This window comes from Natrix helvetica (assembly GCF_964273705.1).
Source record: "Natrix helvetica genome assembly, chromosome: 6".
NCBI lineage: Eukaryota > Metazoa > Chordata > Lepidosauria > Squamata > Natricidae > Natrix > Natrix helvetica.
In genome coordinates this window covers 84,719,885-84,789,406 of record NC_138553.1, presented here as the reverse complement: position 1 = coordinate 84,789,406, position 69,522 = coordinate 84,719,885, and the positions used below count along the sequence as shown (strand labels likewise).

General features: G+C 45.4%; 5 protein-coding genes across 8 annotated transcripts in view; 2 read left to right on the top strand and 3 right to left on the bottom strand.

Moving 5' to 3' along the window:
• The window catches only part of TMEM243 (transmembrane protein 243), a 12,297-nt gene extending 5,290 nt beyond the window's left edge, over positions 1–7,007 (bottom strand). Inside the window, exon 1 of the mRNA XM_081957250.1 lies at positions 6,812–7,007. Coding sequence (XP_081813376.1) covers positions 6,812–6,889 — 78 coding nt within the window. The 5' untranslated portion in view covers positions 6,890–7,007. The remainder of the gene's footprint in view (positions 1–6,811) is intronic.
• An 11,809-nt stretch (positions 7,008–18,816) lies between these two features.
• On the bottom strand, positions 18,817–25,438 carry MEIG1 (meiosis/spermiogenesis associated 1). Its single transcript, XM_081957375.1, has 4 exons — positions 25,420–25,438; positions 23,521–23,656; positions 22,679–22,844; positions 18,817–19,027 (listed from the first exon to the last, which is right to left on the bottom strand). The coding sequence occupies exons 2-4, from the start codon at positions 23,646–23,648 to the stop codon at positions 18,899–18,901; spliced, it is 423 nt and encodes a 140-aa protein (XP_081813501.1). The 5' UTR covers positions 23,649–23,656; positions 25,420–25,438; the 3' UTR covers positions 18,817–18,898.
• Positions 25,383–41,920, top strand: DCLRE1C (DNA cross-link repair 1C). 4 transcript variants are annotated; one of them, XM_081957371.1, is made up of 14 exons: positions 25,383–25,453; positions 27,593–27,644; positions 28,441–28,525; positions 29,709–29,768; positions 30,498–30,553; positions 31,102–31,203; positions 32,583–32,655; positions 33,297–33,437; positions 34,750–34,851; positions 35,462–35,598; positions 35,988–36,042; positions 37,321–37,409; positions 38,503–38,603; positions 39,547–41,920. In XM_081957371.1, exons 2-14 carry the CDS (start codon positions 27,598–27,600, stop codon positions 40,566–40,568), a joined length of 2,070 nt encoding a protein of 689 aa, XP_081813497.1. In that variant the 5' UTR covers positions 25,383–25,453; positions 27,593–27,597; the 3' UTR covers positions 40,569–41,920. The 4 variants fall into 4 exon arrangements, with proteins under 4 accessions (XP_081813497.1, XP_081813496.1, XP_081813498.1 ...); XM_081957370.1 differs by lacking the exon at positions 25,383–25,453 and adding an exon at positions 26,051–26,252; XM_081957372.1 differs by lacking the exons at positions 25,383–25,453; positions 35,462–35,598; positions 35,988–36,042 and adding an exon at positions 26,051–26,252.
• A 1,173-nt stretch (positions 41,921–43,093) lies between these two features.
• Positions 43,094–56,710, bottom strand: HSPA14 (heat shock protein family A (Hsp70) member 14). Its single transcript, XM_081957248.1, has 14 exons — positions 56,577–56,710; positions 55,246–55,326; positions 55,076–55,158; positions 54,319–54,367; positions 53,278–53,371; positions 53,099–53,189; positions 52,013–52,117; positions 50,671–50,832; positions 50,283–50,438; positions 49,157–49,259; positions 47,261–47,476; positions 45,895–46,068; positions 44,683–44,750; positions 43,094–43,410 (listed from the first exon to the last, which is right to left on the bottom strand). The coding sequence occupies exons 1-14, from the start codon at positions 56,697–56,699 to the stop codon at positions 43,332–43,334; spliced, it is 1,584 nt and encodes a 527-aa protein (XP_081813374.1). The 5' UTR covers positions 56,700–56,710; the 3' UTR covers positions 43,094–43,331.
• Positions 56,711–56,785: 75 nt separating this feature from the next.
• CDNF (cerebral dopamine neurotrophic factor) lies at positions 56,786–64,763 on the top strand. Its single transcript, XM_081958460.1, has 4 exons — positions 56,786–56,944; positions 59,254–59,381; positions 59,761–59,902; positions 62,912–64,763. The coding sequence occupies exons 1-4, from the start codon at positions 56,836–56,838 to the stop codon at positions 63,088–63,090; spliced, it is 558 nt and encodes a 185-aa protein (XP_081814586.1). The 5' UTR covers positions 56,786–56,835; the 3' UTR covers positions 63,091–64,763.
• Positions 64,764–69,522: the final 4,759 nt, after the last annotated feature.

The following is a 69,522-nucleotide window of genomic DNA, read 5'->3' as shown; positions in this document are numbered from 1 at the left end:
GGAATTCCTTCGGAGCCTCGGAACCAATGAAGCAAACTCATGGTCTCCTGCAAACTCCCCTCCCCTTTCGCTCCTCTTTTGTTTCCCCTGGGAGGGGCCATTCACTGTCCACCTGTGGCCTTACTCCCAAGTCGACCCCTGTTCTTCAGCTGTTCCCTTCGCCTGGCAATTCAGCTGTTCGTCTGCCCCACTGATGTCTGACTCTGAAGGCAGCTGATATCTGTCGGATGGCCTTGACCCCCCTCTCTGCCTCCCACACAGAGCCCTCATCAGAGCCTTCCCCAGACTCCAGGACTGGCCCATCTTCCTCCCCAACCCTCCTCACTGTCCGAATCTGCTGCCAGCTCTGCTGGTGGGCCACAGCAAAGCCCCTGCCCATGTCCTTTCTGCAAGTGGCATTTCTACTGCTGGGCAGAGTCCATGGAGGACTTTAGCTTCAGTTCTTTGCAAAGGTTACTCCTGCCAGGGGAAAAATAAGGGGAGGGGGCCAGTTAAGAGAAAAGCAGAGTAAAAACGTTGGAATACTATACGTGCCGAGTGAGGAGGCTGCTTGGGGATGGCTGGAGGGGGATCTCATTTTAAATCCGGAGGAGCCAGCGCAGCGAAGGGAGAGAATTGATTTAAGGAGTGAATGTTCCCCCTCCACCCACTTTAGGAATGCGCCCTCCATTCAAATGCCACTGTATATACAAGTAGTCCTCAACTTACAACAGTTCATTTAACGACCAAAGTTACAACAGGGCGGAAGAAACTGACTTATGAGCGTTTTTGACATTTACGTTCCCATGATCACGTCATCCAAATTCAAGCGCTTGGCAACTGACTCGGGTTTATGACGGTCGCCGTGTCCCTGAGGGTCACGTGATCCCCTTTTGCGACCTTCTGAGAAGCCAAGTCAGCGGGGAAGCCCGATTCACCTAACAACTGTGCGACTCATTTAACAACTGCAGAGATTCTCTTAGCGACTGTGGCAAGAAAGGTCATGAAATGGGGCAAAACTCACTTAACCAATGCCTCGCTTAGGAACAGAAATGTTTGGGCTCCATTATGGTCATAAATCGAGGACTACCTGTTTTGGGGAAGTCCAACCTCGTCACACGGCCTTCCCCAACCAGATGCTCCTCACACTTTCAAGGCTGGCATTGCCCAGGAACCCAGCGGAATTGTCTGGTCTAATGAAGAGAAGGACCAGGGGAGACAGGATAGCATTGTTCCAATATCTCAGGGGTTGCCCCAAAGAAGAGGGAGTCCAGCTATTCTCCAAGGCACCCGAAGACAGGACAAGAAGCAATGGGTGGAAACTAATCAAGGAGAGAAGCAACTTAGAATTAAGGAGGAGTTTCCTGGCAGTAACAACATTTAACCAGTGGAACGATTTGCCACCAGAAGTTGTGAATGCTCCAACACTGGAAGCTTTTAAGAAGAGATTTGCCTCCGCATCCCATTTTTGGCCTCCACATGCCCCATTTTCAGCCTCCGCGTGCCCCCTTTTCCACCCATTCTCATCCCCGCTGCCCAGAACGGACGGAAAATGGGGCACGCAGAGGCCGAAAACAGGGCGTGGGGAGGCGGCAATAGGCTATGGCAATCCATGTAGCCTTAAACAGCTGATTGTCGGGAGGCTTGTGCTACTCAGGCTGAGCGGAAACTGAAACAGGCTGTTTGCTACAAGAAGGCAAATTGGTGGGAGGCAGAAGCAGATTTTTTTTCCTCCCCAAAAGCTAGGTGCCTCTTATACTTCAGAGCATCTAATACTCCAAAAAATATGGTAATTTAGTCCCAAATCCAATCCAAACCCTACATTTCAAAACCATCCTTGACTCATTTTGAGACCTTCAACTCCAAATCCATTAATCCAGAAGACTTAGTCACTCTGGCCAATTCATCCGAATGTCACGCTGGACAAAAGATTTCCTAATTCTATTTTTTTCCTTTTTTGAAAAAGATTTGAAAGTCAGAGATTATCCCCCGCCCTCTATAACGACACCCTCGATCCCACATACGTGAGGTGGCATTGACACCACAGATGTTTCTCAGCATGTAAAGCAAAGACAAATGAAATTTGTTGCAATTTAAAAAGTACTGAAAAATATCAACTAAAAATGTTAGGGTACCAAAACTGCAAATAATTGGTTTCTTCAGAGCTCTTATCAATAAAGCCTGTGCAGACAAGATCTCTTCTCTGGTTGGGATCTAACAGAACTCTTAACAAAATAACAGAGTTGGAAGGGACCTTGGAGATCTTCTAGTCCAACCCTCCCTGCTTAAGCTGGAAACTCCATTCCATTTCAGACAAAAGGTTGTTCAATTTCTTCTTGGAAGCTTCCAGTGATGAAGCACCCACAACTTCTGGAGGCAACTTCTGTTCCCCTGGTTGATTGTCCTCACTCTCAGGAACTTTCTCCTTAATTCCAGGTTGATTCTGTCTTTGATTCGTTTCCATCCGTTGTTTAATGTTCTTTGGGAAATTGCCAAGGAAGGAAAATATCTGTAGCTCAGGGTTGACATGAGGGGTCCTTGGTGCTCTCTTGAGCTGGGTGATTTTCTTGCAGGCGTCTCATGACCCAACTAAGTAACACCATCAGTGCTCGTGTGGAAATGGCCATGGACACCAAGCTACACCTCTTTGATCGCACATCAACTGATCCTGTCGGCTCCATATTGTTAAGATTTTCTCAAAGAAATAATCTTTAGAATATCTAAGTAGGATTTAGACCTGGAGTCTCTCTACTTCTCCCTGGGAATAGTTCTCTCTCTCTCTCTCTCTCTCTCACACACACACACCCCTGAATGCTTCCAGTGCACACTTGCCAGTCTTGTCCCTTACACACAGGCAGCCTCCGTCTCCTAAAACAACCAACCTGGTTGGGGGCTTTGAGAACCATGTGGTCCAACTTCTTTGGAGGACATCTACCAGCAGGAGAGACACCCTAGGGCAGTGTTTCTCAACCTTGTCAACTGGAAGATGTCTGGACTTCAACTCCCAGAATTCCCCAGGCTGGGGAAGTTGATAAGGTTGAGAAACGCTGCCCTAGGTAGAGCTTGGCTTGTTATCCCAACAAAGCTGCAGGTCCAGACGGGGAAAGTGGTAAAAACCTTTGCTGACCAATTAACGGGTCCTGACAAGGATTTCTAACCTCCCCCTGCAACAGGCTTGAAAGCAGCCTCAATTATCCCAGTTCCGAAGAAAGCAGCCATAAAAAGCCTGAATGACTGTAGACCCATCGCACTGACGTCTCTGGTGACAAAGGGCTTTGAGAGAATCCCCGACCTCCGGTCCTTCCGACGCGCCCTAAAAAGTTGGCTTTTCCAGCAAGCCGGCCTGGTCTGAACCAAATAAAATAAATGCTTGATTTAATTGTTAATTTTAATCCAATTTTTAAAATGTTATTGTTCATACTATTTGGGTTTGCTGGATACTCTTATCTAAATTCTTTTTTAACTTTTGTAGTATGTGAGGTTTTTTTTAATGTTGTACGCCGCCCTGAGTCCTTTGGGAGAATATGGCGGCATATAAATCCAATAAACAAACAAACAAACAAATGGATCAAAGACTTCCTGACGGATCGTCCACAAACAGTAAGGGTTGGGTCCTTTACATCTTCCACATTGAAGCTCAGCACAGGCTCCCCTCAGGGCTGTGTGCTCAGCCCCTACCTGTACTCGCTGTACACACATGACTGCATGTCCTCTGATCCATCCAACATCATCATAAAGTTTGCAGATGACACAACGGTGCTGGGTCTCATAACTGGAGGGGACAAATCAGCATACAGGGAAGAAGTCCAGAAGGTCTCCGCATGGTGCTCAAGAAACAACTAACATCTAAATACTAGTAAGACAAAGGAGATGATGCTGGATTTCCGGAAGCACAGAGAGGAACCTGCCCCACTGTATATCGAGGTGGGCCGTGGCGAGAGGGTTTCCTCCTTTAAATTCTTGGGGGTGCTTATTAGTCAAGATCTCACCTGGAAAAACAAGACGTCTCTGGTGAGTGGAAAGGCCCAACAGAGACTTCACTTCCTTAGAGTCCTGCAGAAAAATCAGGTGGAACCACGGCCGATGACCTCTTTCTATCGGTCCAGCATAGAAAGTGTGCTCACATATTGCGTTACAGAATGGTACGCTGGTTTACCAGCTGCGGACAGGAAGGCCCTACAGAGAGGGATCAATTCGGCACAAGAAACCATTGGTTGCCCTCTGACACCACCGGATAACAGCGCCAGATCTCTCTGCTTTAGCAGAGTAAGGAAGATACTCGGAGAGGATTCACACCCTGGTCAGTGTCTCTTTGCACTTCGACCATCGGGCAGAAGGCATCAAAGCACAGCCAGCTGAACAAACAGGTTTAAAGGTAGTTTCCATCCTTGGGCTGTGAGACTTGTAAATGCAACCACAATCACTCCATGCACACGCTGGTTTCTTTCTCTTCTTTCGTTTCTGTTATAATTTTGCACCAGTGAGGTTAAAACCAATTCCGTTGTATTTAAGTACAATGACAATAAAGATTATGCCTATACTTATACTTATGGGCAAGTCCCTCACCACGGAGGACAAACGCTTCCTCTAACAACCTCCACAGCTATTTATTGCAAACGTCAGATTGTGTCAGGTGGAATCACAATGAAGCCGGTGCCACAAGAAAACCAACCCACACCTCCATCAACACGGAAGACCGCAACCTCCTAAGGCATATCAAGCTGGTTGGGGGCTTTGAGAACCGTGGGGCCCAACCTCTTTGGAGGAAATCAAGAGGAGGAAGGACGGGAGATCGACCGAGGAGAAAAACGCCACCTAAGAAGCTCCAAAATACAGGCTGTTCCTTGTGGAGCCCACGAGTGAGCAGGGCAAATCGTAAGGAAACTCCACGTCAACTAAGTCTGGAGCAGGGACGGATCAACCTTTTGGGTGCAGAGTGCACGAAGCATTCACGTGTGGAACCCCAATGCGAGGGCCCCCTGCGCATACACTCCTCCGCCCTTGATGCACCCTGCGCATGGGTGCGCATCCCCTGCACATGCAACCCACCTCCCTCACTCATTTTTGGCTTCCAGGATGGTATAGAAAACATTCCAGGCCCAAAATGGGGCACGAGGGGGGGGGGAGATGCACACACGCATGAAACCCAAAAATGCAATGCGAGTGGCCCCGTGTATGTGCCCCTCTCCCACATGCACATGTCCACTGCATGCGCCCCCCCCATGCACAGCAGAGACCTAAAGACCAGCTGGCTGGCGGGAGGCCCGTGCGCGTGAGTGTTGGGGCTGGGCTGGGGCCATGGCGTGTGTGCCCGCAGAGGGCTGTGTGTGCCACCTGTGCCAGGCCTGCCGTAGGTCCGCCATGACAGTTGTGGAGTGTGGTACTTGGATTTAAGCCAGAGGGCCAATATCCCAATATCCCTTTCCTGGCCAAAGTTTGTTGAAATAATCCCCTTAAACCCAAGGAAATTCCACCCTTAATTCTGTCATAATTCGGATTGTGCGACACAAAGAGCTCTTTATAGGAGTCAGGCTAACGGCCAGCCATTGTGCCTCTATTGTACCACCACACAATTGCTCCATCGCACTCCAAGACAGGATAACCCCACACGCGTCTCTGCAGTCCAAAGCCACTCCGTCAAGGCGCACCCTAAACACAACCTCCATTGTCACAAAATGGAGCAGAGGCCACCGTTTTGAAAAGGGGCACAGAGCCACCAGACTTACAACAGCTCATTTAGCGACTGTTCAAAGTTACAACGGCACCGGGAAAGTGACTTACGACAATTTTTCACACTTACAACTGTTGCGGTATCCCCAGGGTCACCTGATCAAAACTTGGACGTTTGGCAAATCGGTTCCTACCTATGACGGTCGCATTTGTGCCCCTGGGGGTCAGGTGATCCTGACAAGTGAAGTCCAGGGGGAATTAAGAAGCATATTCTTGCAATGATTCTCTTAACCACTGTGGCAAGAAAGGTCGTAAAACGGGGCAAAACTCACTCAACAAATGTCTCAGCGACATAAATTTCAGACTCAGTTATGGCCGTAACCCCAATTCCACAGAGAGCCACGCTTCACCTAACTAAGGTTCCCTCCTTCCCGTCTCACCTTGAGGAGCCCAAGGTGCCGCTGACAGCAACTCAAACCCCCAACGTGGAGGTGTTTGTGGGCTGAGAAAGAATCACTGGCCTAATTCTCCTCCCAGGGAGCCCTGGCAACTGAGGTGGGATTCGAACCCTAGTCTCTTCCCCAGCGCTGCTTTGTGGCAGCTGTGGAGCCCAGCTGCAGCCGGAGGTAGCAGCCAGCTGGCCATGCACGCATCTCTGCCACCTTCTGGGGCAGAAACCTTCTGTGGGATGGACTACGAGTCCTTCCCTGGAGGGCAAAGATACCAGGGGTGTGAAACTGAAGGCCCGTGGGCCGGATCCAGCCTGCAGGGCCGCCCTGGAAACCGCCAAGGACCAGCCCACAGTGCCTCTGCCAGCAAACCCAGAGGCGGCCCTCCTGAGCTCCGTTTTGTCTGGCAGAGAGCTGCAGGAGGCCGTCGCAGCAGAAAACGGAGCTCGGGAGACTGTTTTGACTGAGAGAGCGCTCTGACCGCCACAGGTGCCCCCGACACGAGTGAGGTCGAGCTGGCCATGCACCCCCACCCCCCGAGGTCAAATATAACCCTGAGGCAGCCCTGAATGAAATGGAGTTTGACACCCCTGCATTACGCCTTGGCGGCTTTAAGATGGGTGGACTTCAACGCATGGACTTCCGGGGGGGGGGGGGGGGGATTCTGTCAGTCGGGAAAGCCTGAGAGACCCCGAGAAGCTCTTTCCCGTTACCCTTGGCGACGTCTCTCCGAAAAGAGGCCGGTTATCCAAGCCCCTGGTCCCGTACGTTCTGGTGGTGAAGTCCTCCATTTCTGTCCCTGCCGAGGCTTCTTCGCAAGTCCAGATCTGAAGAGCCACGCCGGTCTCAAAACAGAGCCATGCCTTGTTCCCAAGAGGGTTCCTGGAGCCCAGGGGGCGGGCGGGACATCGGGCGCGGGAAACGCCGGCCTCTAGGAGAAACGCATTCCTTTGGGAGCGGCCGCTTGCGGTTCAAGGCCGGGGATCTGGGCCTCTGCTCCAAGCCTCAGCTTCCCTCCTCATGATCAGCAGCTGAGGAGAGAGAGAACAGAGCGTCACTCAGGAGGGGGACCCACTTCCCCCCACTCCCCAATCCGTTAAGGCGCTGGGTTTGGTCACGGCTGGAGCTGAGGGAGGCGGGGGGGGGATGTCACCCACGTCATTTGCCCTCCCCCACCCCCTGATCCTCACAACCGTCAGCTGAAGAGGAGGGACACACTGCAGGGCCAGGAGAGGGGGCAGGTCTGGGACCCTACCTGGATTTCTCTCTCCCCCCCCCCCAACAAAATAATTCTATTAAAGGTTTGAAAAAACAATAGGAGATAGAAAAGAAGGGAGGAAGAAAAAAAGAAAGGAGGGAGGGAGGAAGAAAAAGAAGGAAGGAGAGAGGGAGGGAGGAAAAAAAAGAAAGAAAGGAGAGAGGGAGGGAGGAAAAAGAGGAAGGAAGGAGGAAGGAAGAAAAAGAAAGGAGGGAAGGGAGGGAGGAAAGAATGAGGGAGGGAGGAAGAAAAAGGGAGGAAGAGGAAGGAAGGAAGGAAAGGAGGGAGGGAGGAAGAAAAAGAAAGGAAGGAGGGAGTGAGGAAGAAAAAGGGAGGAAGAAAAGGGAAGGAAGGAAGAAGAAGGAAGAAAAAGGAAGGAAGGAAGGAAGGAAGAAAAAGGAAGGAAGGAAGGAAGGAAGGAAGGAAGGAAGGAAGGAAGGAAGGAAGGGTGATAGGATCAGATTAACAGAGTTGGAAGGGGCCTTGCAGGTCATCTAGTCCAACCCCCTGCCCAAGCAGGAGACCCTACATCTGCCTTTACCTGGGAGCAAACTCACAACCTCCTGATTGTGAGACAAGAGAGATGAGAGTTGGTAGAAAGATGGATAAAGAAAGAAAGGAAGGAAGAAAAAGTAGAAAAGGACATTTGGCGTTTTCTCTACCATTATCCACTGCCCAAAAACCACCTCTCCAATTCCCAAAGGCGGCAGAGCGCCATCCTTGCCATGGGTTCAAGTTTTACTCTCCTTTCTTCTCCATGCTAAACTTGGGGGAACTGGTTCGCCTCAGCTGCCGCTTATTAGCCTGCTATAAATCCCGAGCTTGGGAAATAAAACAATCAAAGGATTTAGTAACCCGGTTCTTAAGGCCGCTGTGGGAACGCAGCCGCTCTGTTGGGCAATCCCAGGAGGAAGTGCCGCCCGGGGGCTCCTGGGGGCAGGACGAGCCCCGAAATCCGTGTCAGAAGTTGCAACCAAGGCGGAGGCTTATCCTGCAGATTGCACCCTGCTTAATCCCAGGCTGTTTTCCAGGGAAGGAGGGAGGGAGGGGAGGGTGTCCGGGGAAGGCCAGCAGGGAGCCCCCGAAGCAAGCCAGCATCTGAGCGGTGAGTGGCCCGTCCAAGAAAGGCCGAGTTGCAGGAGGAACCAGGTTAGTTTCTACTCCGAGAGTTTAACGCACCGAAACCTTTGAGTGGGAGCAGCGCTTCTGAATGGGCAGCGGCTGCCGTGAAGTGGGATCCTCAGAGGGGCTTCCTGGCAGAGAGAAGAGGGGCTCCAAGCAGCAGCCCCTCTTTCTCCCTCCCCCTACCTGACTGGCTTAATGTTGGTTTGATGCTGGTTAGTCTCTTGCCCCCCCCCCAAGTCCCTTGACAATCCTTAGCTCCTTTTCCAACCCCCCCCCCACTCTCCAGAGAGGCAGGCAAGCAGGCGCTAGGACCCCCCCCCAGAGAGGGGGATTCCGATTTTCTTTTCAAAATCCCCCCCCCCATCAACTTTCATTCTCCGCCTTCGGACGAGACTCTCCTCTGCTCCCCTTCCTGCCTGAAAAGAGTTGGAGGGGGACCTCGGAGGCCTTCCAGTCGAGCCCCTCTGCTCAGGCAGGAGACCCTGGAGCCACTTCGCACCGCCTCTCCTTAAAAACCTCCGGCGTTGGAGCGGCCACAACAAGAGAAGCCCAACCTGAGCAGGAAAAAACAAACCCACGCCGGACCTACAGCCGCCCGCGCGCCCCGCTTTCCAGCGCCGGATCCGCCCCACCTGCAGGAGAAACGGTCGGGAAAGTCGCCTCCGCAGCGTTCCGAAAAGGAGCCTCGGCGACGCCAACGCTCCAAGCAGGAACCCCGGGGATCCCGACGTTCCGAGAAAGAACCCCGGAGAACAGAAGGTTCCGAGAAAGAACCCTGACGGCCCCAACCTTCCAAGGAGGAACCCCGGAGACCCCAACAGTCCGAAAAGGAACCCCGGCGCCGCCAACGTTCCAGGGCGCTCTTGCCCACCTCCTGCAGATGCCGGGCGCGCTCCGAGGCGGCGGCCCGTGGAGCGCGTCTGCCGCCGGTCTTCCTCCTGCTCTCCGCAGGGCTTGTGGGCGCCCGCTCTGGGCCGCTGTCGCAAAGTAGCCCGCGCTGCCTCCGCCTCCGCCGCTCCTGCCTTCTTCCCCCTGGCCGCTCATTGGCCCCGCTTCGCCAATCCCGGAGCAGGCAGCGCGGCACCTGGGCTGCGGACCTGCGAGGGCTGCGCCCCGCCTCGCCCCGGGAGGCGCTCTCCGCTCGCTCTGCCCTCCGCTGCCGCGCGGTAGGGTTCAAAGCTCAGCCTCCCGGTTGGGTCTCCCGAGGCGAGAGCACCGCGCGGGCTTTCAGGAGGGGAGCTCGGGGTTTTTGGCACCCGGCCGACGAGCCCGCCCCGCGCGCCGCACGGTGGAGCCCCCAGGTCCGAGAGCAGTCTATCTGCGCGATAGAGGAGGAGGCTCCGTCAGGCGTTTGATCAGCTCCTGCGGGGATCCCTAGTAGGTTGACTTTGGAGTCTTCCCGGGGCTGCTTCAATGGGGGATGCCTCGATCCGTAGTTCCAGAGACGCCGGGAGTAGCTAAACCAGGAGCAGCTCCTGGCCCCAAGGGGCTCCATCGAAGCCACGCTAAAGTGAGGTTTCTCCTAAAAGGCTCTCGGGGCTCCTTGGCTTCTGAAGGGCTTGGCCACAAGAAGCCGCAACTGGCATTGTGGCTGGAGAGTGGCTGAGATGACCAGGTGCCTGGCAGCCAAATCCTGGATTGAGGACCAAGGAAAACCCAGATCTGGGTCAGTTCCAAGCTTGGAGGAAGACCCTGGAAACCACATGGAGGCTGGTTGGAAGGAGGCTCCCTTGATTGATGAAGCAACTGCTGCAGGGGCGGGGGGGGGGGGGGGGGGGGGGGCAGCTGGCTGAATAGAGTTGTGAGTGGGTGGGTTGTCATACCTTCTGGATCCCTCTGGGGCCCCTATGCAGGGGTCATGGCTGGCCCTACAGGCAACAGGAAATGCAGATCCTAGGTGTTTGTCTGAGCTCATCTTGTCAAGCCTTTTGTTGTTGCTTATCTGGAGTTTCTGTCTGGCCCAGTCTTTCTGAAGGGAGGACCAAACCTGCATTCCTAAAGGCTGCCTCTTCCATTTCTGCTTGGGGCAGGGAAACGGGGGCTGCTTTCTGCCTCCCTTAAGGTTTCTTTTTTAGGGGAAATATTATATCCTGACTTTTTAATAGCCCCCCCCCCAAATATTTCATTCTTCGGGGGAGGTGGGGCTCCCGTATCGCCTAACCCTGTTTAGCAGTCATCTGGATTTTTGGAGGTCACACGGGGTGTAAATCTATTTTTTTTTTACTATTTCTGCTGCTTACAGGTAGTCCTCGACTTGTAACAGTTCCTTTAGTGACGGTTCAAAGTTACAACGGCACTGAAAAATGTGACTTAGGACCATTTTTCCACACTTACAACTGTTGCAGCCTCCCCATGGTCGCGTGATTTACATTCCGACGCTCGGCAACTGTTTCATATTTATGACGGTTTTAGTATCCTGGGGCCATGTGATCATATTTTGCGACCTTCTGACCAGTAAAGTCAACGGGGAAGCCAGATTCACTTAATGACGTTGCTGATTTAAGTGCAGTGATTCCCTTAACGAATGTGGCAAGAGACGTTGTGAAACGGGGCAAAACTCTCTCAACAGAGTCCGTCTAGCCCTGTGAGTGAGCGGAATACTTTCTGATTTAGGCCCCATTTTAGCAACAAAAAAGGCCATTGTTTTGAAAAGTTCCTGAACCTGGAAAGTCCTTGAGGGTTTCATCCTGTTCCCGTCCCTCTTCTCCTTGAGGAGAAACTCCTTGTACTCTGGGCTCCTCAAGTGTTTTTTTCCTTGCGTGGAGAACATCCTTCAGCCCAGTTATGCTTTTGACGTCTGATTGGGGGGGGGGTGGGGGGTGTTGACGGAGCCCCTGGAGAAAGAAACATGCGGTCTTGACGGGAAATCTAAACACGAAAGGCGTTCCGGCTTTTTCAAATCCATCAAATGAAAAGCCGCCGTGTTTCCTGTGTTTAACCACACTTCCTATGAAGTCTGCTTGAGAGCCGCTCCAGATTAGAGCAAGTAATTTGGTTTAAATCCTTAAATGTTTTAATCTGGCCAGGGAAGAAACCAGTTTGGTAGGGAAAGAAACTGTAGGATAAAAATCATTTCGTAATGGGAATGCCCGGAGTATTGCTCTCCCTGGGATTCTCAACATCCTTCCGTCCGTCTGCTTCACTCCAACGTCTTTTTAAAAAAGGTTTCTTCCCCATCCAATGGAATGGAGGGAAAAAGGATTTTATGGGGTTTTTTTTCCCCAAACCTGGTTATTGTTGTGGCAGAGAAGCCAGCAAGAGGGAGGGAGGGGAGTTGGAGCAACTGGGCACCAGCCAGCAATGCTGCAATTTCTTCTTTCTGAGCCTCCTTCTCTCCTCCTGGTTGCAGGAAAAAAATGAAGGAGAAGCTAAAGGGAGGTGAGGCTTTCGTATCAACATGAACACTGGATCTGTTTTTGGCTGGCTCAGGTATTCTGGGAATTGAAGTCCACGGGTCATCAAGGATTTGCCCACCCTGGATTAGGTTCCCTTCTAGCACTGATGATGCTGCCTAGTTGGGTCATGAAACGTCTGCAAGAAAACCACCAAGCTGAGAAACGCCACCGTTCAGCCTATGAATAATTCTCTTCTCTTGCTTGCCCTTTGTAGGCGTCAAATGCTTCAGACATTTGCAAGGCAATAGGAAGGATTTGCACCTAGGGAAACCTCAACCAAGGAAGGACTGTTCTTTCTGCACAGAGGCCTGTGACGGCCTGCCCCCACCCACCCGTGTCAGCTATCCAACGTAGCTGGATGGAAAACAGCCCAAGAAAATGATACAAAAAATGATACAGCTAATAAGGATGGATACCTCGGATGGAACAAATCGGAAAACCTCTAAGAGCAGCTAGAAGAGACCGTTACAAGCTAGGACTGATGATATAACCTAGCTGGGTCATGAAATGTCTGCAAGAAAACCACTAAGCTGAGAGAGCACCAACAACCTCCACAGTTCTCCTTCCCCACCCCCACTCCCTTTTAGCACTGATAATGTCACCTAGTTGGGTCATGAAACATCTGCAAGAAAACTAAGAAGCTCAGAGGGCACCAAGGAGCCCACCGCCCCCGTCCTCCTCACAAACCCCACTTCCATCCAGCACTGATGGTCTTACCTAGCTGGGTCATGAAACATCTGCAAGAAAACTACCAAGCTCAGAGATCACAGAAGACCCCTCATTTCAACCCCAAGCAAAAAATATTCTTTTATTTGCTTCCATTCTTTAGCAGAAATATGTGGTGCAAGACCCCCCCCCTAAAAAAAAATCAGGCAACATTAGCAGACCTCACCAAAGCCACTAGAATAAACTAGATGCCACTTCAGTGGCAGGTAAGATGCACGGCGAGATACAGACATGGGATGGAGGGAATACAGAAGGAAGCCCGTGTGATACGTGAATTTAAAACAAGCTCTCTTTGTTCAATCTGCTATCTCTTGTCAGCTCCGAATGAAGAAGCCAGTGTATGCAGTCAAGGACAAACTGTTTCTACCCTGTATCAGCCAACGTTTGTTCCTCCTAATAAGGTAAGCAGGAAGAGGATGTAGTCCCGGTGTCTGTAACCAGCTTAATAAATGGCTTGCTTTCTTGCAAAGCTTTGCCGTTTCCTCTAAGAAAACCCCTTGTTTTCATATCAATAAAAATCTCAAAGCTGCCTTCATAGGTTAGCTTTTAGCAGTTAACTGGAGGAAAGGGGGAAAACTTTTCCAACATTGCTCATAGTTTACTACTACTAGTCGTAATTTCATTCACATAAAAGGTACGCAACTAAAAGCAGAAACAACCACACCCTCCCTTACCACAGTATCTTTGCAAAACAATTCTATTTATATCCACAAAAAAGTTTTCTTTGTTCAGCTGCATCTAACAAGCTATTCATCAAAGGAGCTGGAGAATCTTTATGTGCTATGTAAATTTAAAAAACAAGAGGAAAAATAACCAAAATAATTATCTCCAAAGAACATTTTCTATGTTTTAAGTAACCCAACCTGGGTTCACTTCTAAAGCAGAAAATATTACAAGTTAAAAACCGTGTTTAGACAGAGTTTGAATCCTTGAGAGAGAGAAATGGCATATCCAAACTAAGCTAGGTTAATGAAATAAAATAGTTTAAACGGGGTTCGTTTTTCCTCTTAATCTTGAGCCATTAAAATAGGCAACTCAAGTGAGTCTAGAGTGGCAATTTCTGAGTAGCACCATCGATTTCAACTTTATCAACTCTGGAACAAGATTTCAGGATTTGCTCTCTATGGATGGAAATGGCTTAACTGTCACGGAACTCCACAAACTGTAGTTTTATGAATTTTCTAAGTAAACCCATTCAAATTCTTCTCCCAGCTTCCATTCCCAAGATTCTTTGGGGGTGAAGAAACCAGAACCAAAGACAGTTTTTACGTCTCATTTTCTCATCTGAAATGTTCCTTTTGTGAGAATTTACAGCGGCTATGAAATTGATGGGTTAAAAAAAAGGTCTCTACCATTCATAGCCACAGAGAACTATAGCAAAGCCCAAGTTCCTTTATTCCCCACTATTTATTGTCATGATTTTAAGCCATCTTTTGAGATGACCCAACATTTTGCTGTATCTAACGTTTTAGGAAACTCCAATTGGGGAACATTAGCTGAACGAGTTTTGTAAATATATGAGACTTTAACTCACACGTGGAAAAACAATTTAAAATCCGTATGTGAAGCCAACCATACCTAAACCCAAACTATTAATTCTTTAAAAGAACTATTAAATCTTTCCTGCTCAAATTGTTGCACTGACTTGTTAAACCAAGTCAATGCAAACATCAGGGCCCTTCCTCTCTCCGTGCCAAGATTTTATTTTTATTTACTCAAGATTTTATTTTTACTTATTGACAGACGCTCGTGGCAAAACCTGCCAACTCCACTCGGACCTCTCAAGTCTAGTGACAAACAACCGAATTTCAGCAACGCTCTTGAGTTTACATTTGGAATAGTTATATAAAAACAACCAACCATACCTGGTTTAATCCTTTCGGGATGTTCTACACACAATTGCCTTTGTTTTCCCCTGAAAGATCCAGGAGGACCCGCAGTTTCCAGAATGCCGGAAGAATTTCACTCACTGGAAAAGCCGCATCTTCAGGATGGAACTTCAGGATATGATGATTCCACGGAGAAGTCATGACAGTTAAAAAAGATTTGAAAAGCGAGGAAGTCTCATCTTTATCTACAGAGAGTGTCCATCACCCAGGCCACGGTGCTTTTTTCAAGAGGCAACTGGACTTTCTGGTTTTTCCTTTTGAAGACATTTCGCTTCTCATCCAAGAAGCTCCTTCGGCTCTTATCTTTCTCCTTTCGGCGATCACTTTTATTTCCCAACTTAACTCCTCAACTGAAAATCGGTCACTTAATGACTCAGGGACCACCCTGGAGTTACTTTCCACCCACTGTCAAGGTTCCAATGGCTGAAACCCCACCCCACCCCCAGCCAGCGTAGTTGTGTGATCACAATTGGTCTGTATTTACGGCCATTTGCACATGACTGCAACCGAAGCTGTTTAAACTGGCCTTTATTTCTGATTTCCAATAAAAAAGCCCTTTGGGTACAATGAGTTCACTTAACAACTGTGTTTACTGACCCCTGCAGTAAAGGTTTTGAAATCAGCTTATCTGCTTAACGACTCAATTACGGGCTCAATTACAGTCGTCAGAGGAAAACTACCTGTCTCTGCCACTTGTGGGATGGAAAAGCAAAGTAATAACCCCTCCCCAGGAGGGGCTCCAGCAAGAGTCAAGAGACAGCTCGGAAGTCCAGATTGGAGATCGGATCCTGCCACAGACGCAGTTCCAGTTGGGCCTTTGCTGCTGCCAGACGGGAAGGAGGCAACAAACGGAGTGAAAGGGGGAGCAGGTTAAGGGAGGGAGGCCGCAGACTTCGACAGAGTCCTCCGTCCCAGCCTTTGCTGGCAGGGGAAAGACCTGCATGGGCAGCAGTGCCCGTGACGTCGAGGCTGCCCCTCCTGGGCAGGTGTAAGAAACACATTTGGAATGGCAAAAATCTTCGGGAGAGACGGGCAATCCTGATTTGCTCCGAAGTGGCGCAAAATGCATGCCTGGCACAGGACCCCCTTCCAAAGGTATGCACCGGCTAATACCACCTCGCTCCTTCTGAAAGGAAAATCCCCCAGGTTTCCCCGCAACCAAGCCCCGCCCAGGATGAAAGTGCAGCACCAGGCCAATCTGGGTGGAAATGAACAATGCGAAGTGGGCCTGGGCCTGTGTGAGACCATGCCAGGGGGTTAAAAAGTTCCTCAGTCCAAGGGCAACCAGACTGAATTAACCCATTGCTTGGACTCTCTAAGCAGTGCACAGGAAAAGGCATCCTTTCTCTGGGTGGGCTGCTAACGTTGCCTCTCCACCCGCCTCGGCTGGATGGCAGAAAAAGATCAACAACACCCAGAAGAGACCTCAGGCAGCAAAAGCGGAGCCAGATCCAGGGGTGGTTGAGTAGGACAGAAAAACAAGCGTTCCAAAGTGTCCAAAATGTGCTCTCGGGCTGGGCAATTCAGGCCATACCAACAAAGGCTTCCCAGAGACGGTAAGTTTGACCCACTGGTTTCAGTTTGAATTATTTTCCGATTCTGTTCTTACAACCTTTGAATGATTAAGGCTGAAATGTCTTGAGTTCTGTGCTATGTGCCCGTCTGCATTGTTCTCTTCCCCCAGCACAATGCAGGGTTGCCCCAGAAACCTCCAAACACTTGGAGTTGGGCTCTTCTCTTTTATTTCTGTGGAATCCTGTTGCATTTGTTTTGTACTTTTTAATCTGATTATGGTTGAGGGAACTGCATTTCCTGCCCAACTCCTGCTGCTAAAGAGGTCACTCCCACCTTTAGTGAAAGCTGGATTTATTGGGTGCCAGAGTCTCATGGAGGCAAACGCCCTCCCTGACCAGTGCCCTTCAGACAGACTTCTTCGTTCAGAAGAGGCCTCGATGTGTTCCCTGGTAAATGCTGAAGGAGAATGTGGTCCTCCCACTTATGTATTCAAGGATCAAAGCAGCTTACATTGTAGCATAAATGTCATAAACAGGAACTGTTGTCCTTCATGGTAAACAGTAGTAAAGGCTCCGCTTCAGAGGAGCACCATGCAATCCGCGTAACATACATACGTTTTCTGGAGAGCACCTTTTGTCATAGAGAGAAGTGCATTGTGCATTAAAGACTTCCTAGGTACACCCAGCCCTCACAAACACACCTGGTCACATTTGCTGCAGAGCAGCAGATCCTTTCCCTGAAGGGGCTTTGGTGCTTTTTGAACTGTGCAGTGATGATGTTACCCAGTTGGGGTAACATGAAACATCTGCAAGGAAACCACTAAGCTCAGAGAGCACCAAGGCCCCACAATTTCGTCCTTTTCCTTTTAAAGCATTAAAGGTAGCAATTTAGACTTGGTTATGGCTAAAGCTTTCTTACAAAATTCACCTACTGAAACAGAAGTAAAATGGAACTGGAGACCCGGGAGAAACCTATAACCACATTACACAGAAAATACATTATATGAAGTTGGCCAAGGCAAGACCACAATGCACACACCTGAAGAAGTCCACTAAGTTCATCTCCAAGGAAACATATACAGGTGAAACTCAAAAAATTAGAATATCGTGCAGAAGTTCATTTATTTCAGCAATGCAACTTAAAAGGTGAAACTAATATATGAGATAAGACTCATTACATGCAAAGCAAGATAGTTCAAGCCGTGATTTGTCATAATTGTGATGATTATGGCTTACAGCTCATGAAAACCCCAAATCCACCATCTCAGAAAATTACAATATTACATGCCATCAATAAAACAAGGATTGTACATAGAACAATATCAGATCTCTGAAAAGTATAAGCATGCATATGTACTCAGTACTTGGTTTGGGCCCCTTTTGCAGCAATTACTGCCTCAATGTGGCGTGGCATGGAAGCTATCAGCCTGTGGCACTGTTGAGGTGTTATGGAAGACCAGGATGCTTCAATAGCGGCCTTCAGCTCTTCAGCATTGTTCGGTCTCTCATCTTTCTCTTGGCAATGCCCTATAGATTCTCTATGGGGTTCAGGTCAGGCGAGTTTGCTGGCCAATCAAGCACAGTAATCCCATGGTCATTGAACCAGGTTTTGGTGCTTTTGGCAGTGTGGGCAGCTGGAAAATGAAGTCAGCATCCCCATAAAGCTCGTCTGCGGAAGGAAGCATGAAGTGCTCCAAAATCTCCTGGTAGACGGCTGCGTTGACCCTGGACTTAATGAAGCACAGTGGACCAACACCAGCAGATGACATGGCTCCCCAAATCAACACAGACTCTGGAAACTTCACACTGGACTTTTCAAGCATCTTGCAGTGTGTGCCTCTCCATTCTTCCTCCATACTCTGGGTCCTTGGTTTCCAAATGAGATGCAAACGTTGCTCTCATCAGAAAAGAGGACTTTGGACCACTGAGCAACAGACCCGGTCTGTTTTTCTTTAGTCCAGGTAAGACGCTTCTGACGTTTGTTGTTCAGGAGCGGCTTGACAAGAGGAACACGACATTTGAAGCCCATGTCCAGGATCTGTCTGTATGTGGTGGCTCTTGATGCACTGACTCCAGCCTCAGTCCACTCCTTGTGAAAGTCCCCAACACTTTTGAATGGCCTTTTCCTGACATTCCTCTCCAGGCTGCGGTCATCCCTGCTGCTTGTGCACCTTTTTCTTCCACACTTTTCCCTTCCACATAACTTTCTATTAATGTGCTTTGATACAGCACTTTGGGGACATCCAACTTCTTTTGCAATGACCTTTTGAGGCTTTCCCTCCTTATGGAGGGTGCCAAGGATGGTTTTCTGCACAACTGTCAGGTCAGCAGTCTTTCCCAGGATTGTGATTCTTACTGAACCAGACGGAGAGACGATTTAAAGGCCCAGGAACCCTTTACAGGTGTTATGGCTTAATTAGCTGATTAGAGTGGGACACTTTGAGCCTAGAATATGGCACCTTTTCACAATACTGTAATTTTCTGAGATGATGGATTTGGTGTTTTCATGAACTGTAAGCCATAATCATCACAATTATGACAAATCATGGCTTGAACTATCTTGCTTTGCATGGAATGAGTCTATCTCATATATTAGTTTCACCTTTTAAGTTGCATTACTGAAATAAATGAACTTTTGCACGATATTCTAATTTTTCGAGTTTCACCTGTACCTTCACAGCCTTCAGAATGCCCCCAAGTATCAGAAATCTCAAAATCAATTTGTTATCTTTTAGATTGCTCATTAAATATATATATATATATTTATATATATTTTCCACAGAGCGGAGCCAAATATAAAATCCTATCAAGTTACTCTTAAAAACTTTTTAATGGGTTCCATTCTATTCAAGACAAAAAAAATCATTTCTAAAAACAGTGGATGAGACATAGATCAGTAGCCGTACATTTTAACGTTATGGACTTCTTTGTCTTCACATTCTCTTTCCTTATCGTAATAGTAGAAGGTATTGTCCCTCCTCTGAAGCTTCTTCACAAATCCAGTTTCTGGCCACCTTTCCACCTGCATGCAAACAAGAAGAAGGAAAGTGCCCATGTGTTCTTGGAATGACCGAGCACGCACTTATCTATAGGTTCTGCTAGTGAAACTTGAATAAGGGATGGGGAAAAGGACTACATACTATATACCATACAGAGATATGCGGGAGCAGGCATGCTGAGATAGGATCCCAAACCTGATCCAAAGTTGACAATGCCGATAGGAAGAAATTCAGGATTTCACAAGCTCCCCTTTTCAACATTCTCTCCGAAAAGAGTTGGTCAGCACTATTCCGACTAATTCTGTTGGTATGGAATTCTGTGACTTTTCATTCTGTTCAATTGGGAACAGTTCAGTTCCGTTCAGTTCATTTAAGCTGGTTTTAAGCACTTCTCCTATCCGTTTATTCTTGTAAAGATTCGAATGACTTAAGTATCTTGTGTTGCTCATAGTTTATTGTTTTAATCAGTAGCTTCCATTCAGAAGACTTGACCAAACGTCTCAGGAAGCAATGCTTTTAATTCTCTTTAACAATCAATAGTAAATTTGAGTGTTTTCTGTGCTCTCAAATACATCTTATCAGAAAGAAAGAATGAATCACAAAGTTTTGAGGATTCCATCAAATTTAATATCGTTGCAGATTTTGTTGAATGCTAGAACACAAATTAGTGACATTTATGATATGGTTGAGAAGAGAGAAGGCAAAAAATTTTTTAGAGTAAGCAAAAAAGGATCAACTCAGTCGTTTTATGCAGCATTAAAGGACTCCAGTGATTGGGAAAAGAGCTCCCACAGAGGGGAGAGAGCTGTTTTCAGAAGGAAATGACCATCAGGGTGAATCTAGGTTTTCTGAAGCATTATTAGAAGGAGAAAACATTTTCATTCGCTCACTCCGAAGGAGGTAACACAAACATAATCTCGGTGGCCTCCCGACCAGCATCAAAACATTGTCATAATTGCCTCTTTGTAGGGGACTGCAACAGGACCCCTCTGAAAGCAATCTCTGCCAGCAATCTCTTGGCTCAAAGTCAGGTTGCGCTGACGCAGCCAGAGCACACAGGAGATGCAGCTGTAATCCCTAAATGCTCATTTTTGTTATGTATGCAAATCTTATTGATTAGTGAAGGATGGCATAACCCTCTATTTATTCTGTCCATAAATGTGCTATTCAGTATCCTTTAAGAAGCCCAGAAAATATATTTCTTGTGGATCGATTATACAGCTGTGTGTAACAGAATGGCCGAGAACCAATTACTTGTTAAGAGATTTGGGCCCAATTTAATGGGATTCACGATGCCTTTGAACAGCTGATGGCCACGCAGCTCTGTCTACCCACAATACGATATCACCAAGTGCTCCTGAGCGTTGAGAAAGATTTAAAAAATCAGACTTGTTATGAGGTAGGTGGCTGGCTGGGTTTCAGAAGCTCCTCTCCAATAGAGAAGCCTTCTGAATTAGTTTTTGGATGCCAGCCAACGACTGTTATGTGTCATGCCCCCCCCCCCCCCTTTTCTTAATCCAAGATTAAAAAACTATTTGGGTGGCCAGATGGATGCCTGCAGCCTGAAAATATTTTCTCCCCCTCCCTCCCTCCCTCCCTCTGCACATATCGAAGTGTGCTTAGGAAGTGCTTCTCCAAATATCTCCAGCAACACTGGCATATTTCCCCCAATTTCAACATTTTTCAATCCCTCGCTGATGGGTGTTTCTACATAATGGAAATCCCACTTTCCACTCCCTGTTCGCACAAAATCCCTACTCTGAAGATCAGGGAACTCCCCCTTTGCTTCTCTCCTTAGTGACAGAGGGCCAAGAATAAACAGAGAAGGGCTCTTTTGAAGCTATCACTCCAGGCCCCTGAAGTAACCATGGAGTTAAGACGAGTCAGCTCAGCTCTTTGTAGTCCCCAAATGGAAACAAATAGTTTCTCGCATAGTCAGGTACATGAAAGTAACTTACATTATTTTTTTCTGGACCCAATAAAAAGTTTAATGCCCTAAATAGCTTGGATTCTAACTAGACACATGACTGAACCAGCAGAAAAGCATTTGACATAAGCAAATAAACTGGCTGCAAGGTCAAAACGCTCCATGGCTCAGGACCTAGTTACTTGCGGGATCGTATTCTGCCCCATACATCCCTGCGACCAATCCGCTCGCACAGAGAGGGCCTCCTCCAGGTGCCGTCCACCAGACAGTGTCGAGGGGCGGCGCCTAGGAGTAGAGCCTTCTCTGTGGCGGGCCCAGCCCTGTGGAATGACCTCCCTCCGGATATTAGGAATACCTCTGACCTCCGCTCCTTTCGTATAAAGCTCAAGACCCACCTATTCCAAGTAGCTGGCCTGGCTCAACTTTGATCTAACTATATCGCTCCTGACGGGTTTTTTATTTGGGTATTTTAATTGTATTTAATTATTTAGGTTTTTTTTTAAACATTGTGATTTTAATTGTTTTTATTCATTAGCTGACCTCCTCCTTGTACATGTCTTGGTATACGTCTTTGTTATATGTATGTCTTGTCTATATATGTATTTCATATGTTTTATTGTACGCCGCCCCGAGTCCTTCGGGAGAGGGTGCGGCTAAGAAATAAATATTTATTATTATTATTATTATTATCTAATTCAATATGAATGCAAATGGACATTAAAATCAACACAATATTTTTGACTGCACACAAAGTGTCTTGTGCCATTCCCATGCTTTTAAATGTGCTTAGCCCATTTTCCGATTTTGGTTGACAGATCAAAATCTTTGTATTTCACCAGCTCCTTTCAATGTGAATTCACTGACAGTGGTTTTAATGGTTTTTATTCAGATTTTGCCGCCTTGGCCATCTCAAAATCCCTCCAAGCTAAAAGTAAATTAAATAAACAGTCATTATCCCTTCTGGTGATTGATAGTAAAAAAGAAAATGTAGGTAACATAATGCCTAATATGTATTGCACTAGTTTTCTGTTGCTTATCAGACACAAATTCAGCTACTATTATTGTTAGCAAAATAACCTGGGAGAGCAAAGGGAAGCATATCACATTTTTAACATTTATATTTTATTGGGTTCTACTTATCTGGATGAAACAGCTTTTATTTCCCAGCTACCCCAACCTTATTAGCTCCAATAACCAGACTGAGGACTACAATCCTGTGTACATGTGAATTGTTCAGCATTTGTGAATTTGGATTATTATTAAGTCAATTTCTGTACCCCCTTATAGTTTCTTCAAAAAATCAAAGGTAGCTTATTTATGCATACACACAAATACATATTTACAAAATATAAACTAAAAAGTTAATTAAATATGGAAAACACATTGCAGGGCAAGTAAACATGTGTATGATAGCAGCTCTTCAGAAAATATTAATACATGACCAGTAAATCTTTAGGAGTGTATTTCAAAATTTCTCCACCCAAAGATTCCAAAATGGGTAAATTCAGCCATCGGTATTTATAACCTATCTTTCATGGTTTGCCATGTTGCACCAATTCAGTTACTTGTCATTTATTTGAGAAACCCTCACTGAACAAATTCTCTGATGGTGGGTTTTCTACCAACAGCAACAAATCACGCCAGGAGGAAATGATGAAAAAATACCACAAACCTAAGGAGATTATTGTACGGAATAGTACGTTTTCCTCTTTAAAATGCTCAATTCTTAAAAGTTATCAAGTCTTACCACATCAACATGCTTCACTTGTTTATATTCATTTTCATCTCTATAGCCAGCTTGCTGAAATCTGTACAGATTTTCAACTTCATCCGACCATGTTTTGGCCCGCTGCATGAATTTTGGCTTGCGATCAATACTGGCTGTTGCCCCGGAAACATCTCTGGCTAACTTGCTGAATTTTTTAAAAAAATTGCAATGATATGCAGGAAAAAAAGTAGAAGAAACATCATCAAAAAATTTATGAAAAGACATTGCAACTAAATGTATGGACATAATTAATTAAAGGCATAACTGTATTATGCACTGTTTTGATATCACCCTAAAGACTTAATAATTGTTTTTGACAAAAAGCAGCTGTACTTTTGAAAAACAGAGCTACTATTGAAAAGGGAATAAATAATCACGACTTTGGACCCATATTTCTTCTCCTTTGGTTATTCTTTCCAGCCTTAACATGCATATATTTAGAATATAAATCCTGATTTGTCCCTCTGCTTCCAAACAGAAAGTAAGGCAGAAGAAAAGCTCTTAGGAAGCAGAGCTGCCTATTCTCACGGCAAGATAGGCAGCAAAGAAGTTTAACAAATAAATAATAAATATATCTGTAGATCTCCATTTTGCCTCCTCCCATATTTGGTTCTAGTTCCTAGCAGACCCATTTAACTTGTGAACTGCAGCTTGATATCCTGGAATGAACTTTCCTTCCCCTCCCCTTTTTCCTTTCCTTTCCCCCAGGCTCTTGAGGCATGATATAGATTGCAATTACTCCAAGGGTTTACATCCTCAAATGAACAAAACCTTCCATCAACGGGATGTCACCCTGAAGACCCTGCATGATTGCCACTTACGTGTCTTCAGGGCTATCTGCTCCTCTACCGAAGGACGTACCAGGCTTATCTGCCATATGTGCTTCTCCAGAGGAGAAAGATGCACAGGCCATATTCTTACTGTCCATAAACAAAGCTGAACTTTCCATAGGCGCGTCTGCAAAAAACAACAAGCATGATACCAGGAATATAAATAGCAACAGCACTTAGACTTATCTAACGCTTCGCACTGCTTTACCCCCCTCTCTGAGTGGGTTTACAGAGTCAGCCTATTGCCCCCCAACAATCTGTGTCCTCATTTTACCGATCTCAGAAGGACAGAAGGCTGAGTCAACCTTGAGCCAGTCGGCATATAACCGCTGGCAGTGGGCAGACTCCTACTGTGTTCTAACCACTGGGCCACCAAGCCACAATAAAAAGACCCAAAAAAGACCTCAAAATCTTCATGGTTTTGCAGTTTTTACAATATGTTTTTTGTCATTACTTTAAAGAAGATACACAGGTAATTGTTGACTTACAAGAGTGCATTTAGTGACCAAAGTTATGTCGCTGAACTTTTTCACACTTAACAACCATTGTAGCATCCCCATGGTCACGTGACCAAAATTTAAATACTTGGCATACCGTATGTAGCATCCCCCAGATCACATGAAAACCTTTTGGGACCTTCTGACCAGGAAAGTCAATGGGGAAGCCAGATTCACTTAACAACCAGGTTACTAACTTAGCAACTACAAGGATTCACTTAACAACTGTGGCAAGGAAGGTCGTAAAATGGGGCAAAACTAACTTTACAAATGTCCCACTTAGTAAATTTTGGGCTCAATTGTGGTTGTAAGTAGAGAGCAACCTACCCAGGGACTGTTGTCACAAAGCCCCTGGGTAGGTGGCCCTTGACTTACAGCCACGATTGTGCATACAATGGTTGTATACAATTGTTGTTGACTTACAACAGTTGTGCATAGATGCATACTGTACCCTGCATTTTTTTGATTTATCATGAAAATGTGCAATTTGAAGCCATCGCTTAAACTAATTAGAGGAAGCAGGTCACGTTTATTTATCAAAATATTAATGTGGGAACAAGCTGGAATAGAAAAAAATAATCTGAAAAGTTTACGCCTTCCTTAGCACAGGAGAAAAACGTTCTAGGAAAAGGAAGTGTTTATTTTGAACTCTCTTACTTCAACATAGCAATCCAACAGTTGAAAATTAAAGACAAATAACAAATTCACAACTCTGACATAAACACAAGGTTAAAAAAACACATTTAAACAATTTTCTATTGATGAGGAGCCAAAACAGATATTTATGAAACGTGAGAAGGAAAGCTCATAAACAGCTCAGCGTATTTTCTTTAATTGAACAAGAAAATTGAGGATTTATTAATTATATAACCATTATTATTTGTAATTATTAGTTTAATTACTAGTTGCTTTTTGGTACCCTGAATGGCAAGTGAGATGCCAATCTTCAAGTCGCGGTTTTTTGGATTGAAAATTCAAAAAAAAATCATATATTTATGGAATCTATTTATATTTTTGTAAAATATAATTTTTTGTATCCCGTTTCATAATCCTGGGCCGCGTGAAGCGAACACAGGGTCTCCAATCTCCCTCCCGAGACACCCCTCAAAAAGCTTCGCTCCTTTTCCCGCCAAAATGCGAACCAACGGCCCAAACACGTGCCATAGCCCTATTCCCGCCCCAACGGCACAAATCTCGCGATACTTCGTCCCGGGAACGGAGTCGCCGGGCAAAAGGGGCGGGGCCTTAGTAACGACCAATCAAAAACGATGTTTATAAGGGAAGGGAAAATGAGAGGAGCTTCTTATTCTCCTATTTTCTCTCCATCACCCGCCTCCTCTACCCTGGCCGGGCCTGCAGCGTTTATCCTTCGCGGAAGGGAAGCCGGCCTCACCCCGCCGCCCCGGCCAAGTCCTGACTTACCTCAGGTGCGCTCCTCCACGCACGCCGATGACACGCCCGCACCCGCGGTGGTTACGCTGTTGCTTAGCAACCAAACACATTTAGCGCTCCGAGCCAATCGGAGTTGCCGGCGAGGACCAATCTAGCGGAAGGCGGGCTGTTCGTCTGTTTGAGCCAATCAGCAGTTCCCAGAAGCTCGAGCGAGCGTGACAGACATGATGGAATTCTGGGAATCGTAGTCCAAAATAGTCCGCGCTGCCAAATTTTAATTGGTTTCTCATTATCAGTGAGAGGTTCAGGCTCCATAGAGAAATTTTGTTCTCGTACTTTTGCACTTAAGGTTGTGGCAACCTTCCCCTTCTCTTATTTTTTCAGCGTAAATACACTATAGTCAATTTAACGCAAAGACAATCAACGCACCAGGACCGTGCAGTTCGCGTTTCGGTGATAGGATGAGGCGGTGCCAATCACAGAGATGCCTCACCGGAACGCATGCGCAAATGGGAACTCGGAGAGGATGGCTCTCCGTTGTGGGCAGGGCCTCCTTGTCTCGAAGATCAAAGAGACAGAGCGAGGACCACGCCCTCCAAGTTCCTATATACGCATGCGAGGAAGGCGTTCTTTTGATTGGGCGCCGCCTCAGCCAATGAGAGGGCGGCGGGAAGAGCCTGGCGGAAGTGTGAAGCGGAAGAGGAGCCGGTGGCGTCGGCGACAGCATGAGCAGCTTCGGCGGGGTGATGCGAGAGTATCCCCACCTCTCCATCGACCGCTTCGACCGGGAGAACCTGCGCGCCCGCGCCTACTTCCTCTCCCACTGCCATAAGGGTGAGCGGGGGTGGGGGGAGTTCTGGAAAAAGGAGAGGGAAAGGAGACCACCAGGAGATCCTCTTTTGCCCTGGTTCAGTCGCTATGTCGCTTCTGACCTTTGCAGGATGACAACATGAGCCCATGCAGGTGGTCCTCCACTTAGGACCACAATGGAGGCCAAAATTTATGTTGCTAAGCAACATGAGTTTTTTTCCCCATTTTACGACCTTTCTTGCCCCGGTTGTTAAGTGAATCACTGCAAGTTGTTACGTTAGTAACATGGTGGCTAAGTGAATTGGCCTTCCCCTCTTGGTTTGGATGTCGGAAGTTTAGTTTATTGCCATTGCACCTCTTCAGTGGACATCATACATAAGAAAACTATAGAAATAAAACACAAACATGCATCCTTCGCATTCGGTACAATTGAATTGAAAGTCCCTCATGCTGCATTAATACTGCACTGTACAGTAGAAGGGACGTGGTGGCTCAGTGGTTGAGACGTTGAGCTTGTCAATCAGAAAGGTCGGCAGTTGGGCGGTTCGAATCCCTAGCGCCGCATAACGGAGGGAGCTCCCGTGACTTGTCCCAGCTTCTGCCAACCTAGCAGTTTTAAAGCACGTAAAAAATGCAAGTAGAAAAATAGGAGCCACCTTTGGTGGGAAGGGAAAAGCGTTCTGTGCGCCTTCGGTGTTTAGTCATGCCAGCCACATGACCACGGAGACGTCTTTGGACAGCGCTGGCTCTTCAGCTTAGAAACTGAGATGAGCACTGCCCCCTAGAGTCGGGAACGACTAGCACATGTGTGCGAGAGGAACCTTTACCTTTATACAGTAGAATTCAATATAGTTACTGCCCTGGGACAGAAGCTGTTTTTCAGCCTATTTGTCCTTGTTCTTATTGTCCTGTACCAGCTGCCAGAGGGTAATAGTTTAAAAGGGGTGTGTGTGTGCCCAGGATGAGATGGATCTTTAAGGATGTTTTGAACTTTCTTAAGGCAGCGGGAGCTGCAAAGCTCTTCCAAAAGGAGGAGAGGACAACCAATCATCCTCTGGGCAATGATATTTAACCCTCTGGAGCGCTGTCCTACCTGCCACTGTGTAATTGGCAAACCAGACACAAGGAGAGTAAGGTCGCTAAAGCAAATCACGTCACTAATTTAGATCATTTTTAAAAAGAAAAATATACATACAGGCTGCTAAAGGGCCCAGCAGAGGCTGAACCCTGCTTTTCAGCCTGGGTATCGATATTTTACAAGCGGGGGAAACGTGTTGGACTTGTTGAAGTATTCAATGTGATAATTTTCTAATGATTTGTATGGAGATTATTTTAATTCATATCACGTTGTTTTGTTTATTCAGACCACATGAAAGGGCTGAGAGCTCCTTCCATGAAAAGACGGCTGGCATGCAGGTAAGGAGCTTCTTTTGCTAGAATAACGGACTTCGTAGCATCTTACAGGAGCATCAAATTGCAATCGCCTCTTCGAATTTCCTCAAAAAGCATGTTGCAATAGTGTTTCTTTGACTTGCCATCTTTCTTATCTCTATATTTTTTAAACTTTGTACAAAGGAAGCGATATTCAGTGAAATGAAGAAATAATAGACATAGATTCTGGCAGGCCTGCGTTGCAGAATTTGACATACTGTAATTAGCAATTACACACAATTGTCCAATTTCTCCTTGTGGAGGACATTGGCTTCCATACCTTATGAAATAAATACTTTGGATAAGAGATCAGATGTCTCCATCTATGCCAGGGATGGCTAACCTTTTTCTAAAGGTGTGACAAAACTGTGTGCATTCCCCCTTGCGCATGCATGAGTGACTCCCGCATGGGAGGGGGAGTTTCACCCTCCCCAAGCTCCAGAGGCTTTCCTGAAGCCTGGGAAGGGCGAAAACAGCCGCCCCCGGTCTTCCAGAAGGCCAAAAATCAGCTGGGTAGCACATCTATGCGTGCCGGAGCTGAGGGCTGCCTTGGCAGCAAATATGGCTCGGTGCGCATGTGTGCCCTAAGTTCACCCTCACAGATCTATGCGGTTCTTCTGAATTGTTCACCAGCAGGAAATGGCGCTGTCTCCCATTATTGTTTCCTATGGTTCTCAATCTTCGCAACTTTTAAGATAGGTGAACCTTCAGCTCCAAAAATCGAAATAAGCATTGCATTGCATTGTATGTTTGTTTGTTTGTTTTGGTTCTATCTTACAAGCTTGAAACTCCGCCTGTATTGCTCCCCTGTGACAAAGGAATTGCTGCTCTCCAGCCCAAGATACACATTCTGGGAAAACTACATTGTGAGTTACCTGTTTCTTGTACCTGTTTACTACTATGAACCCTACAAGGGCAATAACCAAGTAATTAATAATATATACCAAAGTGTAGGAATAGTATTGTCAAGGCACCAGGCTGGAAAGTGGGAGACTGGAAGTTCTAGTCCCGCTTTAGCCATGAAAGCCGGATGGGTGATTTGGGGCCAGTCACCAGGAGGCTGTGAGTTCTAGTCCCGCCTTAGGCATGAAAGCTATCTGGGTGACTTTGGGCCAGTCTCTTCCAGCCCAGCCCACCTCACAGGGCTGTTGGGAAAGCAGGAGGAGGGAGGGGTTTAGGGGATGTTCCCTGCCCTACAATTGTTTGTAAAAATAATAAAGGCGAGTAACAAATAAACTCTTTGGTCTTTGGGTATTTTGGACTGAATTTTCTTAAATGCACCGTTGGCCGGGGTGAAATGCTGTCCGTTTGCCTGAACCGCTAGTAAAAAATACTAAAAAAACGCTTTGTTAAAAAAGTTCCAACGATTGCACGGAACTATTTTTTAAAAAAACCTTTTAAAGCATTTTTTTTACTACAGGTTCTCCTGAAACGCGGGGGTGGCGGGAGAGAGTCTGTTTTTGCTCCCAGCAGCCTTCCCTGAAGCCTGCTATGCCAGAAAGGGGGCCTTGGGGTGCTGAGAAAGGAAGGAAGGAAGGAAGGGAGAAAGAAAGGGAGGGACGGAAAAAGGAGAGGAATGAAGGACTACAAACCAGGCACTAGACGCAGCTCCAGAGGAGAATCCAAGGCTGGGAGGGACCTGGAGGTCATCTAGTCCAACCCTGCTGCAGCAGGACATTGTTAAAGTGAGTTTCTGTCTTTTGATGTTACATGACTAAAATAGCCACAGTCACCCAGTCACATGACCCACCACCACCAAGCCACGCCAAGCCCACAAAACCCGTGGAGGAACTAAAGGGCATGTTTGGGAAAAGCCAATTGCACATAATAAAGATATTAGCAAATATAGGAGCTTCCTGTCTAATCAGGCAGATCCGCTCTGTTCATTCCTTTACCAAACCAGAATGTTACATTTACACATTCATGGCATTTCATGCATATCCGTGTCCCACCCCCCCACCTATCTTCCCGTTATAAACCCACTAGGAGTGCCATCAATATATCTCCTTTCTGGGCCTTGATCTGTCTGCTGTGGTTTCTATGATTTAGGTCACCCTGGAAGTTGAAACACCGACTCAAATCTCTCTCGTTGAGGAAACATCGGGTGAGGTGAGAAGCTCAGATGAAACACAATGCTTTATCTTTTTCATCAAAATATGTGCCTGTATTTAAAGTTTTCTAAGGTGAACCACCCTCTGTTCTTCCTGTCTATGGAGATTCTCCGTCATCCAGGTCGCGGTTGTCCCAAAGGTGCTTTTTCAGGAGGCAACTGGACTTTTCTTGTTTATTTTTCCTTGAAGACGTTTCCCTTCTCATCCAAAAAGCTTCTTCAGCTCTGACTGGATGGTGGGGAATGGAAGGATTTATATACTCCTTGCAGACAGCTGGTCATTTGCATTAAAATTCAGGCCTTAAGTCCCCTTTTTTAGGTTGCTCAAAACTTTGATTGCCAAGCGACCGATCGTAAGAAATCATTTCTTTTCTAGCCATTCAATTGAAAATCTTAAATGCAAGAGAGGACAAAATCGCTCCTTTGATGCTTCTTATGGCTGTTCTAACCATTAACAGAAGGGATGTATTTTAAAAAACCCACAATTCAGAGGTCACACTATTTTTGTAAAATTTGGAATAATTCTGATAAGATCAGAAGGGGATGTTTGGAAGATTTTGAGCTCAAAATGTTTTGGATGCTCAACAAATGAGCGAATAATTCTAAGCAGGTGCCTCCGGTTAGTTGTGGCCGATAATTGGGGACCAGATGCTACTATAAAAATCAAGAGGTTTTCATCCTTTGTTATCTAATGAATTTGAAACTCTTTTTTCATCTTTTCCTTCCAGAAAGAAGATATTGTGGTCACACTTCTGCCAGCTGGCCACTGTCCAGGATCAGTTATGTATGTGTTTTGTTCTTCTATCAGACAACTAAAAACAATGGTGGAAATGTGTATTTTGTCCATTAGGGGAAGGGAGGGAGGGAAGAAAATGGGAATGAGGAAGGAAGGAAGGAAAAAGGGAATGGAAGGAAAGAAACAAAAAAAGGAAAGAAAAAGGGAGGGAGGGAAGAAAATGTGAATGGAAAGGGAGGGGGGAAGGAAAAAGGGAGAGAAGAAAATTGGAAGGAAGGAAAAGGGGAGGGAGGGAAGAAAAAGGGAGAAAGGGAAGAAAATGGGAATGAAAAGGGGGAGAGAGGAAAGGAAGGAAGGGAAAAGGAAGGAAGGAAAAGATGGGATTAATGCCTACCAACTTCCCACAAGGAAATGCAATGGGGAAGACAGCAGGAAGTCAAAAGTCATCCTGCGCTTCCTGCTTTTTTACCCGCCCTTCCGCATTCTGTTTCTCCGCTTAGATAAGGGGACATCTCTGAAACAACGACCCAGCAGGGTGTGGGTTGTTTCAGCAGCATGTGTGAATGTGAATAATGAATGAATCCGTTTCCAACCAGGTTTCTCTTCCAAGGGAAAAACGGGACCGTCTTGTACACGGGGGATTTCCGACTCGCCAGAGGAGAAGTGGCCCGAATGGAACTACTGCATTCAGGAAGCAGGTGAGGCAAGCCCCCGGCTCTTCCTCTTGGACCACCCGTAGTAGGCCTGGGAAGGAAAAGGTGGGCATTGCCCCTGCTTTGGGACCTCGGTAACATGCATGGGGTCAATATGGAGGAATGACTTCAGCTCTTTAGCAGGTTCCCTCCCGTCCTATAATATGAGAAACACAAAGCCTCTTACGTCCGCTTGGGTGATCCACCTCTGGGCTTTCTCTGCACTTTTGATTGATTGGTTGGCAGTAGGTTGGCAGTAGGCAGAGTAGGTGAATTTTCAAAGCTGGGGGATCCATATGCCACTCCCTGCAGTATATCCTAAGCGAGAGGGTCAGTTCTGACAAGTTCAGAAGCAAAGGCCCGAGTCGTCGTAATTTCATTCTAACGTGCAGCATTCCGTACACAGAAACATTAACAAGAAAGCTTCTCTTTCTTCTCTGCTCTGTTCCAATAACAAGGGATCCGGGGCAATTGTCCCTCCCGCCCCACCAGCACGAAGTGGCTTGCAACCGGTTGCCTCTTGCAGGTGGGAGAATGGACCCCGGGTTTTTCCTATAAACTGGCCTTAGCTTGCATTTTATGGTAGAATTCTTCCTCAACGGCTTTGCAGGGGGGAAAAAATTCCTTCTAGAGATCCGGATCCTTGAACCAGAGTCCACGTGGCTTCAGTTCTCATCTCAGCCAAGAGACGCTTGAAAATAAATGCCCTGCTTTTCCTTCTGAAGAAATTATTTTGTAAAAGCAAATATAATATTCCAAATCCTGACATCCTCATCCTTTTAACGACCCCATAATCCTTTGGGGGGGGGGTGGAGTCTGGGCAACTGAATGGAGATAGCAGAGTGTTTACTGGCCGGATGCCTTTCCTGTCACCAGAGCAGAGTTTTGTTCAGCAGATATATTCCCAGTGTGCCCAGAGAGAGAAAGATCTGCCTCTACTGAGGATCGAACTCAGAGTCTCCTGATGGTGAGGCCACCGCACCGCTATTCCAGATCCTGGCATAAACTTTATGAATTAACGTGTAGCTGACATAATTACGTCAGAGGCAAGATGGGTTGTTCCAGACTTATAACAATTCATTTAGCGACCATTCAGAATCACAACAGCACTGGAAAGAGTGACTGAAGACGAGCATTCCCACGGTCACATGATCGAAGTGCAGGTGCATCGCAACCTTCCTAGCTGGCTTCCAACATGCAAAGCCAACAGGAGGAAGCCGGGGGTTCTTAAGGACTGTTTGTGATCCCCTTAACGACCGTGGCAAAAGTGGTCATTCGGATCTGGCGCAACTGGCTTAACTGCCTTGCTTACCGGGAGAAATTCTGGACCCAATTGTGGTCCTAAGTCAAGGACTCCTCTACCAATGCTGCCGTTCTCTTTTCAGGGTGAAAGACATCCAGAGTGTCTATTTAGACACCACGTTCTTCGATCGCAAATATTATCAAATACCAAGCCGGGTAAGTCACATGAGAAGAGAACCTTCCATAGCTGCATGCTGATGGTGTGTAATATGCAAATGAATACATTTCACCAACTAGTAATAAAGATAAAAATAAGGGCGCTGTCAGGCCTGCAGCCATCTTTCCTTTTGGGTCTTTGGCCTGCCACACTTTCTATTATTCGGCTATGCATTTTCTATGGTGGGAAAATGGGAGGGGGGAGTGTACAGAGTTAGATGCTATGTATTACGATTATAGCTACATTTTGCTTTATTCTAGATGATGGATCCTTGCATCTTGTCCACACTTCTTATTCCTTATTTTCAGAATCTTCCAGTAGATCATGAGAATGTTTTTGCCTGCTTTAAAAGAAAGTTTTTACCGCCACTTAGTCATCAAGCTCACTTCGAAGGAAGTTTTCCTTAACATTTGTAATGAAGTGACTTCATATGGAGAAGTGGGCATATGAGGATTATCTGCATTAATTCAAGGGGGTGGGAATAAGAGAATTCAATTCAAGTGCATAGTACCATTGCATTGAAGTTGAAACCATCATATGTGCTCTTTGTTTCTCGCATCAGGAAGAATTCAATTCAAGTGCATAGTACCATTGCATTGAAGTTGAAACCATCATATGTGCTCTTTGTTTCTCGCATCAGGAAGAATGTATGAAGGGGTTGATGGAATTAGTCCGGAGTTGGGTGGCACAGAGTCCATATCACGTGGTCTGGTTGAACTGCAAAGCGGCTTATGGATATGAGTATTTATTCACAAATCTCAGCGAAGAGCTTGGGATCAAGGTAAGACTGCGTCCCTAGGTGAGTCTTTTCCGAACAGGAGACTTCAACTCCCAGAATTCCCAAACCAGCCGTGGGGGAAATCCACAGATCTTAATAGCAATTGCACTTAGACTTATATACCGCTCATACTGCTCGACAGCCCCTCTCTGAGCGGTTTTACAGTCAACAAAATGCCCCCAACCATCTGGGTCCTCATTGTACCCACTTCGGAAGGATGGAAGGCTGAGTTGATCAGGATCAAACTCCTGGCAGTCGGCAGAGTCAGCCTCCAGAGTCTGACCACTGCACCACCAAGGAGGAGAAGAAGGAAGGAAGGAATGACGGAAGGCTGAGTCAGCCTTGAGCCTGTCAGGGTTGAACTGCTGGCAGTGGGCAGAGTCAGCCTGCACTGCTGCATTCTGACCACTGCGCCACCAGGAAGAATGAGAAAGGGAATAAGAGAGGAATGGAGGGAGGGAAGAAGGTGTAGCAATAGCACTTATATACCACTTCATGGTGCTTTTACAGCCCTCTCTAAGCGGTTTACTGAGCCAGCCTTTTGCCCCCAACCATCTGGGTCCTCATTTTACCAACCTAGGAAGGACGGAACGCTGAGTCAACCTTGAGCCAGTCAGGATCGAACTGTCGGCAGAGTCAGCCTGCAATACTGCACTCTACCCACTGTGCCTCCAGAGCTCTTGGCTTCAAGTTGCCAAGGTTGGGGAACACTGCCCCCTGTGGTCAATCAGAGGTAGTGTTGCAGCTCACAGGTAGAATAGGAACACCGCAGCAGTCCTAGTTTTTATACTTAGCAATTGGTTTTGCTTAATGGGTGTTTTCTTCCACCCAAGTGTTCACGCTGTCAATATTTTACCCATAGAAGATAATATTTGTTGCTCAGGTTTGAACTGCGGGATCTTAGCTGCTCTCTGAGGCTGGTTGTTTTCTTGCAAACCTTTCATTACCGAGAGCTCTCGTGCTGATGACGTTCCCTAGCTGGGTAATTAAACATCTGCAAGGAAACAACCAACCTGAGGGAGCACCAAGCTTTTGCTTCACAATGACGGGTTACAGATCGGTCTGGATCGGGCTCCCTCGCAATTCACAGACAGTGAGGTTGCTTGGTTGTGGTTGTGTTGATCCATGGGATGAAAACAAAGTTATGGCTGGCTCAGTAACCTGCTTTAGAGTTTATTCTACATTACATTCTACATTCCTCAGCAATTAAAAGGGGGAACCAAGAACTTTCCTTGTTGGAAAAGGATTACCAGTGTTCTCTCTTGTCTCTTTTCTGAGTTGCCTAACGCCCCTTTTTATGACCCTTCTGGCCTAGGTGCATGTCAACAAGTTGGACATGTTTAAAAACATGCCAGAAATTCTCTACCACGTTACCACCAATCGGCGTACCCAGATTCACGCCTGTCGCCATCCGAGGGTATGTATCGTCTTGAATGAGCCTTCCCTTCCTGCTAATTGACTAAAACTAAATTACTCTGGTGGAACACAACGTGGCAGTGAGGATGAGATGAAAACCCTGCAGTGTAGAAGCCTTAGCGATGGCTACGAGGCCCTTATTTTACTAATGCCCCCAAAGGTGCTTTTGTCAAAAGGCAGCTGGACTTTGTTGGTTTTTTTTCTTTGAAGGTGTTTTCGCTTCTCACCCAAGGAGCTTCTTCAGAATTTCTTCAGATGAGAAGCGAAAGATTTTCAAAGAAAACAAGAAAAAGTCCAGCTGCCTTTTGGAAAAAGCACTTTTGGGATAATCAGGCTTGGATGTTGATGGGGACAACACAGACTCATCCCCAACACTGTTGTCCTTCATAAAAAGGATGCAAATGACCAGCTGTTTGCAAGGAGCATAAATTCTTCCCTTCCCCACCATCCAGTCAGAGCTGAAGAAGCTTCTTGGAGAAGCGAAACACCTTAAAAAAATAAACACCCAGAAACTCCAGTTGCCTCTTGGGGGGGGGGGGGATCAGTTTTGGGGTAACCAGGAAGTCCGTAGACTTAGCCACGACCTGACGAGGGGCTACCTGTCCAATTAGGATTACGAAATGTTCCGCGGGAACAGACTTCCGTGTGGAATGACTTCCCAGAATGGACATGAGTTGCGGGTGATCAGTGTCAAGCCGTCCACCATGTGGTTTGGAGAAAGGACCCGGAAGAGCAACGTGATCATGAGGTGAGCGTAGGGAACGTTTTGATTCCCTAAAATTAGCGTTGGGAGAGAATATTGGTCGCTGGGGGTTGAACTGTGAGGCCCTTGGGGCTCTCTGAGCTTGGTGGTTTTCCTGCAGACATTTCACGACCCAACTAGGGAACTTCATCAGGGCTAGAAGGTGCAAACGCCACTCCCTTCTAGCACTGATAATGTTCCCTAGTTGGGTAATGAGATGCCCAGAAGAAAACCACCAAGCTCAGAAGGACATGGGGTATAGGAAGATGGCTGCAGAAAGAGCATTCTCTCTTATTCCTCAGAAGAGGTTTGCGGGCATGATTTTCAGCTTTTGTTTTTAAGCTGTTTTGATCAACAGCAGAGGAAACTAATTTAAATCTATGCCGTGTGTTTAGGGCCGGGACGAGTTCCTACAGAGCTTGCTTCTCATTTCACTCTTCTTATAGCGAGGTACGTACCTCCGGTTTCATTAAATTACATTCCCTGGATAACACAGTCACCATTGGCCAAAAATTTATTTATCTGACTTACGAGCAACCCATCTCGCCTTAGGAAAAATCATCGTCTGCATACTACGAATTACTACAATTTGCGACCACAATTGAGCGCAACATTTCTGTTGTTGAGTGTTGTGACCTAGGCTTCCTGAGACAGTAAAAAGCACACACTTAGTCCCACAAAACCCTCTTTTTATTTCAAAGGCTGTGAATTGTGTTCATTCACAGTCTGTAATGAGTCCCAAATAATTGTATAAAGAGTCATACAGTAGTCTGCCAAAGTCCTTCGGGACAAGGCTGATAAGCACCCACCTTTATCTTCCCTGAAACGCTGCCAAAGTCTTTATTGGCAATTAGCTTGGCAAGGCCACACGGAGCAAAGAGTCAAGACGGAGCTTCAGAAGGAAAACTGACCAGCATGAACCAAGTTGATTCCTGCAAAGGCTCAAGTGCCTTTGCTCCTCCTTTATGTTCTGTGGGAGGGGCCAATCACCTCCAAGCCTTACTCCCGAGTCGTCCCTTCTGTCTTAACTGTTCTTGCCTTCTGGCCACTCTGCACATACACACACTGGGAACAGGCTCCCCCTGTTCCTCTGCCTCGCTGCTGTCCGAGTCTGGAGGCTCCGGAGACAGCACATAACTCCCAGATGGGCCTGGACCCCTCTCTGCCTCCGACGCAGAGCCCTCATCAGAGCCTTCCCCATCCTCCAGGACTGGCCCAGGTTCCTCCCCAACCTCCTCACTGTCCACCTCTGCTGCCAGCTCTGCAGGCCTCTGGCAAACCACAACATTTAAGTGAGACATTTGTTAAGTAAGTTTTGCCCCGTTTATGACCCTTTCCTTGCCACCATTGTTAAGTGAATCACTGCAGTTGATAAGTTAGTAACCTGATTGTTAAGTGAATCTGGCTTCCCCACTGACTTTGCTTGTCAGAAAGGTCGCAAAAGGAGATCACGTTACCTTGGGGTACAACCGTCGTAACTATGAACCAATTGCCAAGCGTCTGAATTTTATCAGCTGACCCCAGGGATGCTGCAAAGGTCATAAGTGTGAAAAATGGTCCTAGGTCACATTTCTCAATGTCGTCGTGACTTTGAACGGTCACTAAACAAACGGCTGAAAGTCTATCCATACTTCTCAAGCCGTTGCAAATCATAAATACAAGGAATTAAGGCATTAAATATTATCAATGCATCCTTTTTTTTTTTCCTTTTTCAATCGGCCGTTCTAGATCCAAGATTTCTTGGACTACATTTGCCCCGTGAATGTCTACCCCAATGTGATTCCTCTGGGGTCAACCAAGGACAGAGTGGAGGAAAAGTAAGTCTTCTGTCTTTTTTTCCCTCCTCCATAATACAAATAAACTTGCAACCTGGTCAGCTGGCAACTATTCAAAATCACAACGGACTTACTGGGAAACTACTCACAACACAAATTTGAAGTGCCAACAATGGGTGCCTCTCCCCATAGATGTGTGATCAGATTTTGGGGGCCAAGTTTATGTCCGTTTGCCGTATCCGACGGTCATTTTATGATGGTTTTTCTGAAAACCAGCTTTTACTTCCTTTTCAGCAAAACTGTGCCTACAGCAAACTGGTGGTTTGGTTTACGACTGCCATGTTTGCTTAGCGACCACTGCAAAAAGACAGTGCCAAGTTGGTCCTGTGACAGATTCATATGACCAATTCACATGACCATCACAACTTACAGCTGGGTTCCGTAACCGTTGTTAAATAAAGGACTACCTGTAATGGAATCCACATCAAACCGTCCTTCGCTAAACTCTTCCGTTACTTTTATCAAAAATTATTTTGATAAGGGCTTGCTGTCTTTTAATCTAAGGATAGCGTTTTGTTAAAATATTCATGACTGGGAGAGACATGGGAACAACGTCAGCCAATGAATAGGCCTAGCGACTAAGTCAGCCAATGGGAGCTTAAACAGATCTGAGTTTGTGCAGAGAATTGAAACAGAAACTTAAGCAGTCTGCTGCTCTGAGATGTAAACTAGCAGTCTGCCTGGGCTTGTCTGATGATATGAAGCCGACTGGTTGTGCTTGCCTGTAACTCTCCTTGTGTTTCCTTGGAAGAACCTCCTGTTGGTATTGTCCATGGATTCATCTACTCTTAGGTCTACAAAGAAGTTAATGAATCCAGCTGCATCAGTTATCTGTGTCTGCTTTTTGGAGTTGAATTTGTGCAACAAACTGACAAGTTTTCCGAACCAAATGCTGGTTTCGCAAAAAATTGGAACATCCGGATAACAGTCTTAAATTTGATTTTGTTCACATTTAAATTTCTCTAAAATTAAGTAAGACGACGTGACTTGTTTCCAGTTCAGTATTCCTTGTTTTTCTCCCCTTTTAAGATTTTAATCACTTTGTAAAAGTTTGCCCTTTCTTTCCCCTCCTTAGGCTGAAGCCATTCTGCAGGCAGCACAGGCCAAATAATCAGCCAATTTATAAGCCTCTCGGGGTGCTGAAGAGGCCCAAAGCCTTGGAGATTCTGGACACCAGTAAGTTATAGATAGATAGATAGATAATATATAGATAGATAGATGATAGATAGATATACAGATTAGATAAGATAGATGATAGATGATAGATAGATAGATGATAGATAGATAGATAGATAGATAGATAGATAGATAGATAGATAGATGATAGATAGATATACAGATTAGATAAGATAGATGATAGATAGATGATAGATGATAGATAGATAGATAGATAGATAGATAGATAGATAGATAGATAGATAGATAGATAGATAGATGATAGATAGACAGACAGATATAATTTTCCTTAACATACATGTGCTTTGTGAAAAGCGTATTGTCTTGGTCAATCTGCTTACATAATAGTATATGATATAATAATATATTAAACATAAGACGAGCATAATAGTATTTTTCCAACTTCTAATTTCTACTTCTATCGTCCAACCATTGATAAAATAAGTCCCATATTTGAAAGTATTCTGTATCTTCTTGATCTTTTATCTTTAATGCCAACCTATCCACAATCTAGTATCTTTTTTAATTTTGTCTTCTTCCACGGTTGGTACTTCTTAGATGAGAAGCGAAACGTCTTCCAGGTTTTTCCCCCGAGTGATGGGTTCAGGCTGAGAAAGCAACCGGCCCCAAATCATTGAATGCATTTCAGTAGCAGGGGCTGGATTAGAAACCGGGTCTTCCTCAAGACCCACCAACACTTAAGCTACCAACCATTCAATAGCCCACATGCTGAATAGAGAACAGGCTGACTCCAAAATTCCCTCCATTTAGAAAATCAGCACGCCTGAATGAGGGTTTTTGAGCAACCAAGATGGTTCTCTGCCTGGAAAGGATTTGATAGAAAGATTGGATGGGTGGGAGGATAGATGGATGGGTGGATCGATGGATGGATGGAGAGGTGAGAGAGAGAGGCAATTAATTTGCTTTTATTTTGTTTGGACAGATGGTGGTAGCGATGATGACGATCTCTTTGACTCTGGACTGATTCCCAGGAATTACAAGGTTCCAAAACTGATGCCAGAGATTGGACCCGGGGAGAGCAAGCTGCTTCCCCCAAATCGTGAAGAAGACCCCAGTCATAAGGTGTCTCCAGGGCCTACTTGTCTGCCGGTTGATTTTGTAGAGTGCGAAGAATCAAATAGCGAGGAGGAGGAGGAGGAGGAGGAGGAGGAGGAGGAGGAGGAACAACATGAGGAGGAGACAGCTCTTCCTGGAATTCCATTACTGGGGAGAGACTTTGTTGAAGTGTTGCAGCACCCCAACAGTCTTGTGGGATCAACGAGTACCAGGAAGCTCAGTGAAGACCAAGCACAAGCTAACTCGGAAGTGCCAAAATGGGACAGCTTCTTCAGACGTCCTTCAGAAGACCCAGAGAGCTCTGACCACGAGGGCCCCCTGCCGTGCACCAACTCGACCGGGCCCCCTTCTCCCAGCCCCTTCAACGAGGACGACCTGAGCGACTCCACTCACGTCTCTTCTCAGGAGTCCTCTCAGTCCACCCACATCTCTGAACAGGGCAGCCAAGGGTGGGACAGCCAAAGCGACACCGTCCTCGTTCCCTCCCAGGAGCGAAGGAATTTGGAGTTCAGCCCTTCCAAGGGAGGGGCGGAAAGGGTGGCCGCCCAGCTGCTGCCCCGTCCCCTTGCAGGGGAAAAGAGAGCGGGCCTGCCAAACATCAGCCGGCCTTTAGATCAAGCTGCGTCTTCCGCAGAGCCCCTTCCCTTGGAAGGCAAAGGCAGATGTTGGGGCACAGCAGCAGCAGCTCCCAATCAAACGGAACCAGGAGAGGAGACCGAGCCAGAAGGGAGGCCAGAGGTCGGTCCACTCAGTCCAGCGGTCCAAACTCTTGACTCTCAGAGCTCTTCGGATTTTGAAGTCCCACCGACTCCCGGGACAGAGATTCCCAAACCTCTGGAGCTCTGCAGTCTGTACCAAAAACTGGCAGCTGGAGAAAACCTCCACTGACCAGGAGGGAGCACCTGGACCCAGAAGCTTCTGCCCCCCTAAATATATTTAAAATGTTGTAAATTTAAAATGTTAAATATGTATGTTTTTGTATTTTGTACAATATGTAATACAATTTATTTTGTACATATAAACGTGTGTGTATACATACATGTACCAGGGGTGGGTTGCTGCTGCAAAATCTTTTGCGCGAGTGGCTCTCCCACTAACGGACCTCCTCCTACGGCCTAAGCATCTACCTGGGAAGCCGCGCCCTGGTCACCCCACGGAATGGACATTGGAATGTTAGCAAGCATTTGAACAGCTGAAAACGTTTTTTGCCAGCGAACTGGTGCTGAAACACCCGGACAGCCTTTGTAGTGCAAGTGGACGCTAGCGATGTGGCGGTAGGTGCAGTTCTCTTGGAAACCCACCAGGTGGCGGGGACTTACAAGCATGTGCCTACACCTCCCGTAAGCTAAACTACACCAAATGCAAATGAGCGAAGGAAGGATTTGCAGTTCGATGGGCTCTTAATGACTTGGAGACACCTGCTGGAGGGGGGGGGTTACCATTTGAGGTCTAGATGGACCATAAAAATCTAGAAGCCTTCCAAAACCCAAGAAGATTATTGCCCAAACAAGTTCGGTGGGCGTTGTATTTCAGGCACTTCAATTTCACGCTGAAGTACCTATCAAGTGGACGCCTTCTCCCGGAAACCACAATACGCAAGCAGACGAGACGAGATAATTCAAGCCATGATATCACCACCGCACCTTCGAGCGCAAGCGGTTCACCAAGCACCAGAAACAACCTGACAGGGGAAAAAGGAGACGTCCCCTGCTCCATCCAGGGCCGCTTCCGAATGACCCGTGGTTCCAGGAAAACCAACAAATGCTCACTCACACAATGAGGCAACCTAGCGTGGAAAGGGTCCAAGGTTTACATACCCAGCGCTCTCCGCCTGGACGTGCGCTTGGCCGGGCACTTCGGGTTTTTAAAGGTTTTATATCTAACAAACCGGCAGTTCTGGGGGCCTCACATGAAGGAGGAAGCGGAGGAATACGTCCTATGCGACACCGTGAAAAAGTGGCAAGGAAGCCCCCCCCAGACTTACACAACCAGTGGCGACACCTGCCAGGCCAAGGGAGGAGACAGCCGTGGACGTTAGAGTGGACCCACCAGAGAGCCAAGGCAACACGGGGATCTGAACAGTCACAGCTTCGTGGCTTGTTCTGGGCTCCCGTCAGCCAGAAAGCTGGTGAAACTATTCATAACCAATATATACCGCCTACAAAGCGTACCGGCGGAGAATTGTATCCGATCGAGGGGTGCAATTCACCACTAAATTTTGGCAGCAGTTCCTAATCCTGATAGGACAGTGATGGCGAACCTATGGCATGCGTGCCACAAGTGGCACGCGGAGCCATTTGTCAGGGCACGCGAGGTGCTGCCCTGTCAGCTGGCCAGTGCGCATGCACGCGCTGGCCAGCTGAGTTCACCTTTTTAAAAGCTATTTTTCGCCTTCCCCAGGCTCCAGAGGCTTTATAGGAGCCTGGGGAGGGCGAAAAGAGCCTCCCCCCCCCCCCCCGGAGGCTTCAGGGACCGTCTGGAGGCTTCCCTGAAGCCTTCGGAGCACTTAAAACGACCGTCCGAGTGACTTCCGGGTTGCTCGGAGGGTCGTTTTAAGCGTTCCGAAGGCTTCGGGGACCGTCCGGAGGCTTCCTTGACACCTTCGGAGCGCTTAAAACCACCCTCCGAGCAAACCGGAAGTGACTTCTGGGTTGCTCGGAGGGTAGTTTTAAGCGCTCCGAAGGCTTCCCTGATGCCTTCGGAGCGCTTAAAACCACCCTCCAAGCCTCCGGGGGGGGGGGGGGGCGGAGGAGGCTCTTTTCGCCCTCCCCAGGCTCCTATAAAGCCTCTGGAGCCTGGGGAGGGCGAAAAAAGCATGTAAAACGGGGAGGGGGCGGGCGCGTTGTGCGCATGCGCACTGGGGGATCACGCATTGCATTATGGGTGCGGCACGCCCGCACACGACCCCCCCGCACTCCCCCCACTTGTGGCACGCGAGCCAAAAAAGGTTTGCCATCGCTGTGATAGGATCTTCCCAGGGCCTCAGCTCGGCCTTCCACCCAGCTACTAACGGAGCCGCTGAGAAGACTAACACAATGATAGAGCAGGAGCTACGCTGTTATATTTTCATTGTATTTCATTATAGTCTCATTTCTTGATAAATCTTCTGTGTCTTGTTGTCTATTTACAGTTCTGGTCCCACCCCCACCCCCATATCTTTCCCAAGGAAGGTTCATGTCCTATTGTTATATTAAAGTGAGACTTTATACCTATTTAAAAGGGATGAATTATTACGCTTATTATGGAAGGGATTATCGCACTTACGAATGATCTTTTAACGTACCGTATCAAGGGCTTACGTAAAAGCCAAAAGAAACCATTAACAAGATCAGCCCATCCTCGTGGCTCCGGGTCACTCAGGACGCCTCCATTTCCAGTTAGCCGTTTTCAGCTGCCAAAAAGACTTAACGGTCTTATGGCAATAATAAAAACACGGGGTTTATTATTCACAAGTAACAGAATGGATTCTCCAATGTACACGGTTCACAAACCCAAATGAAGCCAATTGGCCCTTAGGGGTTTGTAGGTACCTCCCTTAAACGTTTTACAGTTCATTGTGGAGACGCCCACCTAGGACCTCTGAAGAATGAAGCCTGCCGTTCGTCTTAAAAGCCGTGTATGAAAATATTTACTGCAGCTGAGAAAATGGGCCTAGGAGGCCACTTCCACGGTGACGGCTTCGGATTTCCCGGTGTCTTGATCTGTGCAGGTTACATGTAATGATCCATCCCTGAGAAAAGAAAGAGAAACGTTATCCTCACTTCCTAAACATTTAGATTAGGAGTGTCCCAACTTTGGCCACTTCAAGGCCTGTCGACCTCAACTCCTCCCAGAATCCCCCCGTCAGAAATGCATTAATGGAACGTTTATGCCGATCCACACACCATTTCTGGGGCCAAGATCTAAATCGGGGGTGTCCAATTCTTGGCGCTTTTGAGACGTATGGATGACAACTCCCAGAATTCCCCAGCAATGCACGGTTGGCTGGGGAATTCTGGGAGTTGAAGCCCATAGGTCTTAAAAAGTGGCCAAGGTTGGACACCCCCCACTTAGATGCTAGTGACAGAAACCCTGTGTAGATCAGTATAAAATGTTTATTGAACTTGGGTTCCCAGAAGTTGGTGTAAGAGGGATTAGAGGACACTTATGTTCTATATCGTGCATGTGTAGATACAAACACACACACACACGATAGAAAACATAAGCATCCTTCTTTATCCCTCTTGCACCAATTTCTGGGACCCCAAAGTCCCAGAATGTGTGTGTATACTGTACTGCCCCCCCCCTCTGCACACCCCGTTTTTGTGGAAAATGGGTTTGTTTTTGCCCTCCCCAGCCCCCCGGGAGAATTCTGCAGGCTCCCCAAATGCTCTGCACACCCCTATTGGTTTGTGAAAAAGGGGCATGCAGAGAGTTTGAGAGGCCTGCAGAGTGCTCCTGAGGGCCGGGGAGGGCAAAAACAAACCCATTTTCCACAAAAACGGGGTGTGCAGAGGGGGGGGGGGCTGCAGACTGCTCCTGGGGGCTGCGGCAAAAATGAGCAAAAATGGGATTTGTTTTGCAAAAATACGGTATATATACAGTATATGACAGTTCCCAGTCCAAACAGCCACAGAACAAGAGCTTCGTGGCCCCTAAAGCACTTCCTGGCTGTTGTACAATACGGCCCTGTCCTTCCCCTCAGTCTCACAATCCCATTTCAGGCGCTGGGCAACCTGTTTGTATTTACAACTGGTTGCCAAGTGCCCCTGAGATCAGGTTCTCATCTGGGCAGCCCTTTCCACAGGGGAGGAAAGCAGCCGCTCCAAACGCGAGAGGAAGAGAAGTTTGAACAGGGAAATTACAATTGCCCCACAAACGTCCTTTCCAGGGTCTATAATATTTATTTAGAATCTGGTTATCTTCCCCCCAAAAATATGTACCGGTAAGTATGAAAATTATCATAAAGTCCGTAGGTACTCATGGTTGTGACCCAAAGAATCAAGATTTTTGTTTTCAGTACCTCTTCATTGTAAGGACAGTTAGTATATGATGCAGACCTTCTTTGACGTCTAAATTCTGGAGTACAATCTGTTTTAGAAAAAGAAATCAACCACAAATACATGATTCAGCTGTCGTCAAAGTTTCCAAATCGCTGTTAAGGAAACGCTCCAAGGATGAGATTGGCTTCAACCCTCCACTTGGACTACGTGACAAAGGACTTCAATTTTTATCAGAGACATTTAAGATCAGCAGTAGTAGAACGTCAGCACCTCAGGTGGGAAAATTCCACTTTATTTATAACTTGGGAGATTTCAGAAATTAAGAGTTTATCAGAACAATATGGGATGCATAGCAAACCTTTTATAAAAATCCTCTAAAATTCCTTTAAAAAACCAAATCAGGCTATTTTTTTTCTCCCAAAAGATATATTTCGTTTGAAATCCGTTTCCTCCCAAAGTGGGGGAAAAACAGCCTTCATTTTAACCCCTGCCTTCCCCCTGTGATATTACAAGATTGCAATCCTTTAAAAAAAGATCCCTGCAATTAAATCTAAATTATAATGCTGAAATATAAATTAATTTGAAGGAACCAAGGCAGGAATTTCTGTATAGAATAACTTTGAAAAGCGCCTATTTCCTGAGCAGATTTTTTGGGTCATCCTAAATTGTGCCTCTTAAACCACATTCTGGTTCATGGAACTCACGTTTCGTGTGTCCATGTCTGTGTGTGTGTGTGTGTGTGTGTGTGTGTGTGTGTGTATGCACACTCACACACACAAGCACGAAGCTTGCCCACTTCTGACAGACTCAATTAAGTATTGAAATAGAAACAACAATCTTGGTAATATATTCATCTTAATTGTCGCTATTTTACCCATTAATGACAATTGTAGATTTTCCATTTCACCAAGTCTAACTCAATTTCTCTTTTCAATTTATAATAATTATCCTCTCTTTAATTGTTGCGCATTACTGTTATACTGTTAATTGAATTCCTAAATATTTTACCTTCTTAACTATCTGAATGTCTAGCTTTTGTGTCAACTCTCTTTCCTGTTTCTCTGTAACGTTTTTTAACCGGTAGTTTTCGTTTTACCTTTGTTTATTTTATTATTTTATTTTATTAGTTTAAGTCCTGCCATTTCTCCATATTCTTCTATTTGTTCTGCTAGTTTCCTTCCGAACAGATATAAAATTGCAGTGCAAAAATTAACAGGCTTTTCTTTCTTTACCTGTGCAAATCTGTCGTCTTCTTTTACCGGGCCTTTTTCCAGAGACTCGTACAATTCCAGACAGACGGAGGAAATTTTTCCCGGGGCTTCCAGTGTGTGCTGCCTTCGAGCTGGCAAAGGAGTTCCTGATGGAAACAGCACCAGGAATTTGTCAGTCCCCGACTGGTCCAATGCCTGAGGAAAAAATAATAATAAAAAAAGGCCTTGAGGAAGTTTTACTCATTTCGGGTGAATCCTCTCCCACAGGCGCAGGAGTCGTCAACCAGCTAACCTTGGCCAAATCTTTCTGGATGGAGAAATCATTGAACAGTCAAAAAAAGATTCTAGAAGGCGACAGGGACCAAATTCCGTATTTCTGCATCTATGAGCTTGTCAGGAACTGAACAAGACTCATTTACTTAATTTTATTTGATTATTAAAAAGGGGGTAAAATAAGACACAGTCTTATTTTCTTTTGACCCCCAAAATAAGCGCTTGGCCTTATTTTCGGGGAGGTCTTGCTATTTTTGAGGTGCAGGAGATGGCAAGCGTGGTCACCTCATGGCTGCTGCTGCTGTGGGTTGCAATATTTTCGAGGGAGGGCTTATTTTAGCGCAGGCACTCAAAAGCCCGAATGGGCTTATTATCTGGGGCGGTCTTATTTTCGGGGAAACAGGGTGTTATTTGTGTGTGTGTGTGTGTGTGTGTGTGTGTGTGTGTGTGTGTGTGTGTGTGCTTTCGTATATATACGCCGATTTGTGACACAATGGTTTGAGATGGTGCGCCTGTTCCTTGGGGGAAAGTGAATCAATTAACACAACCCGCCTTCATTTTCCCTCTTTTCCAAATTGGCAGAAAAAGTGAGTTACACCTCCTTCCCCCACCTGTCACAACAGAGGAGGTGCCAATCGGGTCCTTTCCTTCCCGGCAGACGCTTCAGAGGTGACCGCCGTGCAAGCAGCTGAATACACCTTAGTCCCAACTGCCCTTTATTGCAACGTTGCTTTAGTTTTCCTGATTCCTTGTCAGAATATTTTGTGTTATGATGGCATTTTTATCCTAATGGTTTTCGAAGAGTTATTTAATTTGGGTCAGTGAGCGGCGTGGTGGCCCAGAGGTGAAAATGCTCGCCTCACAATTTGAAGGCTGTGAGTTCGATCCTAGGTAGCGGCAGATATTTCTGTCTCTGGGCGCAAAAGGAATAATATCTGCTGTGCACCCCTCATAGGTGTCAGGAAGGGCATCCGGCCAGTAAATGCTCAGCTCCATCCAGTCACCCAGATTCTACTCCGAATTAAGGGATTCAGAGGGTTGTTAAAATAAAATAATACCTCTGGTCAGTGAGTTAGGGATGTCACACTCGCAGTTATCTCTGTGACCATCTTACCTTGACTAATATGTCCTTTGCAGAACATTCAACGGACAGCATGTCGTCGTCCGAAAAAATCTGCTCTCGTCCGAGCAAGATTCCTGCTTCTATGGCCGCTCCGATGGGGATGACCTCGTCGGGAGGGATGGAGTTTAGCAAGTCAACGTTAGGGAAAAGTTCTCTGATCATCTGTTGTAGTTTTGGAATGCGGGCCGACCCGCCACACAGAACCACCTAGAAGACGAGGGAAGCGGGTTTTAAGGAGACAAACGCTAAGTGGGAATGAGTTGCTAGGCAAAGAGTTGGGAGCCTGTTTGGTCTAGTGATGAAGGCACCAGGCTAGAGACTAGGGGGCTGGGAGTTCTAGTCCTGCCTTCGGCACAAAGCCAGCTAGGGGGACCGTGGGCCAGTCACACTCTTTCAACTCTAGGAAGCAAGCAATGGCAAAGCGGAATGGGGCACCACGGGATAATTTGTCACAGGGCAATTCAATAATTCAAAATAATTTTTTAAAATATATATTATTTTTTGTCATTCATGTTTTCATTCCGTCCCTCCTTTGGCATTCTGGGTTAAATGATTCAATCCAGCCATTCCTTGGAGGTTGGCCTACGTCTTGTCCAAGGGATCTTTGCAGTCAGGCGGCCATGGCGAATCGCCTCACTTTGCTGCCACCTAGTGTTTCCCTAGATTTCTGCAATGCTGATACTATCGTGCAGCCATAGACGTCATAAACGTAACTGGCCCATTTGCCAAGATATGAATAAATAAGATTACCGTACGTTTCAAAGTATAAGACGCACCAAGATTTTGAAGAGATATATTTTTTAAAAAGTTTTTGCACTCTGCAGACTTCGCAAACCCTTTCTGCACGTCTCATTTTTTTGTGGAAAAATGGGGCATTCAGAAAGTTTGAGAGCCTGCAAAGTGCTCCTGGAGGTGTGGGGGGGGGGGGGGGGGAAACGAGCAAAAAACAGCCCAGATTTTCACCCTCTTTTTCATGGGAAAAAGGTGCGTCTTATACTTCGAAAAATACGGTAAGTGAAGATGTAATTATAAGCATGAAAGCGAAACAAAACCATCACTTGTCTTGTAAATCATGCTGGGTCTCACCCAGACAATTGTGCAAGTTACCGTATCAATGTTTTACCCTATATTGTAATGTTCCTCATTCTACAGGTAGTCCTCAACTTACGGCCATTTGTTCAACCACTGTTCAAGGTTACAGTGGTGCTGGAAAAAAAGTGACTTAACAACTGGTCCTCGCTTCGATGCAGCTTCCCCGTGACTACATGATCAAAATCCAGGTGTTTTGACAACTGGCATGAATATACAACAGCTGCAGCATGCCAAGGTTATAGGGCTGCCACCCGTGACCATCTCTGGGCTTCTCACAAGCGAAGGGATTGGGGCGAGCTGGATTTGCTCAACGAATATGGGATTCGCTTAAAAACTGAAGCAAACAGCCCCTCCCCACAAAAAAATTGGGAGTGACTCACTTAATGACCGCATCACTTAGCGACAGAGGCCCCCGGTCCCATTGTGGTCATAAGTCGAGGACTACCTGTAATGACATTCACAGGTTCACAAGGACAAACCACTAGATCTGCCTCTCATTTCAAGATTCTACATTTTATAGTCATTTATGTACAACCTGGTTTAAATTCTGCAAACTCTCTCCCTCTTCTGATATCTGTTCACAATCTGAAACACACCTTTGGGTATTAATCCTGGAACAAGCGTTACCTCTAAAAGCTCCTTTTCCCTTTGATGTTATTTTCTAGTTTATATTAAGCCAGGATTCCACATTACATCTGCACCAAGAATGCCCCCCACTTCCCTAAATTCTTCCAAGACCTAGAAATCAAATGAGGAAGGGGGGGGGGGGGGACACGAATAAAAGGACAACTTTACCTTGCTAATATCATCCGTCGCGAGTCCCACTTGTTCCAACAATTTTTTGATTGCTTCAATGCACTTCACAAGAAGGGCAGAACAAATCAGTTCAAATCTGGCCCTGTTGTATAATAAGAAATAAAAACAAATTATTAGTTTGTCGACCTTCTTTTCGCGCTGTGGTGGAATGTCGTCTGGATTCCCATGAGGAGGGGGGCCTCCTTCCCAGAGGGGAAGAAAGAGGCAGCAAAGTCTGGAATGTCTGGTGGGCAGGAAGAGGGAGGAGATGGCTCCTCTCTTGTCATTCACAGAGTGTATCTATAGTTAGGCAGATAATTGTCTTAAGTCTGGCAAGATTCTGGTCTGTGGAAGAGCAATAAAGAAGCAGCTCCAAAATAACTCCACACGTCGTCCTTGGACCCAAAACATGCGTATTATTTCTTGTTTATTTTATCTAAACTGCTGAGTTTTCTTTCGAGGTTCAGCAGCCTAAAGGTAAAGGTTCCCCTTGCACATATGTGCTAGTTATTCCCAACTCTAGGGGGCGGTGCTCATCTCCGTTTCAAAGCCAAAGAGCCAGCGCTGTCCGAAGACATCTCCGTGGTCATGTGGCCAGCATGACTCAACACCTAAGGCGCACGGAACACTGTTCCCTTCCCACCAAAGGTGGCTCCTATTTTTCTACTCGCATTTTTATGTGCTTTCCAACTGCTAGGTTGGCAGAAGCTGGGAGAAGCTCACTCCATTACGCAACGCTAGGGAATCGAACCGCCCAACTGATCGACAAGCTCGGCGTCTTAGCCACTGAGCCATTGTGTCGCTAAAATCAGCAGTCTAGAAATGCCATTAATATCATCAACCATCTGCAGGGGATAAGTTATCCTGCACCCATTTTCTTCAGGACCTACAGTTGAAAAAATAGGAATATGTAAACTGTTTTAAATATATGAAGAGTTTTGGACTTCAAAGACATGTTCTGAGTTCAATATAGCCTTTCCTGACAATTCACCAAGTGCCCAAATTTGAAATAGCCGTTTTCAGCTCAAAACGTACATGAGATGGTTGAAATGGCCTGCTTTGAATGTTTCACAGGAGCTCCCTCGATGAAAATAAAGAAAAGAGGCTTGGAAATATGAAAGCTTACCTGGAAACGTTACAGTCAAAATCCATCCCATCGTAGAGAGAGTCAACAAAACAATTCGCAGTTCCCAGCGTTGACAATGAGTGTTTTGCCACTTCTGCACTGTTCATTAACTTCATCATAGCCCTCGGATTTCCTCTCACGTCGTTTCTATAACATCTGGGTTTTTTAAAATAATAATAATAATAATAATAATAATAATAATAATAATAATAATAATTGAGTTGTTAATCACAACAAAATATAAGCTGGCCTGGAAGTTTGAGGGAGATGGGCAGTCTAAAAATGCAAAATAAATAAAATTAAAAATAAAATGTTATTTTGGTTCCAATCATTCCCTAATGTTCCGTATAAACAAATCAAACTTTGCTCTAGATTTCCTAGCATTTACCTCCGAAATTCCGAAGCCAAGTGTTGCGCTAAGGCTTCCGTAAAACAGGTCCCGCCTATGCTGTCATCGGTGGTGGTGGAGAGCACGCGGTAGAGACCGCTGTTGACTTCTATGACCGTGATGGAAAGGGAAGCGCCTCCGAGTTTAAACACCAGCACGTTGCTTCCGTTTGCGAAACATAAATAAAAAAATCACTTTTTAATCTCAAAGTCTTAACAGCATACAGATAATTGAGCCGTTAAGTGGGTTTTGATCCTTTTACAAACTTTTGTCACAGTTAAATGAATCACTGCATTGTTCAATTAGTAACACAACTGTTAAGTCAATCAGGCTTCCCACTTTGACTCTGCTGGTCAGAAAGTCGCAAAGGGGGATCACGGGATCCCTCTGCAACCGTCATAAATGTAAGTCAGTTGCTAAGTATCTGAATTCTGATCCTGTGGCCACAGGGACGTTGCAATGGTGGCAAGTGTGAAAAGCAGTTATGTCCATTTTTCCAGGACCATTGAAAGTTTGAATGGCCACTAAGTGAACACCTGTAAGCCTATGACTCCCTGTTTTCCCACACCGATTGTGGTTCTGTTATGAAGAAGGCTTACAAATTCAATATAAAATGCAGGCTGAAGGGTGCCCACTTCTGACCACGGCTAATGGCAACGGAGGCTTTTCTTTCCTTCATCTGCAACAGACAGGGTTGAAATGAATCGTTCTGACCGAGGCTTCCCCAGGAGCCCAAAGCCGAGTCCTCGTCCCGATAAACCCTTTTATTTAATGTACAGTGAATTCCTCTCCTGCAAAGTCTTTCCTCTCCCACAGTCTTTCAAGAGAGGTCACAATTAACGACCTTTATCAGGCTTGGAGAGTGGACAGGCTGATATCTTTCAGATGCTGCCATACTTGGCAAGAATGCAGGAATGAATTAATGGTCTCTCCTGCAAACTCCACTCCCCTTTCGCTCCTCTTTTATTCCCTAAGGGAGGGGCCATTCATCATCCACCTGTGGTCCTCCCAAGTCGATCCCTGTTCTTTAGCTGTTCCCTTCATCTGGCAACTCTGCGCATGCACACACTGGGAACAGGCTCCAGCTGTTCTTCTGCCTCACTGATGCCTGACTCTGAAGGCAGCTGATAACTGGCATACAGCCCTGGCCCCGTCTCTGCCTCTGACACAGAGCCCTCATCAGAGCCTTCCCCAGACTCCAAGACTGGCCCAGGTTCCTCCCCAACCTCCTCACTCTCCGAATGTGTTTGGCAGGCCACAACATACAGAAAGAAGGTTATTCTTTTTAAGGCATCAGTGTAAAAATTGCCACAATCCCCGTAGTTGAGAAACCCTTAATCACCTTTTTCCGCTGGGGGAATCTTGTCCGATTCCGTAAGCGAGCAGAGCAGCCGATGGTTCGTGAATTAGTCGGAGGACATTAAGCCCCGCCCCTTGCGCAGCTTCTCTGTAACAAATGGGACCCCAGAAATCAGAATATCGATTTACCACCAACAGCTTTTTTCATCATAAAAACCCCCAGATGGTTCTTGTATATTATCCTAGATAAATCTAAACCAGCGATTCTTATTCTTGTCAACTTCTAGATGTATGAATGTCATCTTCAGAATTACTGGGTGAGTGGAGTGGTCCCATTCGTTTAATAAAGCCAATTAAAAAATGACAAACTTCCAGAATTTCACAACTCGGCCATGGCAAAGACATTTGGTGGCTTAAGAGTTCACAGACTTTTAAGTTACTGAGGTTGGAAAATTATTTTTGAACCATTCCAGACATAAGTTGTCTTAGTATCACCCATGCTGCAATAATATGCAGTTAGCGGGATATTTTATTAAGTTACATCAACTTGTAACAGAAAAAGAGCGGCGTAGTATGAAGTTTGTGTTCATATTCACTTCTGCATCAAATTCAGGACATTTCAAATTTGCATCAACTTTCAATATATTTGTATTTCAGTAATGCGATAAACCACTACAATAGCAGCAGTATTTAAACGCCAAATGCGGAGTTGTTGTTTTAGCAATAGATGAAAATGGGAATTGGTGTTTTAATGCAGTTTCAGTATTTGAAAGTGATAGCACAGCATACACTTCAAAACAGTTTTTGTGCGAGTGTCTTTTTTTACAAAAAAACATATCCTAGAGAAAAACAGTAACAGGGTAGCTTGTACTGGTAATATGATAGCTACAATTTCTTCCAGTTTGGCCTGTTTTTCCCCATGAAAAAATTCGAAATGATCTGTCGCTGTTTATTTGTGACTTCTGTTCCCAAAAATGCAAACAAGAGAAACTAAAGTGTCCACCTCTTGACGTTTCGTGTGGCCGATGAGCAGGGGTTTCAACAGGATGCCTGACCCAGGCAAAATGCTCCGTCCACAGGATCTGCCCCCAATTAACTCCAGAAAATGTATTCAGGGAACCTCACTCACCCAAGGACGTTTTTCTGCTTCTCTCCAAAATCAAAAGGCACCGTAATCACAGTGTCGTTCACATCCGACCCCAATGCGAATTGAGCAGTTTCTAGAGAAACGTAGAACGGCATAATCAGTAAAAGCTACTTCGTTTCCCAGAACTTAACTCCCCCCAAGCTCCTAATTGAATACCGTACCTTTCATTTTCCTGAAGATTAACTTTGCAACATCTTCTGGAGAAACAAATTTGCCCTCTATTTCGTAAGCAAGTTTTCCGTTCTTTTCGGTGACCTGCAGACAAATCAACACCAAGAATTCCTCAGGTTAGCTGAACTAGGAGAGAAGATTTTCAATGAGCAGCCCCCACGTTTTGCTTAAGAAAACATTCACAGCATTTCTGATCCACCCACAATGCCAGTTAGTTTATATTAAAAAGAAATTAAGGAGTCATTTTACAGGGACCTGTCTAAACCAGCACCAACGAATGTTGTTGGCTACATGGCTAGGAATTGAGCAAACTGAAGTCCAGATGAATAACTGGACCACAGCAAGCATGCGAAAAATCTGTAAGTATCACTACTCCCACAAAAACTACTCCCAAGCCGCCTTCTGACAATTTTGCAACTTAATGTCAGTGCATTATTATTTCTTTTAACCCTAAGCATCTTGTTGATCTAAGAATGTTATACAGTAATAGCTAAATATAACATTCCCTGATCATTGGAACAATTACAACGGCTTGTCTACAGAAGTTGCAGATACTCCAAAACTGAAGCTTTTTAAAAAAGATTGGATAACAATCTATCTGAAAGGGTGTAGGGGTTCCTGCCTGAGCAGGTGGGTTGGACTAGAAGACCTTCAGGGCCCCTGCCAACTCTGTTATTCTGTTATTTAGCATCTGCATTTTAGGAAAGCTTAAAATTATTTCCCTTCTATCAAACTTCTGAAGTTAAGAAATCAGGTTTGTTTTGTTTAACTTTGTTCTTTTGATGTGCCAATTCACCAGCCCTTAGTCTGAATGTTTTTCTTTTTCTTTTCTGGAACATCAATCAGATTGAATAAATGCAAAGGGAGAAAATTTTTCTGGCATATCCTTGTTCTGAGGAACTGAAGAAGCTTCGTGGATGAAAAGTCTTCAAGAACGTCCAGTTGTCTTTTGGGGGAAATAGCACCTTTGGGACAGAAATTCATAAGTTTTCCCTACAGGAAGAAGAAATGGCAAAGGATGCCTCACTTACTGAACATTTACTTTCTGCAATGTATTTTTCCGCTTGTGGGTCTCCAGAGCTGAGAAGAAAAGCAAAATTGGAAGGTACTTTAAAAACATTAAAACATAAAACAAGCAAACAAAAACAGTACATTATTTGTTTTTATTGTATGAGTGTTTCATGAATTCAACTTTCATTCCTGGTTTAAGCAGTATAATTTCTGTACATCTTTAAATAATGGGGAAGAAAACAAACAGATGAAAAAACCAAATTAACCTCAGCTACTTTCTTAAACAGGGACACGGTGGCTCAGTGGCTAAGACGCTGAGCTTGTCGATCAGAAAGATCGGCAGTTTGGTGGTTCCAATCTCTAGCCGCGCGTAATGGAGTGAGCTCCCGTGACTTGTCCCAGCTTCGGCCAACCTAGCAGTTTGAAAGCAGGTAAAAAATGCAAGTAGAAAAGCAGGGACCACCTTTGGTGGGAAGGAAACAGCGTTCCGTGCGCCTTCGGTGTTGAGTCATGCCGGCCACATGGCCACAGTGACGTCTTTGGACAGCCCTGGCTCTTCAGCTTTGAAACTGAGATGAGCACCGCCCCCTAGAGTCGGGAACGACTAGCACAGATGGGGAACTTCTACCAGCGCTGGGAGTTGAGTTTACAAACACGGCCAAAACAGAGCAGTCAATAATTACATTTTAAAAGGAAGCAATTTATTCAGACGCACACTAATGGCGTACACAGAAAGCTTTAAAAGCATATTATGTACCATTTTAAGGAATTTCATACCTTCTTCCAAGAATCTGTTTCACTTTCACTACGGTATTTGAGAGATTTCTCACCCAGTTTTGTTTCGCTGCCAGGCCAACGACCTAAGAAAAGCATTTGAAGGCAGGTTTTTTTAAAGGAAAAAAATACATAACTTTGGCTTGATGCGTTTAACAAAAAAGGAAATTTACCTCTTCCTTTTCGGAAAAAGCAACCACAGCAGGAGTTACTCGGTCCCCAGCATCATTTGCCACAACATCTGCATGGCCATCCTACAACACACAAACACACTTACTAAGACTTATGTTTTCTCAAGGTCCTTGTGTTTTATAAACTTATAAAGGGAAGCTCAGGGATAGATCTATGTTTTACTATTATTATTTTTAGGCCACAAATTTAGATCTCTGTTCAAAAAGATACTGTGACTGATTTTCTTTACTTGGGGGAGTGAGATAGAGAGAAATTCTCTCCTTATAAACCAACCGGATTCAAATGTAATAAGTTAATTTTGCAATTCAATCAGTACTTATAACACCCTAGTTATCTGAAATAAACTCAATGAGTTCAGATACATCTGAACTCACCATGTCGATTAATAATTCAATCAAATGCTCACTATTTGTCAATCACAACAAAATGTTAATTATTACGAGGCTTTTTTGTAACAAATGAATTATTATTTTTTCCCTGGAAGGCTTATTACACACAAGAAACCCCTGGAGAAATCAATCCTTTTTCCTAATATTGGCCTAAATTTATTTTTAAAATAAGATAAGCCGCCTCAGAGGTGCTGAAGGATGAAAGGAAAGCGGCTCCCACATCAAAAGCTTGGAAAACTTTCTAGGCTCATTCAAACCCCATTAAAAATAAGCAGCCCTTCCCTAAAAAAGCTGGCTCTCGTTACAAACCATCTCCCAGGGACAGACACTGCAGGACACTTTATGAGTTGCTATTTTATGGTTTCTCTGCTTTTGATTTTTTAAAGTGTGTGTGTGTGTGCATATATACATATGGAATTGTTGCAAAAATGGGAGCAATTCACCAAAGTGGTGCAAATTACACCCCCACTCCTCCCCCCCAAAATTGCAAAAATTAAAAAAAAACAAAAATCTTTTGAACCCTCCCAAACGTTTGCATTAGATCTCATAAGTCCAATCCCCCCACCCCCAGCATCAAAATGCAACCTTGTCCCCCCCTTGTAAAAGAACCACCCTCCTTGGAAGCAGAAAGCGAGCATCTCAGCCTAACCCTGCCCTTCTTTTTGCAAATGATTTGCAAAGTCCATTGACTTTGATGCAGGGGAGCCAGGGACCCCCCCCCCCTAAAGGAAAAAGACCCCCTCAACCCTCCCCTCTCCCTGCCCCCTCCCGTAGAAAGCTAGCATCTCGGGGTCCCTTTGCTCCCAGGACCCTCCTTTTTCTCCCAAGGCGGGCTTTACCCCTATTTCGTCTCTTTTTAGGGACAAAACGACCCCTCCCCAGTAAAACCCGGGACCCCCCGCCGCCCTGAGCCCCCTCCTCGCCTTATAAACGGCCGCGCAGGCGCAGCTGCTCCCCAAGTGGATGCCGATCGCCGCCATCTTGGCTGCTCCTCGCCTACCCACAATGCACCGGGAGCGCCGCCCTATTATCATCATCATCATCATCTCCGCCTCTTGTTTCCCAGGCGCCGCGTGGCCAATCAAAAACAAAAGGCCTGGCGTGACGTCACTCCACCTAGCACCAGGGCAGATTTTGCCTGGTATTGCAAGGGAAATTACCTTGCATTCTTTTTTTGCAATCATGGCGCGTCCAGGGCCGTTGCAGGGTTGCATTTTAGCAGCCCTGCTGATGGCGGCGCTCTGTTTAAGCCCCGGGGCTAGGCCTTCTGCCTCCGAAGCGCGGTGCGAAGGTGAGGAAAGGGGGCACAGGCATGTGTGTTGCAACCCGCGTGCAAAATGAGCTCCCTTTAGACTGCTATAATTAGCCTGTTGTGAATTCCAGCATGTCTGGCTTGCATGCATGCACCTTCTGAGATTCCGAGCTGGAAGACCTGCAAACTGCCTGGAGTTGTGGACTTTTGCATATATTTTTATTTTTTTAAAAAAATTAACCTCCCCCACGAAAATCCTCTGCCTTTGCTTCCTGCACAGTTGCAAATACAGACTGACTCACCTTTGCAGATGTGCTAAGTAGGGTTTTTCAACCTGGGTTACATTTTTAAGACGGTGGACTTAGACTCCCAGAATTCCCCAGCCGGCAGGGGAATTCTAGGAGTTGAAATCCACAAGTCTTAAAATTGCCAAGTTTGTACACCCCTGTTCCAGTCAGATAAAGATATAGAGAGCGACTTACAAACATATTTTTCACACTTACGACTGCAGCAGCCCCTTGGTCACGTGATCAAAATCCAGACGCTTGGCAACGGACTCATTTCCAACGGTCCTGGGGTCACACAAACCCCTTTTGCAACTTTCTGACAAGCAAAATCAGGTTGACCTATAACAGTCTAACAACTGCAGTGACTCGCTTAACAACCCTGGCAAGGAAGGTCATAAAGCGGGGCAAAACTCATTAATCTGTATTGCTTAGCAGCCTAGTGGAGTATGACTCATGAAAGTGTCATTACTTCAGCTTTAGTTCGGAAAAACATCAAGTTACAGGAATGGAGGCAAGTAAGCTGAGGTGGAACCCCCCCCCCCCCACACTTCCCAAAGGACATTTAGCTGGGCATCCTCACCAGAAATTAAGTGTGGGTCTCCCTGTTGTATCCTGAGTTTTAGCGTTCATTTGTGTGTCCTGTAGGTGGCATAAAGCCATCGTAATGTTACCAGGTTAAGGATGCAGCCTTGCTTCGAAAATTATTATTATGGCGTGTAGGAAAAGTCCTGTTCTTTATCAGGAGTCACAGAGCTGCCTGGTTTTGATTATAGCAAGAATAATGCCTCCAAATGTATATCATTTTTTTTTTTTTTGCAATTATTTGGACCGCGGGATCAGATTTCAGCCTCGGATGGCAGGAAATTCAAATGTCTGAATATCTAAAATTATCTCGCAGCATACGCATAAAACTTCATCTCACTTTGTGGGTAATAGCAATAACACCTAGAATCCCTAGCGCTGCGTAACGGAGTGAGCTCCCATGATGTGTCCCAGCTTCTGCCAACCTAGCAGTTTGAAAACCTGTAAAAAATGCAAGTAGAAGAATAGGGACCACCTTTGGTGGGAAGGTCACAGCGTTCCATGCGCCTTTGGCATTCGGTCATGCCAGCCTCATGACCAGCATGTGGCTGGCTCTTCGGCTTTGAGACGGAGATGAGCAGCCCCCCCCTAGAGTCAGGAACGACTAGCACGCATGTGCGAGGGGAACCTTTACCTTATTGTATTTTACCCTACTCTCATTTTAAATTGTTTGTTCAGAATTGTATTGGTAATATGTGTTTGAACATGTACATTGATATGGCCTATAAGCTAATACATACATACATACATACATACATACATACATACATACATACATACACATACACATACTTTTTTTTTTGCAGGAAATGTCTGCTTAGATTCACCCACAGATCTTCTGAAACTGGTCCAAGTGGAAGGACAGTTTGTGGCAGGTCTAATATTGTGTCAAAGAAAATCCCGTGAAAATTAAACGTAGGAAGAATGGCTGCAGGATTTGGGTTTGGCTGTGTAAAGAAAAGAAGAATTAGGGGGGAAATGATAGCAGTCTTCCAGTATTTGAGGGGCTGCCCCAAAGAAGAGGAGGTCAAATTATTTTCCAAAGCACCTGATGATGGGACAAGAAGCAATGGGTGGAAACTAATCCAGGAGAGAAGCAACCTGGAATTAAGGAGAAACTTCCTACCAGTGGGGACAGTTAACCAATGGAACAGAAGTTGCCATTCAGAAGTTGTGGGGGGGCCATCACTGGACGTTTTTAAGAAGAGACTGGATGGCCACTTATCTGAAAAAGTATAGGTTCTTCTGTTTGAGCAGGGGGCTGGACTAGAAGACCTCCCTTCCAGCTTTATTCAAGGAAGAAAGAAATATCAACCTAAAATGAGTTCTGAATTTTATTTGTATTTGTTTTCATCTTATGAAATACTACCGTAATGAATTCTACCCTTCAAGTTGGAAGGTTTTGGTGATCCATTTGTTTAACTTACACATTTTGTGCATTATGTGTGTTTACTTTTTCACTTCTTGTTCTTTTCACAGTGTGTCAAGATTTCTTGGAAAGATTCTACAGTTCTTTGAAAGAAAAAAGTTCTGATTTCTCCATGGCTTCTATAGAGGAGGAATTAATTAAGGCTTGCGTGGACGCAAAAGGCAAAGAACAACGCTTGGTATGACCTTCTCTTGTCTTCTTGCCATCAGCTCAGTTTAGATTAAAAAATTGTGTCCTTCAAATACATTTTGATCTCTAGTAAATTCACTCACACAGCCCTGCCATTTTCTTCACCATACTACAGAACCGATTTGCAATTTCTTTCTTCCAGAATGCATGTGGGTTTTTTACACACTTTTGTCTGACCGTAGACCCCAGTCTTTCTGGTTTTCCTTAGTTGTCCCCTATCCAACTACTAATGAGACCTATCATGGAGCAGCTTCTAAGTCCTTGAGATAATTCCCTTCAAAGACTTCCAGCTGTGAAAACTCAAGGAGGAGAACAAGGGTGCCCTGATCCATAACGCATCCATTCCGCCTTTGTGTTGTTTTTCGTAGTGCTATTACCTTGGGGCCACCGAAGACGCAGCTACCAAGATCCTCACTGAAGTCAGCCGTCCAATGAGTGGCCACGTCCCTGTGACCAAAATCTGCGAGAAACTGAAGAAAGTCGATGTTCAGATTTGTGAACTCAAACAGGGTATGGATGTAATCAACAGTCTTAACGGTAACAGAGTTGGAAGGGACACTGGAGGTCATCTAGTCCAACCCCCCGCTCACGTAGGAGACCTATACTAGGGGTTCGAACTGCCGACCTTTCTGATTGACAAGCTCAGCATCTTAGCCACTGAGCAACCTAGCCAGGCTAACAAATGGAGGCCAGTTAAGCACATGATGAAGGTCCTTCCACAGTGTTTACAACTCTTTTATTCCTCCTAGAAGGGCACTGATAATCCTGATTTACTAAAGGCGTGGGCTGTAACACAGAGAATCATCCTGTAATCACTTTTTGCCCTTTCAGACATGATCCTAGAGCAGGGGTCTCCAACCGTGGGAACCTTAAGCCTGGCAGACTTCAATTCCCAAAGATCATAAGTGTGAAAAACAGTAACTTTGAACTGTTGTAAGTTAAGGACTACCTATATTCAAATATTACACAGCCAAAGATACCTTTGAAAGTGCATTTGGGGCCTATGTCCATACAGGTGCCCCATCCTCCAGGTCACTGTTGTCCCAAAGGTGTTTTTTTCAAAAGGCAACTGGACTTTTTTAGTTTTTCATTGAAGACGTTTCGCTTCTCTTCCATGAAGCTTCTTCAGTTCTAACTGAACTGAACTCAGAATTGAAGAAGCTTCTTGGATGAGAAGCGAAATGACTTCAAGGAACAACCAAGAAAGTCCAGCTGCCTTTTGAAAAAAGCACCAATGCACCACTTGCTTTGCTGGCTGAGGAATTCTGGGAATTGAAGTCCACCAGGCTTAAAGTGGCTACGGTTGGAGGACAACCAGCCAATCAGCGCCGAGAGGGATCTTCTGAAAGTGGTCAACACGTTGACCTCAAGCATTTGATCAATGCTCCACCTGTTTAAAATCTGCGTCACATCGAAAAGCTTGTCCTGTAAAAATAACTGTCTTGGTGCAGTTCAATAAGATACTTTAAACACCAACAAGACCGTTGATCCATTAATAAGTAACAATAAGTCCTTGACTTATGACCACAATTGAGCCCATCCTTCCCGTTGCTAGGGAAAACCTTTGTGAAGTGAATTTTGCCCTGCCCTCCCTTGTGATTGCAAAGGCGCCATGACGGCATTGTAAGATTGTGATTGTGAAAGAAACAACAGTGCCACAACTACAACACTGTCCGGAAGGGGGCACCTGCCTTGTACAGGTGACTAACTTAACAACTGCAGTGATTCACTTAACTGCTGGGGCAAGAGAGGTCATAAAATGGCACAAAATTCTTTTAACAAATGTTTTACTTAGCAACAGAAATTTTGGACTCAATTGGGATTGCAGGTAAAGGACTTCTGTTTCCTTTAGAAGTATACTATGATGTTTTTAAAATACTTTAGCTTTATACGTTTTAACCATGTTTGTGTCTGTGTGTTTATGTGAGTTTGTTTGTGTGAGAGAGCGATGGAAAGAGAGAGGGAGAGGAAGAAAGAGAGAGAAAGAGAGGGAGAAAAGGGAAAGAAAGAGGGAGAGAAAGAGAGGGAAAAAAGAAAGAGATGGAAAGAGTGAGAAAGGGAGAGAAAGAGAGAGAGAAGAGAGAGAGAGAGAGAGAGAGAGAGAAGGTAGTGGTTCTACTTATTGTATTAGCAAAATTCTAAACATCTGTACACAGGCCTCTCCAAATATTATCCATGCCCATATGTTCAGTCCAGAAATATAAACCTAAAGGAACTATGAGAAGGGAATGCAAGACTCCTTGAGTTGATCTAAAGTTGTCCACAGGATTTGGCATTTTCCACTAAGAAGGGTAACCCAACTGCATTGAGAAAAGAAAAGGAGAATGAGAACAATTTGTGAGGCTCTGTGTGTGTGTGTGTGTGTGTGTGTGTAGAGTCACGTTATTAATTATTTCCATGTGAGGAGACACCACATCACTTGAGGCTTTTTGCATTCAAAACCTAAGACATGGAATGATCCGAGGAGAAACGTTTGGGAAGATGTGAGCTAGTCAAAGCACAGCGACCAAGAAACTTTCTTCTCCGTGATGCTAAAAGATACGTGTGCAAAGAGAATGAGGAGCTCTGCCAATGAATTGAGAAAACAGGTTCCCTGCGGCATCTTCTGGTTGACCATAAGGAGGTCACAAACATCTTCCAATTCCTTTTGTTTCTCCTCCAACCACTCCATCAGGTTTGCAGTTAGGTGACCTCTGGGAGGGAGGGAGGGAGGGAGGGGTCGCTTCAGGCTCATGGTCCCCACCCTTCCGTCCACTTCCTGGGTGTGGTGTGGGGCCAAGCCTGGAATGGGGAGAAGGTCTGAATTCCTCAAAGGCTGAGAAATCACCATGAAAGGTGGCTCTGTGGCTATGAGGCCTTGTGATCTTCTCTGAACATTTCACTGTTTCTGCAGCCTTCAGAATAACAGAATAACAAAGTTAGAAGGGACCTTGGAGGTCTTCTAGTCTAACCCCTTGCTCAAGCAGGATATCATTTCAAGCAAATGGTTGCCCCATCTCTTCTTAAAAGCTTCCTGTGATGGAGAATTTACAACTTCTGGAGGCAAGTTGTTCCACGGATTAATTGTTCTCACTGTCAGAAAATTCTTCCTTAGGTTGACCCCTTCATCTTTGTGGCAACCCCTGAGATATTGGAAGACTGCTATCATGTCTCCCCTGGTCCTTCTTTCTATTAAACTAGGCAGACCCAGTTCCTGCAACCGTTCTTCAAATGTTTTAGCCTCCAGTCCCCTAATCCTCTTGGTTGCTCTTCTCTGCACTCTTTCTAGAGTCTCCACATCTTTCTGTCTGGTCTTCTGGTTCTTTGGAGAATAGGTTGACTTCCTCTTCTTTGGGGCAGCCCCTCAAATATCGGAAGACTGCTGTCATGTTGCCCCTTCTCCTCAGACTAGACGTACCCAATTCCTGCAGCCGTTCTTCATACTTTTTAGGTTCATCGTAGCAAGTTGGTTTGGTATATATATATGTATATGTGTGTGTGTGTTGGTAGATATCTGACTTGGCTTATGTGCTTTTACAGAAAGACAACTGGATTTAACTTCGGTCGATCTATCCAAGATGAGAGTGGTGGAGCTGAAGAGGATCCTGGATAGCTGGGGAGAGGTTTGCAGGGCTTGTGCTGAAAAAACAGATTTTGTGAACCTGATTAAAGAGGCTGCTCCCAAGCACGCAGCTCCTCCTGCTAAAAGTGACCTTTGAGGGGTGCTGCTTCCCCTGAACGCTTCCCCCACAGCCTTAAGCATGACGTCACGATTGGATTTCATTCGCCAGGGCACTTCCGAAGAAACTTAAGAAATCGCTACCTGAACTCCATGGATCTCAAGGGCTTCTGCAGGGAAGGAGAAAGAACCCAGTAGACGGACATAATCTCTGACTGGATAAAAAAAAAAGATTTCTCAATCGGAAAAGCACAGAAAGAAAATAGCAGGATCCTTTGCAGTTGGATTAACTGACTCGAAGAACGGAGGAAGACTGCGGGGGGGGGGGGGGGCAGGGGACCTCAAAGTAAGAAATGCTTTCCCCAGATTTCAATCCCTGCCTCCACCTTGGGCAGGGGGGATCTCTTTGGATCTCAGATGGGTGGGGTCCCCTACTTATTTTTTTTTCTCCACCCATCCCTGCCAGGAAATGTTGATCTTGGTACGTGTGTGTGTGTGTGTGTGTGTGTGTCAGAGGGCACATTGCAATCCCCTTCTGTGCAGGTGTTTACATCACCTGCATGAAGGGTGGAGCTTGCATGGTGCCCCTCCGCCTATCACCGGGCCAAGATTGCCCCTTCCCCTGCAGGTACCCCTGCCAGGACAAGAAACGCCACCTGCTTTGCCTTCCATGGGAACGTCCTTTGTGTACTGGGGGGGGGAAAGAAGCCATCACCACCACATAAGAGTCCCTTGGACTGGAAGGGGAAACTTGACAGAATCTTTTATCAGTTTCTCCCTGCTTCAAAGAGAGAGCGGGAAGGGAGAGAGAAAGACGATAGAGGTGACAGATAGACAGACTAACATATAGATGGATGGATGATAGGCAGATAGAGGGAGAAATAGAGGATAGGTATATGACAGATACAGGAGAGAGAGAGAGAGAGAGAGAGAGATGATAGATAGATAGATGATAGATAGAGAGATAGCGAGATAGATAGTAGAGATGATAGATAGAGGATAGGCAGAAAGAAAGGAAGGAAAGAAAGAAAGAGAGAGAGGATAGGCAGATAGAAGACACATGATAGAGAAATAGATGATAGCGATGATAGATAGATAGATGGAAAGAAATGATAGAGGATAGGCAGAAAGAAAGAAAAAGAAGGAAAGAAAGAAATAGAAAGAAAGGAAAAGAAATAAATAGATATCAGAGAGAGGATAGGCAGATAGATGATAGTCAGGCATGATAGAGAAATAGAGATGATAGATGTGTGTGTGTGTGGGAGGGAGGGAGGGAGGGAGATAGTCAACATTTCACCTTTCAACTGCTGACTCTGTCAAAAGAGGAAAAAAGTCGGGGTCCATGCAACCTTCTGGGCCGGCAGCCAAGCTGCTCCCTGGGAAACAGCCATTGAAGGCGAAAAGCAGGGAGGGGATTGTGAATTTCTTCAGATCTTTGCCACTGAACATCATCCAAGTTTCCCAGCTCTATGAAATCAAGTTCAAAAGGGGAGTTTCTTTATTTAACCCTGTGGATTTAGCAAGCAATGAAAGAAAAAGCAGTTGTAACATTTGCAAATACATTACAGGAAGAAACCTGGGTCAAAGTGGGTTGGTTGATGTATTTGAATTTACTGTTTTAAAGGCTTGAATAAATTGTCTGGGTGCTTTTGGTATTCTTCAGCTGTTCCAATGGAAATGGAAATATTAAAATGTCAGTGTCCTCGAGAAAAATTACCTCGGCCGAAAGTCATTTCTCAGCCCTCTGACAATCCCGGGGGACGTAACAATGGGTAAGTTTACTCGCTGTAGCCCAAAGTCAGAGGTAATTGACCTGTGCTTTATGAAAAGTTCATCGTTCTCCGAGAGACGGAGAGCGGTTTCAAAATCAATCGAAGAAGACGTGGAAGGAATAGGACAGCTGCTAAAGTCCCATCTTGGAGAACTTCAGTCTAAGAAGTTCCGTTTGTGATTTGCCCACAGGTGAGAAAGAAAACCTGTGTGCACCTGCAGTTTTTTCGGTGTTGAGCAGATCGTGAAAACGGAAGAAAGAACCTCCACCAAAAGAAGGGAAGGTCCACCCAGATTGCAATAAATTTGTCACGGGTTGTATTGTGGGCCGTCAGAAGAAAGGAGGGCAACGAGAAGGCGCTAGCGATGCTATTGTCATGTTGTCAAGCCGAGGCTCTCACAGATCAGGCTACCTTTGTTTGTTTGTTTGTTTCTGCCACTCCAGCCACGTAATTTGAGACTCCAGGTAAGCCATACCTGCTCAGGTAGCATCTGCTCGGCTGCGGATTGTCACCTGAGCTTGCTGGCGAGATGGCTCTTTCCTGAAATCTCCCCCTTTGAAGGCCGATAACAATGCAGTGAAGAGTCTGCACCTGCCTTCTGACCCTTTTCCGATGCTTCTTCTACCCAAGGGAGCCATGCCACACGGGCCGTTGAATTCTGTGGCTCTCCATCCCTCATTCCCGACGCAATGAAGTCTACTGGACCTCACCTCATGGGAGAGTTATGGTGGAGACCTCATCAGCTGCCTCCAGGTCTTCCTCCTAGAGCCATTTTAGGATCGTTGAGCTCGTGAGAAGGATGCCAGTGTTGCTATGGGATAAACTGCGCAGCCTCCCGGCGTTCGAGATGCATCCGTTTCCTTGCTCGACACTGCTCAGCTGCTTCGGCAGTGTGACAGAAAGCACACCTGTCAATCAAAGCCAGCCCACCTGCCTAACCCACGAAGAGCAAGAGAAGCGGGAGCCAGAGTCCGTCGTCTGTGGGCAGCCACTACCTTCCAGGTGCACTTTGAGGCTCCACAAAGATGCCCCTGCAGAAGAAGTCTCCAGGCCCAACAATTATGCAGAGGGACGCAACACTGCAAATCACAAGGTCCCATGCGTGGCTATTATGCCTTCACCTCTGCTCCCTGGGGAAACCTTGGGACGCGACCCAACTGCGGGTCTTACCCAAATCCCGAGACCCTCCATCATCCAAGTGCCAAAGGTAAGTACCCCTTCTCTTCAACCAGGACAGGTGTGCACTTCCCCAGGTAGCTGACACTGGGTGTTGCCAGGCAAATGCTGACTTTTGATACACCTCCTGCCTTGTTTTTCTGAGGGATGGAACAAAAATTGGAACAGAGGGGCAGGAATGAAATGCTGACTGTTCCACTAAATAGCCCGAGGGGATGGTTTTAAAACTGGAAACTTTATCATCCCCTCCAGAAAAAAAAAGAAAACATAATTTAACATTTAAAAAATGTAGGTCAGTCCTCAGTCATGGGGGATAAACATTGCTGTGACATTCCAACGAATTCCCACATCGACCACCTAAGAATGATGCTATAAATGCTTCTGTATCAAAGCCATAGTTTATTAATATGATTTTTTGGGGATGACATCATTATATAAACAGAGGCAAAAGGCAATTATTAGGAATAAAGACATCCCATGTTCCCTTGCTATGTTGTAGCAGCAGCTGAGAGTTTTCCAACACCCAGAAAAGCTAATGAATGCTTTGATATATGATGGCTGTAGGATGCTTTCCTTCAGATCCTGTATTTAAAGCAGAATTTACCAAAAAGAGAATTACAAAGCTGTGGCACCATAAAAGGAATGGTTGCTATTTGGTTATGCTCAGATCAGCTGGGAAATGCAAGCAAGATACTACACTAGAAATGTCTGAATTGTCTATGGAGATTCTCAGTCATCCAGGAGAATTCATTTACCTCAGGATAAACAATTCATACACTTGTCTCAAAGGTGCTTTTTCAAAAGGCACTGGACTTCCTTTGTTTTTTCCTTGAAGACGTTTCACTTCTCCTCCAAGGAGCTTCTTCAGTTCTGAGTTGATCTGAACTGAACTGAACTGAGGAAGCTTCTGGGACGAGAAGCGAAACCTCTTCAAGGAAAAACAAAGGAAGGCTAATTGCCTTTTGAAAAGGAACCTTTGGGACAAGTATATGAATTGTTTATCATGAGGTAAATTAATTCTCATGGGCTTAGATTTCATTCCTTTGTATAGTTCAACCTGGCTTCTACTTTTCCTGCTAAACAACTGTCTTTGGCTTTTTTTTAAAAGCAAAACAAAAGATCGATACTTCAGATAATCGTCTCCAATGAAATTAAGATCATGGAGGAGGAGAATATCCACAGGGTATGTTTATAAAAGTCAATATATATGAATCCCATCAAGGGCATCAAAACTCTTTATGTACATCACTAATGGAAAAATAATAATTTGACCCAGTCATGCATTAGTTTTAAAGATCTCTGGAAAAGAAATGGACCCAACAGATATTTATAGGAAAAAGACACAGTTCTCTCCCCTTCTTGATTTAGTTAGCAGTATGAATGGAGAAGAATTTATTTAGTTCGCATCCAAAAATGGTCTCTCTGTCTTCCATTTTTCAATCCAAGTCATCAGCTGAAATTTAAACAGCATTTGAAATCCACTATTTCTTTGAACTTTGCAATTTAAAACTTCCCAATAAGAAGGAAGTTCCCTAATTTCTATAGATATAAATATTTGTGTGTCTATGTATATTCTAAATATCTATAAAATATATAGATATTTTTTTTAAAAAAAATGCCTTCAAAAACTATGCAATCAGGCAAAATTGCAAATAAAAATAAAATAAATAAAATAAAAATGCAGATTTGTTCTAATCCCGTACAAGTAATAGCATGGACCTTTTTTTAAAATTCTCAAACTGAACTTTGACATATGTGCAAAAAATTGGAAATTCCTTATTTTGAGGTTTTAAATTATAGACTGGGTACCAGCCAAACCAGTTAATCTGCGTTCGTGATGTTTAATATTGCAAACGAAGCCTGAATGAGATTTTTAACAATCTAGAACAAGGAGAATAAGCTCCCCATAGCTGCCTCTCGAATTATCTAATAAGCAAGAAGATTAAGTGGCGTTTTAATAATGTCGGCAAATTAATAGTGTTTTTCCCTCCAGCTTCTATTCTGCACTCTCATGAATATATTCCGCTGTATTTCCATTAATGTAACAGGCATTTCATTCTCAGTTTTTCAGTGATCTTAACACTCAAATGTGCAAACTAACATCACTCCAGGGTGTGAACAGATGCTCTGAAAATCTTGTGCAGATAATTTGGTCTGACTGTGGTGGTACATTCATATCCGTGTGCATGAAGTCACATCTGAATGATACAACTGCCCAGAGAGTAAACCAAAATATTATGGAACTCTTAATTTTTCTTCATTCAATGCAGACTTCCCACTCGATTCTGTCTCCGTGTTATGCTAAGAATGCTTATTATCTGCCTGCATTGAATATTCCCTTTGCCAATTAGACAGTAATGTGGTACTGATTTTATGTGCATATTAAGTGAACCGCAGGAAACACTTGAAATCCCACACACATGAAATCCCAACGGAGAAGCTGCTTCTTCTTTAAAGAGGGGGAAAAAACATGTAAGCCTAACCTTGCAAAGTCTTATTTGCTTGGACTTTAAGCATCGGATCATTTCAGGAAGCCTGCCCCAACTGTGCTTGAAGAGAAGGGATTCTAAAAATGGAAGATATGGACACAACCACACACTTCTCCTTTTTAACCTGTGCCGTCATGACATCAAAACCGACAGGGCTGGGATCAAATCGTTGTGATCTCCCCTTCTTGAATTTTTTTTTTTTTTGAATCCTCTCCCTGCTAAACAGGAGGATAGATCCCTCAACAAATAGGAAGAAAAAATATGGAGGGAGAACTTGGAAATACGCCTAACAATATATATTTAAAATGATAACACGAGGCTTTAAAAGTATGGGCGCTTAAATAGTGTATAACTATGTAATAGTATTATCTGGATAGCAGGAAACCTGAACCTGCTCACACTTCGGCCAAAAAAGTGGGGTTTTTTGGGGTGGGGGAATAAATGGAACCTGTATATAAGTGTACCTTTAAAAGGAGAAGGTATGTAAAATTAGCAAGGTGGAAAACATTTTCTGGAATATAATTATTAATGCCGCTAATATTAAATGGAGCTTGCTCAGATGCTGAAACACACCATGCAAATTAAATAGCGGAAGGGGGGAAAGAGAGAGGGAAAGAGAGAGAGAGGAGAGAGGGAAGCAGAAGGGAGGAAAAGAGAAGGAGAGAGGGAAGGTGTGGAAAGTGGGAGAGAGCAAGGGGAAGTAGAGAAGAGAGAGGTGGCAGAGGGAAGAAAGGAGGTAGGGAGAGAAGAAAGATTGAAGATAAAACGGACTATAATAGAGTGCATGGAAAGTAGAAGAGCAAATGAAATGGTTTAAAGGTAAGAGGAATTGATAAAATATTAAATGTTTTTTTTTAAAAAAATACTTGTTAAGATGTAATGGTATACTTTGGATTATATGTATGTTAAAAAATAAAAAATAAAAACTTTAAAAACAAAAAACAAATAGAAAGGAGATGGGAGAATAGGGAACGAATCCAAAAGATAGCTGGAAAATCTGTGCATGGCTTTTCTATCTTAAGCTGACAAAAACAT

Coding starts and splice junctions, on each gene's coding strand:
- MEIG1 (XM_081957375.1), bottom strand. CDS start 23,648: ATGGAAAGTTCAGCTTTGTTTATGGACAGTAAGAATATGGCCTGTGCA. Junction 22,845..23,520: donor GCAGATAGCCCTGAAGACAC/GTAAGTGGCAAT, acceptor TAAAAAATTCAG/CAAGTTAGCCAGAGATGTTT. Junction 19,028..22,678: donor AAGTGAAGCATGTTGATGTG/GTAAGACTTGAT, acceptor GTTTGCATGCAG/GTGGAAAGGTGGCCAGAAAC.
- HSPA14 (XM_081957248.1), bottom strand. CDS start 56,699: ATGATGATGATGATGATAATAGGGCGGCGCTCCCGGTGCATTGTGGGT. Junction 55,327..56,576: donor CCTGCGCGGCCGTTTATAAG/GCGAGGAGGGGG, acceptor TGTGTGTTGTAG/GATGGCCATGCAGATGTTGT. Junction 55,159..55,245: donor CTTTTTCCGAAAAGGAAGAG/GTAAATTTCCTT, acceptor TGCTTTTCTTAG/GTCGTTGGCCTGGCAGCGAA.
- CDNF (XM_081958460.1), top strand. CDS start 56,836: ATGGCGCGTCCAGGGCCGTTGCAGGGTTGCATTTTAGCAGCCCTGCTG. Junction 56,945..59,253: donor CTCCGAAGCGCGGTGCGAAG/GTGAGGAAAGGG, acceptor TTCTTTTCACAG/TGTGTCAAGATTTCTTGGAA. Junction 59,382..59,760: donor AAGGCAAAGAACAACGCTTG/GTATGACCTTCT, acceptor TGTTTTTCGTAG/TGCTATTACCTTGGGGCCAC.
- DCLRE1C (XM_081957370.1), top strand. CDS start 26,144: ATGAGCAGCTTCGGCGGGGTGATGCGAGAGTATCCCCACCTCTCCATC. Junction 29,769..30,497: donor TTGAGGAAACATCGGGTGAG/GTGAGAAGCTCA, acceptor TTTTCCTTCCAG/AAAGAAGATATTGTGGTCAC. Junction 35,599..35,987: donor AAGAGCAACGTGATCATGAG/GTGAGCGTAGGG, acceptor CCGTGTGTTTAG/GGCCGGGACGAGTTCCTACA.